Source organism: Scomber scombrus, chromosome 4 (genome assembly GCF_963691925.1).
Source record: "Scomber scombrus chromosome 4, fScoSco1.1, whole genome shotgun sequence".
In the NCBI taxonomy this organism is placed as follows: Eukaryota; Metazoa; Chordata; class Actinopteri; order Scombriformes; family Scombridae; genus Scomber; species Scomber scombrus.
The window spans coordinates 1,221,921-1,282,868 of NC_084973.1; the positions used below are offsets into that span (position 1 = coordinate 1,221,921).

Genomic DNA, 60,948 nt, shown 5'->3' on the forward strand with positions numbered 1-60,948 from the left:
AAGCGCAGTCTACTAATTCGAAGTAGAATATACTTACATTTGAAAGTAATGTCATGAACATAGATGAATGAGTAACTATGACCATGCCTCTGAAATTCCCGCTGCATTCATGTAGTGTAGGAAGGTTCGGTGTTCCCGAGGTCATTTTTCAACTTTGTGGAAGCTACCAAGGCCGTAGCCAGGAATTTTCAAATACCGAGGTCAAAAATATGCCCCCAATTTCCATATTAATACTGTAATACATAACGTATTTATACCACTTTCTTGCTGTGCATTTCTCAGTCATGGTCACTCTTGTAGTCCAGTTCTTTCTTATCACTTCCTATTTTGCAACTTAAATCAACTCCTATTTCAGTCTTCTACAACTTCCATGGTTGTATATTTTAAACTTATAACTGCAATATATTATTTTCTTTGTTTGTTCTTAAAATGGGGAACAGAGCACGGCCTGCTGGGAAAAGGGAGAAAAGGGCTCATCCAATGAATCAACAGTTTGCAAAATTGTGTCATGTCCAATTCACAAAAGTAGACAACATATTTCTGGTGATTTTCAAGTCGCAGTTCACATCTACTGCAGCGAATATTTTTTCTGGAAGCGAGCACTATATAACTGCTACTTAAGAATCTCCAGTAATATGCTGTGTTTATTTGTGAATTTGTGACGAATCTGCTGACGGAAGCGCAACACAGCTGGAGCTATTCGGTAAGGAAACCATAAAATTGGAAACCAGTTGGGACATAACACCGGGGCCGGTGAAAAAATTCCGGTGGATTTCAAGGCCTCACTATAGCCAACTACTTTCGTTTTGACATGGCAGCGGTATCTGCAAGTACATGTGACGTATTGACGTGGTTCAAGTCAGAAATCATTGGTTGTGATTATGAAGGTCATGATCAGGATGGTGCACAAGAGCAAATATCACATGCTGATCACATGGCAGAGTTGGAAGGAGTTAGTGAAGAAGCTGGTGAGAATGATATTCGTGATTTAGGAAAGCAGCTAGAGCACAACTTAGCATCTCTTCTGTTAAAGATGCAAACAGTTATGCACATACCAGAGAGTTCTGTGCAAGAGGTATTACAGCAGCTTTGTCAAATCAATAAGCTGTCAGAGCCACTTCTGCATCACAAAGTGAGGGCTACACTAAATAAATACTTTGATAATGTGGATGATACAGTTGTGAGCGAAATTACCAGTGCTGTGTCAGAGTGTAACATGATGTCATTTTGTGCCAAAGATGGACCCTTAGGAACTGCTAAAAAGAGAGCAGCCTATGTACGCAAAGAGTTCCCACTGGTAAACCCTATTGAATATGTTGTGGAAAAAGGCAAAAAACCACTTGCATATGTCCCCAGTGTTCCAATGCTTCAGAAGCTGCTTAACAAAACTGACGTGTTAGACAAAGCTATGTCAGAAAAAGTCCATGTACTGCAGGAATACACATCTTATGCAGATAGCAGTACTTTAATGAAAATACTGTTCTTGCAAGTGATGAGTTCACAATTGCTCTTGGCCTTTACATTGACGACTATGAAGTTGCCAATCCTCTAGGAACGTCAAAGCTGAAACATAAAATGTGTGCTGTATACTGGGTCATTGCAAACATACCTGCAAAATACAGGTCTACCCTCAACTCAATCCAGCTTGCTCTACTATGCAATACCTCTGCAGTTAAACAGTGGTTATGCAAAAGTTCTGCAACCTCTCATGTATGATCTAGAGCAGTGGTCTCCAACCCTGCTCCTGGAGAGCTACTGCCCTGCATGTTTTAGGTATCTCCTCACTCTAACACACCTGATTCTAATAATCAACTCGTTATCAAGCCCTTTGACGAGCCTCAGCTGCTTGATAACGAGTTAGAGTGAGGAGATACCTAAAACATGCAGGGCAGTAGCTCTCCAGGAGCAGGGTTGGAGACCACTGATCTAGAGATATTGGAGCAAAATGGTGTTTACATAGAGTCACTAGGTGCAAGTGTGAAGGGCACAGTCTTATATGTTGCCGCTGATAATCTTGGTGCTCACTCTCTTGCAGGATTCCTGGAGAGCTTCAGGGTCGACAAGTTCTGCAGATTCTGTCTAGCGAGCAGCAGAGACGCACAACAGCAAGAGGTATGTTCTGGATTCTTTCAGCTCAGAGACAAAGACTCTCATGATAGACAAGTGTAGGAGGTGAGAGAGGACACAGCACTGAATCAGACTTATGGTGTGAAAAGAGCATGTCCATTAACTGAAAATCTCGAGCACTTTCATGTGGTCACCGGGTATCCTCCTGACATCTTGCACGATCTCTTTGAAGGCATTGTGCCAACTGAGTTGTCCCTGTGTCTTAAAAATCTGACAAGCCAGAGGTATTTCACGTTAGATACACTAAATCAGGCCATCAGACACTTTAATTATACATTCACGGACAAAACAGATCACCCTCAGATGATCGGAAAGGGATTTTCCACCAAAGGAAGCATTGGTGGAAATGGCCATGAGAATTGGTGTCTCATTAGGCTCCTCCCATTTCTTATTGGTCACTGTGTTCCTGAGGGTGATGACACTTGGGAAATTCTGATGCTTCTTAAAGACATAATCGAGCTGGCTGTGGCACCAAGGCATACTGAAGAGACACTGCATTTCATGGAATGTAAAATAACAGAACACAGACGGCTGCTGCAGTCAACTTTTCCAGGTTTTCAGTTAAAGCCAAAGCATCACTACCTGGAACACTATCCTTACCTTGTGAGGAAGTTTGGTCCCTTGTGCGATGTTTGGACAATGTGCTTCGGGGGGAAACATAAGTTCTTTAAAAAAGCAATTCGGAACGCTCAAAATTTCAAAAATGTTGCAATGATGTGATAGGTTGATTTTATAAAAAGTGTTGTGTTTGTTTATACCAAATTCATAAGCCAGTGAAAGAGTAATTAAAAACAGTAATAAAATCAGTCACCAGAAAGAGTTAAAAGATAATTCATTTATAAATAGATAAGCTATAAATGTAAATATACTTTTCATATTTCATAAAGGGTTAAAATACTTAAGTTATGTGAAAGAGGTTAAAATGGTTAAAAATGAAGTTAAACGGTTGAATATACCAGATGAGTTGATCTGTGATCGACTTGTTGAACTATTAATCAAGGTTGATTAGTTTTGCCTGCCGAGGTCAGTAGGGGGAGCTCTCTGCCACTCTGCTTCACTCCTGATGAAGCTGCCAGAGAGGAAGCCTTGTGTCCGTGTAGTTATTCATATTTCCCCTTTTTCAGGGTGTAACATTTTGGAGGCACCGCTGGGATGAGTGAGACAAGGGCTAGCTGTCCCAGATAGACGCCCCCGGATATCATTCAACCCCCATATATCTTCAGCCAGGGTGGACAATAGCGTGTGGTGGTTCATCTGCGCAGAGAGACTTGCATGCCATCTGAGGTCAACCACAGGTGCCAAGAGAGCTGCTGTGTCGATTCTGCAAAGAGAGGGTTCTGCATCACATTAATATGTTCCACAGCCCAGAGACTGAGATGGATTCATCAGAGTTGGAGGACTTGAAACTTGAAGTTGGTGGTGCACTGTACACGTTGTCAAGAGATGCGTTAGTTGAAGTTTGTGATTTTCTAACTATTGCTGGTCCAGAATTTGAGAAGGTATTAGGCAAAAGTCGGTCCTCTCTTATCTCATATATCACCAGGTATTTAGAGAGAGAAGAATTAGATGAACTGGAGGACCAAGGCATGTCTGAGATACTTATCCTAAAAGATAAAATTATCGAGTTGCAACATTCTACTCAAGACAGAGTACCAGGACAGGAAGCTTTAGGTGCAAGACGGGCAGAAGTGGTACAAGAGCAGTCTGGTCAGCCATTAGGAGAAGAGCTGTTAAAAAAAGAGATGGAGAGATTACAACAAGCGTTAGCATTTTCACAACAAGAGAAACCAAAACAAAGCAGAGAAGTCAAAAAAACAGTAGATGAGGAAGTTAAGATTGTTGATCTAGACCAGGCCCCTGCTCAACAGACCCCGTCTCTCAGTACAGTGGAACAGAGAATTCAAAATATCAGGTCAGATCGGTGAGCCGGGGCAAAAAGACAAACTTACTTTCTCAAGCCTAGCACACCAGATTGAGCAAGGCATTAGCAAGGGGTTCCCTGAAAATTGAGATAGTTGATGCAGTGATCAGGGCAATAGCACCAGGCCTACAACTACGCAGTTACCTCGAGGGCAAAACCAACCTTACTCTACCCACCTTGAGGAGGATCCTCAGGTCACATTACCAAGAAAAGGGTGCAACTGAACTGTACAAACAACTAACCTCCGAGGCCCAAAGCAGCAAGGAAACCCCACAAACATTCCTGATCCGTGCCCTGGATTTAAGACAAAAAATTCTGTTTGCCTCACAGGAAGCAGAATCTGGTCTAAAATACGATCCCATCCTCGTACAGAGCATCTTTCTCCATACTGTTCTGACAGGCCTGCAAAATGATAACATTCGAAGTGACCTCGAAAAACTCAACATTGCCTGTGCAAACGAAACAGAGAGACAAAACAAAAAGAAGCTACTTACCCAACAGCGGTCAGCGACTGTGCACTCAGTCCAGCATAATGAAACACCTGCAGATAAGAAAATGAAAAATCACAATCTGGAAAATCCCAACAACAAACAGCCTGATTTACTAAATGAACTGAAAGAATTACGTTCTGACATGGCAATATTGAAAAATCTAGGCGCTGAGGTTGCCCAAATTAGAGAGTCAATTCGACAGCCCAAGCCAGCACAGACTAAGTATCTTGCCTCAACCGCAGTGGAGGAATGCATCCCCCTCTCCCAGTCTCAGTACCCACAACCAAGCTTCTGGCCTCCCCCAGGGCCAGGACGAAGAGAAGATACTGCTCAATATCAACAAAGATTTGCTCCACAACGCCAGTACCCCATTCCAAACCACGCACGCATGAGAAAATGCATTGGCTGTCAGCAGAATGGCAGTGAATATTGCACTCATTGCTACAGGTGTGGGAGTAATGAACACTATCTTGCAGGCTGCAAAGTGAGAGACAGTAGACAAGACAGAGTCAGTCCTTTAAACGAAAGAGGGTTACCCCCACGGGACAGGGAGTAACCAACCAAGGTGTAATGTCCCAACAACATTGCTCCCACTGTGGTGTCGTGGGAAAAGATCAAAGATTGCGGCAGTGTGTATCATGTAAAATGGACGCTTACTGTTCTAAAACCTGTCAAACGGAACATTGGCCAAAACACAAAAAGCTATGCAACCAGCACTCCCACTCACAAGTACATCAGTACTCTCACTCAAGTTCAAAGCCCAAGCGCTCCAAGAAAGAGGACAGACAGTCTCGTCTTGTTGCTCTGATAGGGAAACGGTGCATGGTTGAGTGTTATATACAAGGTTTCAGAACACGAGAATTATGGGATACAGGCTCTCAAGTCTGTATTGTTGATGAGAAGTGGAAAAAGAGACATTTGCCACATGAGAAGTTAAGAGACATCTCTGAGTTATTTGATGCACCTGATGATCTGAAAATCACAGCTGCCAATGGACAAAACATGCCTTATAAAGGTTTCATTGAGGTTACTTTTGGATTAGCTGCAGAGGGAGCTGACCATAAAGAACTTGTGGTACCCATGCTCGTGATGAAGGGTAAAAGTCTTTCACAGCCTATCCTAGGCTTTAATGTCATTGAGCAAATAGTGAAAACCCACACCAAAGAGCAACTGGATGCTGCAAGAAAAGAACAGTGGCATGGGGCACTAAGAACAGCTTTTCCCAGCCTTGAGAAGCAAAATGTCACAGCCTTCATTGATCTGGTGGCAACTGAACAGACATGTGACTATGTTGTGAAAACTACAAGAGAGAAAGTCACCATACCAAAACACACTTCAGTTCAGATTGATTGCAAGGTACAGACACAGTCACTAAAGAAAGACACAACGCTTCTGTTTGAGCCTGACATAAACCCACAGTGGACCGAGGGCCTTGAGTTCTGTGAGACTTTGGTAACACTTAAAAGTGGTGTTTCACCTTACATTGTCCTTGACGTGCAAAACCCAACTGATCACGATATTGAACTGTCAGGAAGAACTGTCGTGGGTACCCTTCAGCAAATTCAGGCTGTGTATCCAGCTACTGTCCTGGAGAAACCTGACTGTTGTCCTACAGTCTCAGTGGGTCAAGTTGGTGCAGAGAGTGAGCAAACTACTGAAACTCCATGGGATCCACCAATTGATTTGAACCATCTGAGTGAACCTGAAAGATCAGTGGTGCAGGACATGCTTCGTGATGAATGCTCTTCTTTCTCTAAGTCCGAAAATGACATCGGATGCATCGAGAAATTGAAGTTGAGCATATCTCTGAAGGATGTGGAGCCTGTAGCGCGCACTTACCTGTCTGTGCCGAAGCCTCTATATAAAGAGATGAAAGATTATCTGCACAATCTCATTGCACAGGGATGGGTGAAGAAATCAAACTCACCTTATGCATCACCAGTAGTCTGTGTAAGGAAGAAGGATGGGAGCCTTCGACTTTGCATAGATTACAGGGAACTAAACAGAAAAACCTATCCTGACAGACAACCAATCCCTCGAGTGCAGGACATCCTTGACAGTCTTGGTGGCAATACATGGTTTTCATTATTAGACCAAGGAAAAGCCTACCATCAAGGTTTCATGGATGAGAACAGCCGGCCTCTGACTGCATTTATGACTCCATGGGGCCTCTACGAATGGATTAGGATTCCATTCGGGCTGATGAACGCACCTGCTGCCTTCCAGAGGTGTATGGAGGAGTGCTTGGAAGACGTGCGAGACAACATCTGCGTCCCCTACCTGGATGACACACTTGTATACAGTCAGTCATTCGAGAATCATGTGAATCATGTCAGAAAAGTGCTCCAGCTGTTGAGAAAGTTTGGAATCAAGTTAAAGCCCAGTAAGTGTGAATTATTCAAACACGAGGTTCGCTACCTGGGAAGAGTAGTTTCAGCTGAAGGGAGCAAAATCGATCCAGCCGATACCATTGCTGTGAGAGCTTTAAAAGAAAAGAGGCCAAGCAACGTAGGAGAGCTACGAACCATCATGGGCTTGTTAAGCTACTACAGGCAATACATACAAGACTTCTCACGTATTGCTGGGCCACTTTATGACTTGCTGAAAGGCACAACAGAAAATGACAATGTGACACAAAACACAAGAAACATGAGGCGAGCTACAGACAAACCAAAAGGAGTGCCATCACACAAACCAATAACGTGGACAGAGAAACATCAGCACATCTTGGAGCGGCTAACAGACTGTCTGGTTGAGCCACCAGTCCTCGGCTTCCCAGACTTCTCTCAGCCATTCACACTCCACACAGATGCCTCAAACCAAGGCCTCGGGGCAGTCCTATATCAACTACAAAATGGCAAACTCCGTGTGATAGCCTATGGCTCCCGAACATTGACTGCCGCCGAGCGGAATTACCATCTCCACTCAGGAAAACTAGAGTTTCTTGCCTTAAAGTGGGCAGTAACTGAAACATTTAGGGATTACCTGTATTATGCACCTACCTTCACTGTTTACAGTGATAATAATCCCCTTACGTATGTCCTGTCAAGTGCCAAACTCAACGCAACAGGATGTCGATGGGTTGCAGAGCTTGCAGACTTCCATTTTACCATTCGATACCGCCCAGGTAAAGAGAATGTGGATGCCGACAGTCTGTCACGGATGCCTGTAAATATTGAGGAGATGATGGGACATTATACTGAGGAACTGACATCAGATTGTGTGGCAGCGACAGCTCAAGCTGTTGAGACTCAAAACTCCACTTCACCATGGGTCTGTCCAGTACTTACTCCTCTCCAATGTACAGCTGTGAGTGAGGAAATGTACAAGCCACACTCAGTTACTGAGATCAGACAAGCACAGCAAGATGACAAGAACATCGGTCCAATAATACAGTGCAAACTGAAAGACGTCAAGCCATCAGGGCATGAACTTAGTGCCTTCAGCATGCAAAGCAAAAGCCTGCTGCGTGAATGGGAAAGACTTCACATTGATGAAGATGGCATTCTTCACAGAAACACAGCAAATAAAACACAGCTGGTATTACCTGAGATGTATAAGTCCATTGTCTTGAAAGAACTGCATGATGAAATGGGCCATCAAGGCATTGATCGGACAACATCACTCATCAGAGAGAGATTCTTTTGGCCGTACATGCAAAAAGAAATCGAACATTATGTATCAAGGACATGTACTTGCCTGAAACAAAAAACACCATGTAAAGAACAAAGGGCACCTCTGACCAGTATTGTAACCACACAGCCATTTGAACTGGTATCAATTGATTTTCTCCACCTGGATAAATGTACAGGTGGATACGAGTATATATTGGTTATCGTTGATCACTTTACTCGTTTTGTGCAGGCTTATACCACCACCTCTAAGTCTGCCAAAACAGTCGCTGATCGGATATTCAACGATTATGCCTTAAAGTTTGGACTGCCAGCACGTATACACCACGATCAAGGTGGTGAATTTCAGAACCAGCTCTTCAGCCAGCTGAAAAAGAACTGTGGAGTATTAGGATCGCGGACGACACCCTATCACCCGCAAGGAAACGGGCAAGTTGAACGATTCAACAGAACACTGTTACAAATGTTGAAAACACTCACTGACAAACAGAAAACAAACTGGAAAGAATCTCTGAGCAAGTTAATTTATGCATATAACTGCACAAGAAGTGAGGTAACAGGGTTCTATCCTTTTTACCTTCTATTTGGTAGGTCGCCAAGGTTACCTATTGATCTCCTGTTTGGTCTCGCCTCTGAGGCAGGAACAGCTGACCAACAAACATACATGGAGAAATGGAGACGAGAGATGCAGGAAGCATATGAAATAGTTCAAGAAAATGTAAAGAAGTCGACAGAGAGAGGAAAAAAACATTATGATGGAAAAGTAAAAAGCTCTGTGTTGTATCCCGGTGATCGTGTCCTTGTTAGAAATTTGACACCCAGAGGAGGCACTGGAAAGCTTCGCAATCACTGGGAGGAGTCTATCAATGTGGTGATCCGACAGGTTGGAGAAGACATCCCAGTTTATGAAGTTAAACCCGAGCAAGGAAGAGGAAGGTCAAGAATTCTGCATCGCAACCTGTTGCTACCATGCGATTGGTAGAGATGGCCCGTTCGCGAATGAATCAGTTCAAATGAACGACTCTTTAAAACGAACGAACTGACCTGATTCCCCGTTTCACTTCTCTCTCGTTCTTTCGTTCGCTATGTTCACTGTTAAGTTATCAGAGTGGTGAAGAGGGACTGAGGGAGCCAGCCAATCGTATGTTGTCTGTTGAGTCACTCGCTCTCAAGTCGCGTTCACAGACACTCAGGAAGGATACTGATCTGTTGAAGCATATTTCGGGGTGTTAGCGAATGTTAAGCTAAATGCTAGCTTTCCTGAGTGTCTTTGAAAGCATCTTGAGAGCGAATCACTGATTGAACGAGACCGACTGAGATGATTGAACGGAGCGACTGACTGAACGAGACCGACAGGAGAGATATGAACAGATTTAAGTATCTGGGCATAATCTCTCTTTTTTAATAACACACATAACAGTAACGTGGCCCAGTTCGTTACAATATATCTGCCAAGCTTTTAAACATGTTTGTCAGCATATTGGGTCTTTATTTCTTTATTTAGTAGCCCTTGCTAAAAGTGAACAAAAAATGAAGACAATAAATTAGCTGATTTAGCCGGAGTCTACTCTCTATTTACCTTCAATACATGTACATTTAATATCAAGGTATATACACATGAGCCACTGTTGTATTGTACATAATCATGAAGTTGCAGCTATGTATTTACTTTGAACTACTGCGTTGTGTTGACCGTTAGCACGATCGTTTGAGAACGAGGAGCTGAGAACCGTGCAGCATTATGATTCACCGTTAAACAACGTTGTACCGGAAACACGACTGAACGAACTAATGAACAAACTATATGAACCGATTCTTCCAGCTGAACTGACCGACGGGAACTGAATCTCGACAACGAATCATGAAATCCATCACTAGCGATTGGTTACCTTTGGAAATCCAGCCGGAAAGAACACCTAAACAAAAGGAAAGGATGACAGAGACAACCACAGATGACACAAATCAGGAGGAAGGTGATGAGGATGAATGTGGATACTATTATAGACCAGTTGTACAGCCTCAAGTGCCCATGGTCGTTAAGACCACTGACTGTGTCGACACACAAGAGGATAGTGACGAAGAAACACCAGTGCTGAGCACTGATGAGCCAGTGGTTGAAGGAGGGCCCATGATGAATACAAATGAAACTGAAACGCCTGAGGCACAGCAAGAAAATGTACTGCAGGATCATGATAATCAGAGTCAGGATGCACAACCAGATGAAGAAACACAGGATGAGATCCTCATACCTCTGCACCCAGGCCCCCCGGGAAATGACAGACAAGAAGCATATGACTTACCAAGAAGAGAAAGGCGAGCCCCTAAAATCTTCACTTAAGATCAACTTGGAACCCCAGCATGCTACAGTGCAGCACATGTAAATCACATGCTTTACCAGTCCCAGCCCATGTTGTACACAGATGTACAGCCAGTGACAATGTGGATGAGCCCGTTCCCAGTCTACCAACCATTCATTATGCAGGGACACTGAGCATAAAACTAGTTGGGCCTTTGGGCACAGACATACTGGTTGACTTAATGTAAAAATTCATGTAGGCAGTAGTCACTAATGATTGATAATTGCCCCTGATACACAGTTAAGATAACTAAAACATAACCAATCAAGAGCCCTTGGTTCATAAGGGTTGTGATGTCGGGACGACATCAAATTTTGCAGGGGAGTGTGTGATAGGTTGATTTTATAAAAAGTGTTGTGTTTGTTTATACCAAATTCATAAGCCAGTGAAAGAGTAATTAAAAACAGTAATAAAATCAGTCACCAGAAAGAGTTAAAAGAGAATTCATTTATAAATAGATAAGCTATAAATGTAAATATACTTTTCATATTTCATAAAGGGTTAAAATACTTAAGTTATGTGAAAGAGGTTAAAATGGTTAAAAATGAAGTTAAACGGTTGAATATACCAGATGAGTTGATCTGTGATCGACTTGTTGAACTATTAATCAAGGTTGATTAGTTTTGCCTGCCGAGGTCAGTAGGGGGAGCTCTCGGCCACTCTGCTTCACTCCTGATGAAGCTGCCAGAGAGGAAGCCTTGTGTCCGTGTAGTTATTCATATTTCCCCTTTTTCAGGGTGTAACAATGACACTTGCTACAAAACACCAGAAAGCAGTCAGTTACCATCTTGACTGCAACGCATTTTTCAAACCATCGGTGGAAATGACAAGGGTTACCCCAGTTTTGCTTGCCTCTTTCCCTTTGAATGTTCAGAGAGTATTTGCTCGAGACATTGCAAAGGTAGAGTCTGTTCTGGATGTGTCATCTGTCTGCATAGATGGAATCATGTATCATCCAGGCATGATTTTCTCTTTTGGCTCATGCTCAGGTCTCTCCGAATTTGCCCAGATTGAAAAGATTGTTACAGCTAACACAGAAATCCTGTTCATCTGCCATAAAATGACCACATGGTACTGTGAGCATTTGAAATCTTACCAACTTCTCTGTGGTGATATCCTCTCCACATATGTGTCAAGATATCGGAGCTGAATGATGTTCTCCCGTTATCAGCATACAGGAGAACTCGGCACATCGGCGATCTAATAAGCGGCAACACAGAGCTTTGCTCTCGCACGCGCAGCATTTATAGTCACACAAACACACACGCGCTGTCACTCTAGTGCGCGCTGTTGCTCGTTCACTCCAGATTCCGGGAGAATACGTTTAATTTGCGGGTGGGCGGCGGCACATCGCCGATGTGGTGTCGGACCAACCCTAATGCATACCCAACAAAGGAAGATTTAGCGGCTGTTGCACAAGCTTTAGTAGAAACGCACCCATGTCTTAAAGAAGCGGGGTCACCCTCTGGCTGTCTTGGATGGAAGAACAGTTTGAAGTTCAAGGTTGGAAATTACAGAGCCAAAATGTGCAAGCTGGGCCGAATTGATGTCACTGTAAATAGTGGTAAACGTGGAAGATATTCTACAAATGGTGACCCTCCAAACAAGGACATCAAGAAACCAAGGAAAGGAGAAATACATTTCCTGCCTCAGTATCCAGAGGGGTTGGATGACCACGACCTGGAAGCAGCTCACCAGGTTCTAGTCAATGAGATGATGAAGGTGAAGCCAAATGGGTCCCTTATTAAGGAAGAGATGGATAGGACCTTTGCTCTTCAGAGAAAAGAAGTTGTGACAGACAAGCCTTCAATTACCCAGATTGTACAGCGATGGCCAGCACTTTTCCCCGAAAGCCAGGTTTGTATGCCTGTTTTGAGTATTTACAAAAAGTGGTTAACACTGTGTGACCCAAATCGTGTTGTGTTGAGGGTCATAAATGTGTTTGACCATGGGCCTATACATGTTGGGCTATGTTTTTATATTTTTAGGTGTGTTACGAGTTCACCCGAGTGGTGGGGAAAATCTCAAAGAAAACTTCTTTGAGGCACTTGACCGTTTCTCGCCAAACTTGATGGACCTGTTCAGGAAGAAGAGGGGCCTCAGTGGACAGCTTTTAACTGACCTTTTATGTCAGACAAAGGTAGGCTGACTTGTCTACCTAAGCTGACTGCCTATCTTGCCTCTCTATTCTTCCCCCTTTCTTCTCATCTCATTACTTTTCATTGCTCTCCCGTTTCCATATCCTTTTCTTTTCTCCTACTCTATATACTTTGCTCTTTTCTTGTTTTTATCTCTCCTCTTCTGTCCTTCTATCCGCTCCTCTCTACTTTCTGTCCAGGAAGTTTGTAATGAAGTAATTAAATTGTGGCGACTTTCTGGAATCTATTTAACCATATACAGTATGAATGTACTTAGTTATGTCCACTATCTTCCAGACCACTGAGCCAACAGACATCAGGTGCCTTTGTCTTCGAGGACTGCCAGTCGTCTTGGGGGAAGACCCCTGTGCGTTCTTCAAAACCTGCTCGGTAAGTAACTGAATGTGTTTTGAATATCTGCATTATTGATTCACAACACGACCATCTGATATGAATTTACAATCATAATAAAAAAATTACTACTACTTACTCTAAATTACAAACAAATTGTACAAAAATGTGAACTTTCACCTTTGTCTTTATTTCTGTGAAATTGCCATCAGCTAGTGTGAGATGGGGCCACAGGGAGGGACCCCTCTTTTTATTTTGCTGAGGACTATGAAAAACCCTAACCCTTACATAAATTCTTACTTTTTGAGATTAAAGGACAATACTGGTCTTAAATTTGCTCTATGCATAGCTCCACTACTTCCTGAACTTAATGCTGCTCCTTTGTTTCCTGTCTTACATTATTGGACAAACTGATTAATCCAGGTGTGTCTGAGTAGTCACAATGGTCAGACACACCCGGATTAATCAATTTGTCCAATAATGTAAGACAGGAAATAAAGGAGCAGCATTAAGTTCATCTGTACTGGAAATAGTTTTTACACAACTTTTCAGCTTGACTGGGACTGAAAAAGCTCTCCATCTCTGCTGAGCTACAAAACCATTTCAGCACACAGGTTTTCCAACAGCTCTTGTAATGCACAGTTCAAATTATGGCGATTTAAAATTGGTGTTGTCCTTTCTTAATTTTTGTGGTCAACACAGCATTATTGACATTACAATATCTTCACTTTGTCTGTTTCTTTTTCTGTTAGGATGCAACTGACAAGGACTTGTACAGTGAAACTTCAGTAGGAATCCTCTGCATTGACGAACATCCTCAACTCAACCCATCCAGAGTGAGCATCGTCTTGGAAGGGAGTGTGGTAATGGAGGAGCTGGCCAACCTGCCACAGGCTTTCTGTGTCCTTTTTGGACTGATTTATGCCTTGCAGTTGGATTACCCCAAGTGCATGAAAAACAACTTCCACTTTATTCAACAGGTCATGCTAAAGCTGGGCAGAGGTGAGCTGAAACCCAAAATTCAATCTTTGAAGAATCTGTTTAAAACAGGGGTCTGAATACTTATACCACTGCTCTGGATCTGAGTCCTTGGTTATTTGTAATGTTGCACTTTAAAAATACCATGTTTACTGTTGGCACTGTTTGATATGCAAGTTTTTTATGCATTGCCACTGATTTTGCTGTTTGATTCCATCCTGATTGGTGTATGATTCATGTTATTAGCACTGATCTAGTAGTTTATTTCTAGCTACAGCATGTTTTATGGCATGACTGCTGAGTTCAACACCATGCCCCCCAAGCTCAGTGAAGTCAGACAAGTTGTGCAGAAGGCAAGGTCCTCATCAGCACCAGGCCCCAATGGAATTCCCTACAAGCTATATAAAAACTGCCCCAAGGTACTAGAATTGCTATGGTACCTAATGAGAACTGCCTGGAAGAAGCAACTCATTCCATCTGAGTGGCAAAGAGCTGTAGCGGTCTTCATCCCCAAGGAAGTAAACTCCAAAGACATCGACCAATTTAGAAACATCGCCTTACTGAATGTAGAGGGAAAGATCTTCTTCTCAGTGCTAGCCAGAAGAATGACCAGCTACCTGTTACAGAATGGCTACATTGACACAAACTGTCAGAAGGCGGGGGTCCCAGGTTTCTCAGGGTGCATAGAGCACGCTACGATGATTTGGAACCAGATACAGAAGGCCAAGCATGAGAAGAAAGATCTGCACGTCATCTGGCTTGACCTTGCCAATGCGTATGGCTCAGTCCCACACCAACTGATCAGCTACGCCATGGAGTTCTTCCACATGCCCTCCTGTATCAAGATGCTGGTAGAACGTTACTTCAGCGACCTGCAGATGAGCTTTGCCCTTCAAGACTTCACCACCGACTTCAGCGGCTAGAGGTAGGAATCGCTATGGGGTGTGCCATTTCTCCGATCCTGTTTGTGGCTGCCTTTGAAATAATTCTCATCGGAGCAAGACAAATTGTTGGAGGGATCAAACTACCATCCGGACAGAGGCTACCCCCAGTGAGAAGCTACATGGACGATGTCACCAGTCTCCTCCAAACAGCAGTATGTACATCAAGATTGCTGAAAAGGATGGATGAGCTGATGTCGTGGGCAAGAATGAAGATCAAGCCCTCCAAATCACGTAGCCTGTCTCTCAGAAAGGAGTCAGAAGCGACAGCAACACCTTCATCGCAGGGGGAGAGAAAATCCCACTCCTGTCCGAGCAACCCATTAAGAGCCTGGGGAGGCAATATACTGCAGATCTCTCTGACAAGCAGATGGGGAGAACCGTAATGAAACAGCTCTCGGAAGGCCTTGCAAGGATTGACCAAAGCCAACTCCCTGGGAAGTACAAAGTCTGGTGCTACCAGTTCACGCTCTACAGAAGAGTGATGTGGCCACTGAAAATGAGCGAGATCCCCTCATCCACCGCAAGTAAGATGGATGGAAAAGCCAATTCATTCATCCGAAAGTGGCTGGGGCTGCCGCAAATGCCAAGGTTCCCACCGGCCGGAAGTGGAATGCCCAAACGGAGGTGGACCGAGCGATCGGTAGGCTACAACACCAGGAGATCGTCGGCAGTCCAAACAGGAAGAGCAGGGCTAGGGTGGGGAGAAGCACCACGGTTTCGGTCCAAGGCCAACCGTAAAGAAAGGAGGGAGATGGTGGTGGCAGAGGTGACAAGGATGGAGGAAGAGCGCTATAGGATCAAGGCTGTGTCACAGGGCCGACAAGGAAGCTGGACAACCTGGGAAGGAGCTGCTAACCAAAACATCAGTTGGTCAGACCTGTGGAAGATCCCACAAGCAAGGCTCAGCTTCCCCATCCGCTCAACCTACGACACGCTTCCCTGTCCTCGGAACCTTCACCAGTGGTTTGGGAGTGAGGAATCTTGCTCACTTTGCAATGCTCCCAAGGCAAGCCTCCAGCACATCCTCTCAAACTGTAAGACTGCACTCTCCCAGGGGCGCTACAGATGGCGCCATGACCAGGTCTTGAGAAAGACCAACGCAAGATCGGTGCTCCTCATCGAACTCACGGTACCAATGGAAGATGGCATTGAGGCCGCCTTCGAGTGAAAGAAGTCCAAGTACTCAGAGCTGGCTGCTGAGTGCAGGGAGGCTGGTTGGAAGACTACCATCTACCCAGTAGAGGTTGGATGCCGAGGCTTTGTGGGGCTGTCAACCACACACCTATTGAGGGAAGTAGGAGTGACCGGAGGAAAGCTGAAGAAGGCAACAAAAGAGCTATCAGAGGAAGCAGAGAAAGGCAGTTTTTGGCTCTGGCTGAGGAGGAAGGACAAGTGCTGGGGAAAGAACACCTAACCCAAAAAACAGCCGCAGGGGGTTAACACTTATCAGCTGCAGGGGGTGACAGGTACCCCTTTTCCACTGAGCTGGAGCTAGAGCTTGCTGGGAGCTAGAGCTTGACTAAGCACCAGCTCTTTGCTTTTCTACCGCCAAAACTCCAGCCCCGAGCCTCAGAATGGGAGCTTGAGCTAGCACCAAGTCTTTGCTGGTCTAAAGCAAGACCCGATTACGTCAGCAGGCTGGGGGCGTGGCTATGTGAGCAGGACTACATGCGCAAACACGGTCTTCACCTGCATTTTTAAAAATGGACAAGACAAAGCAGCAGTGGTCAGAGGAGGAGACCCAGTGTTTCCTGGTTTTGTGGTCTTCCGCCGAAGTCCAAACCAAGCTGGACGGGGCCTGCCGGACAAAGCCGGTTTTTCAAAATATCCAGCAGGGGATGGTCGAAGCGGGTTATCAGCGGAGTGTGGATCAGCTGATCAACAAACTAAAAAAATTGAAAAAAGATTACCGCGACCAAAAAAAGAAACTAGAACGGAGCGGCAGTGGGAGGTCGAAAATAATGCCGTTCTTTGACCTCATGCACGGGGTTCTCGGCGACCGGCCAGCAAATCAGGCCACCGGAGCACTGAACTCCGCAACTGTTATGTTGGAGTCGATGTTGGTGGACGAGTCGGTCCTTGCCACCAGCAATGCAGATCCTGGTAAGTTGTGTCCCTAATCACAATCCTGATGTATTGTGAAGAGAATGTAATGATAAACGCTGTTGCCTCAATTCTGTAGTGTAATTTATGTTAGCACAAAAAGCCGGCTAGCGACGTAAACATTCATTAGCCGGCTAGCGGGGTATTGTTCATTAGCCGGCTAGCGGTGTTATTGTTCATTAGCCGGCTAGCGGTGTTATTGTTCATTAGCCGGCTAGCTGTGTTATTGTTCATTAGCTGGCTAGCGGGGTATTGTTCATTAGCTGGCTAGCGGTGTTATTGTTCATTAGCCGGCTAGCGGTGTTATTGTTCATTAGCTGGCTAGCGGGGTATTGTTCATTAGCTGGCTAGCGGTGTTATTGTTCATTAGCTGGCTAGCGGCGTTATTGTTCATTAGCTGGCTAGCGGGGGTATTGTTCATTAGCTGGCTAGCGGTGTTATTGTTCATTAGCCGGTTAGCGGGGCTAACGTGCATTAGCCATTGTTTATTAGCCGGCTGGGATTTACAGATGGTTACACACTTGTTGATTTCAAGCACTAATTTTATCTTTTTTTTTTGCCAGGCCTGTCTGCGTTGGATGAGGGAGCGGGCTCCACCGGACCACTGATGTGCAGCTCGCCTGTACCGTCCTCCTCCTCCTCCTCCTCCTCCTCCCAATCCAGATGTGGTAAGATTTTACAATATAACAAAAGAAACACCACACCTACAGTACAGATGCTCCACAGTTTTTTGTCACAGCGTCACTTACTCAATACACTATCATGTAACAGTGCGGCTTTATTCAGAGCCCTTTCCTCTGGTCTTCCTCTGCACCTCTGTTTGCACTGTAACCCTACTGATAAAGCACCTTTTATAAATACTGTGTGCTAGCTGGTTAGTCCAGATATGGTAAGATTTGGACTGGGAGGAGGAGGATGGGAGGATTTGTTCAGACCCAGCATCTTATAGCACTTTTACCCAAAAGTATAGAAGGCAAACTGTATACTCTATTATATGTAAAAACAGGCATGTTTCGTATTAACTGATTACTCTGTTTTTACACAGGGAAACGGAAGCGAGAGTCTTCAGATTTGCTGGAGTACCTGGAGAGGTCCGAGGAACGCACCCAGGAGCAGAGCCGGAAGGACCAAGAAGTGACTGCGGCAATCCTCCAGACCATGCAGTGCATGGATGAAAATGCAAGCGCCGTGGTTGGGCTCATGGGCCGAATGGTGTCGGTGCTGGAGGGCCTATGCACAAAGCCTTGAGCCATGGATCAATATATAATTTTTTAATTTTAACTGTATATAACTTTTTTTATTGTGCATAACTTTTTTTAGTGTATATATCTTTTTTTATTGTGCATAAAACTTTTTTTATTGTGTATAACTTTTTTATTATTTATAACTATTTTACAATAAAAATTGTTTGCCAAAACCCTCTTGTCTTTTACTGAGTACAATGACATACCACAAGTTCTGAAGAAATCTTGCAACACTTATCTTCATTTCTTATTAGTTCCAACCCCACTCCCGCCAGAAATACACGCGAGAAGTCAATTAACACCATAAACTTTATTATGAAACCAAAACCACATGCATTGAACAATATTATATATACACACACACTGTACTGCCTAGGATGCAGAACATATACAGTGTCTCAATTTTGACTAAAGTACTCCATCAAAGCAGCCCTGACATCACTGCCTTCTGGATTACCATTGTCAGGTAAGGCTTGGACAGCAGGCTGAACATTGAAGTGTCTGCCTGGGAGCTCCTCCATGAAATTGTCACCATGCTCCTCACAAATATTGTGGAAAACACAGCAGGTCAGGGCCATGGTCTTGCACAGTTCCAGCTTGCAGTCATTTCTTTTGAGGAGACATCTCCATCGTCCTTTCAGTCTCCCAAAAGCCATCTCCACTACTGAGCGTGCACTGCTCACTCTGTAATTGAAGTTCTGTTGGTCAGGGGTCAGTCTCCCAGTGTCCGAAAACGGCTTCATGAGCCACCTCTGCATGGGGTAGGCGGGGTCACCGAGGAGATAATGTCCAACATCACAGCCGGAGATGTTCACTTTGTTCAGGCCCAGCAACTGTCCACCACTCAAAACATCCCACAAATGTGACTGACGGAAAACCCTTGCGTCGTGCACACTTCCTGGAAAGCCGACACAAACATCCCAGAAAAGGCCTCTTCCATCTACAACAGCCTGAAGAACAACTGAATGCCAGCCTTTGCGGTTGAAGTAGTCCTTGGGGTATTCCTCTGGTGCAATTATGGGAATGTGGCTGCCATCTATAGCACCTACACACTGTGGGACTCTCCATCGATTGGAAAAAAATGTGGCCAATTCAATCAACTTTGGACCATCAGGAATCTTGATATGTTCTGGCAGCAGCACTGTGTTGACTGCTTTACAAAACTCCTGGACACAGTTGAACACGGTGCTCAGGCCGACACCGAACAGATGGCTGATGGTTCTGTATTCGCTGCCCGTCGCCAGTTTCCAGATGGCAATTGCGACCCGCTTTTCCACTGGTACACTCAAGCGGTAGTTTGTGTCCTGTCTTGCCAGGATGGTCTTTGTCCGATCGCAGATGTACATGAAGGAGTCTCGGGACACCCGGAAGTTTTGCATAAACTGCTGAGCATTGAAATCCGGAACAATCGTGTCCCACCAGTGGCGTGAGCGTGGATGTTCCCAGATCACATGCGATCTCCGCCTGGCCACGAGCCGTAGAACGAGCTACAGAATAAAGGGTGATATTTTAGTCAATGTGTTTCACGTTTAACTGGATTAAATATACAGTTAAGTAAGCAAAGTTAAAGGCTAGCTTCATGCGTGCAATGTCATCGATCAAACATACCTGTCTCCTGGCGTGTAATCGGCTTTGTGGGCGATTGGTACGCTGACGACGCAGAAGAATGGTGCTAAGCAGTAACTTTTTCCGTTCCTGTATTTCTATGTGCGCTTGCAAACACATGAACAGCACTTGCATCGCGGCCGCAATTTGCTCCATCTTCGTCATCTTCTCCTTCTTCTTTCCCGCTTCTTTGTTTTCTTCTTCTACTTATTTGTTTTCTTCTTTTTCTTCTTCTTCTTTTTCTTGGTTTCCGGCGGGCTAGATGCCTTGTGACATGTTGCTGCCTCTCACTGGTGAATCATGGAAGTGCTTCAAAGGCGCACGCTGGCTACGTTATACAGTGACGTAATTGCGTGGCTCCTTGCCAGCTCCTTGCCGGTAGAAACAAAACAGGTTCGTAAGAGTTGCTCGGGTTAGCACCAACTGAGCACTCGCTGTAGCACCAGCTCCTAGCAAGCTCTAGCTCCAGCTCAGTGGAAAGGGGGTAAGGGAGACGTCCCTGTCACTGCTCCGCCACCAGGAGACGTTCCAGTGATTAAAGGAGCGAAACGTTGGTGAATGGTGGTTCCTGGCTGATGACCCTGCAGCTGACCCATGGGCACCGGAGGAGGTGCGACAGGCAGCAATGCCCAGCAGGTTAACTCCATCTATCTGTACATTTATTGATTAAAACAGGGTTCTGAATTCGTATACCACTGCTCTGGATCTGAGTGCTTGGTTATTTGTAATGTTGCACTTTAAAAATACCATGTTTACTGTTGGCACTGATTTTGCGATTTGATTCCATCCTGATTGGTGCATGATTTGTGTTATTAGCACTGATCTAGTTTAATTCCTATTGCTACCTATGTTGTATAGCATTGGCATTGATTTTGTAGTTTAACCCTCCTGTTGTCCTCAAGTCAGGGAAGGAAAGAAGGGAGGAAGGGAGGAAGAAGGAAGGAAAGGAGGAAGGGAGAAAATAAGTAAGGGAGGAAGAAGGAAGGAAAGGAGGGAGGAGGAAGGAAGAAGGAAGGAAAGGAGGGAGGAAGGAAGGAAGGAAAGGAGGGAGGTAGGGAGGAAGAAGGAAGGAAAGGATGGAGGGAGGGAGGAAGGAAAAAGGAAGGAAAGGAGGGAGGGAGAAAATAAGGAAAGGAAGGGAGGGAAAAGGAAGGAAAGGAGGGAGGGAGGAAGGGAGGAATAGGGAAGAAGAAAGGATGGGAGGGAAGGAGAAAGGAAAAGAGGAAGGAAGGAAGGAACAGTCAAAACAGACAGGACAATTTGACCCGGGAGGATGACACAAAGGTTAATGCCATCCTGATTCACAAGAGTCCTATTGGATTTTTTGATTGCAAACCTATTTTGTTTGATAACATGATAAAGACAAGTTCATTAAAACATGTAGACAAGAATGTACTCTTGTGGTTTTGCTTTTTATTTTCTTAATTAATTTAATCTGTATAGTTTTTTTTTGGTTTGTTTTTTTTAAAACAGATTTTATATAACTTTTCAGATAGTGGAGTAATTGGGCAAAGGAATTTTTAAGATAAATCAACTTGGAGGTTAGTGTATTCAGCTTAAAGTTATAAGTGGAATAAATATGTAAAGCAATTGATATTACTAATGTTTTTAAGTTTAATCATCTTGGAGGTTAGTGCACTTAACTTGGTATTAAGTGTATTGAACTCAAAATAACAATGCCATCCACTCATTTTTTTAAGTTAAATGCACTCAAGTTTTCATCAAACATTACTTAATTTTTTTAGGGCAACCAGTTTCCTAAAACTGTTTGAGTAAACTCAACTTATCCGGGTTTAAAGTGCAAGGTCAACTGATTCACAAGTGCAGAAGTGACATAAGTGTACCATATTTTCAGCACACTTAAGATACTCTTTGACATACTCTGACATATGATACCAAACATACCAACACAGGACTCTGTGCAATCCCTTTTTCCATATTGGATGTGAAACAGGATCTAAAAACATTTCCCTACTATCACAGGGAGGAACAAATAGTACTGTTAATACAAGCCAATCTGACCATATAGGTCTTATCTTGTAAGTCATCATTTGGTACCATTTATTACCTTCCACATCCATTGACAGTAGATCAAATATATCTTAATCTTTGTGTAGGGGTTTCTTTGGTCTTGATAGGGGTCTTTTAGTTCTCTTATTTCTATATATATATATATTCTTTAAGGGTGTATTAGGATCTTCTTCCAATGTCTCTGTAGATTACAGTATCAGGAAGCTGCAAATGATCACCGTCATTCTCACAGCAACTTATCCTTCCATCTTGCTTTTCTGGTATTGGTGCAATCTTACAGTGAGATATGTGGATCCAAGTTATGCAAGTTGTTATACTGCTGTCAGCTTAATAAGCAGAACCTGGTATGCACCTCTACAATGTGGGGAATTTCAATGTCGCTTCTTTAGATCTTGCATCAGAATCCAATCCCCGAGTTGTAATGGTGGGTCTTTTCTCCCTCCCTCAGCTGTTGTGACAATGCAGCCTTCACCTGGGCAGAGATAGAACTCAAATAATGGGTTAACTTCCTACAATAGGCTACTATGGCTTCCTCTGCAAGGATATGATCTGTATCTCTCTTATGTCCGTTATACAAATTCTTACCCATTGGCATAACTCTGCCTGTCAACATTTCATGTGGAGATAAACCTACAGTGGAATGATGTCTTCCTCCCATAAACATCAATACTACATGAAGACAAGAAACCCAATCTAGTTGTGTCTCATCCACCATCTCTGTGAGTTTGCTTTTCAGCACTTCATTAGCTCTTTCAACTGCATCCCACTTTGAGGGTGGTGAGCACAATGTTGCTTGAAATCAATTCCCATTTGTTTTGCCCAACATGAAATTGTATTGTTAACAAAATGTTACTCATTGTCTGATGACAATTTCTCGGAAATTCCCCAAAGTGGAAAAATGTTCCTAAAAGAAATGTTTAGCTCTTTATTTTCTGCATGTTTACAAGAAGCTTCTATCTATTTGGAAAATATGTCTACAACAACTAGGAAAGTCTAGTTCTGTTATTTCCCATAGTGTATAAACATGCTCAGTTCTCCTAGTTCCATTGCCACTCCATCATTGGACCAAGAAAGAGTTCTCCTTCACATACAGATGAAAAGCTTGGAGTTGAGATTGGTGTAGATTGATAAGTCGCTTCTGATCTGGTTTTTCCTGCACTCCACAAAAATTCAGGGGTCAGTTGTGTTTGTTTAGCTGTTTTAATTACTTGCTCCAGCAGTCCTGCAAATAATTAATGTGAATAGCTAACATCAGCAGCTGGCAATGCAATAGCTCCTTCAGTGTCTGACTTTGTTGATGTCTCTCCTGCAATTCTACAAGCTGCCTGTAGAGGAAGGCCATGTAATGGAGGCTGTTGCTGTTAGACTGGTTGTCCACAAGATGGAGACAGTGCCTCTTGCTGTGGGAGGGGTCCTTAACTGCGACACTATGGCCACCAAGGGTCAATCCCTGCCACATGATCACAAAATGGGGTTGTGTTATAGTCTGTGCCAGTAAATAGTGCTCATTGCTCTTTTTATTAAGCTTTGAAGAAGCATGGACCTTAGCTGTCTAAACCTTTTCTTCAAACCTCTTTGCTATGTTTTTGTCAAGGATTTAATAGTGGATTTATTCAAGTTTCCCTGCTGAGGAACTCCTGACTTTTAATTGTACTTGGACAGGAAGAGACAGAACCATATTTATCATACATGGTCTTCGCAGGACCTATCATATATTTCTATAGTGAATTGTTAATGTTCATGGTGATCCTGTCACATGTTTAGTACAGTACTGCTAAGAATATATACATATACACATAAGTGTATTTTGATATAGTTTAGCACTTGTATTATTCTTATCACAATTAACCCCTCTCTCCTTTTAATTTATCTATTTTTCCTATATTTTTTCTCACTTCACTCCTTTAGTTTTCTTTGTTTATTGCTATGACAACAGAGCATCCTGAAAACTTAATAGAGAGAATATTCTGAACCCTCTTCAAATAAGTAAATGCAATGTGTAATCACACATACATATGGGGTGGCTGAAGCTCAGGAGGTAGAACGGTCATCCTTCAATTTGAAGATTGGCGGTTCGATTCCCGGCTCCTCCAGTCCACATGTGTCCTTGGGCAAGACACTTAACCCTAAATTGCTCCCGTTGCTGTGCCAACGGTGTATGAATGTGTGTAAATGGTTAGCTTCCTCCTGATGTGCAGGTTGGCACATGGCAGGGGCTGCCATCAGTGTATGAATGTGTGTTCATGTGTGTGAATGGGGTGAATGAGTTGTAGTGTAAAGCGCGTTGAGTGGTCGGAAAGACTAGAAAGGTGCTATATAATTACAGTCCATTTACATACATGTAATATATCCTTTAACAAAGAACACAGAAATAAATGATAATAAGCAAGTGTTCTCTCACAGCTAGCAGAGAGAGATGTATCGATGGTGCTTAAAACATTTGGAGTACTGTTGTATGTAATTAGACAACAATTAATACATAGCACAGCACCAATTTTACAAGACTTTTTTTCTTTCTATGAAGGCAGAATACAAGCAGCAGTTCTTATCTGCCTGGGTGTCTGACTTTTTGATGAGGCAGGCTTCCTCACACTGCCTACTACTTCTATTGCAATATCTATCAATGATATGTCTGCCCCAACCCCAGTTGAGGTGAATGGATTTTCAATGATTGTGTTCACTGCATTGAAAACTTACATTTTAAAAACTTCAGCTTGTCTTGTCTTTCCAGAAACAGTGTCAACATTTTCATCAGAAGAAATGAATCCCCATCATTTCTAGCTCATGCAGCCATCCACTGCAGTTAAACCTTTAAGATCTGTGTCAAGAGCTTAGAGATAGCTTTAGAAACTATTTGAAGTCTAAAGAATTGCTTAAAGTATAATCTTCTGAAGGCACTCAAAAAACTTCAAACTGGAGGGATGCTGCATGCTGTGAGCTTAAGGTTGGGACAATATAGTCAGTTCAAGGCCTTCAACTGAGAGTCCATTACATGCACTTAGTGACCACAGGTACTCCACCTGGCCAAATGAGTGATGTTGGTAGCAAAGATGCTGCACCTTTTATCTTTCCACATGAATCACTCTAGAAATGGTTCCTCAGTTCCATCACCTGTTTGTCTAAAATAGCAAGTGTGTAAATCCTAGTTGCTCTGAATTGGTGCAGATCGTCCAACTAATGTAATGTGACATGAGAGTCACTAAACCTGGGAGGCACTTTCATTTTACAGCAGGTTGTAATATCCCAGTTGTGAACATTGTTTTTGTCATCACATTATCTGTAAGACTAATGATTTTCTCTGAGTCATCTCTAAATGTACTGAAAGTGTGTTTTGACCCTCAATTAGACCAGTGTGACACCGCATCCAATATAAACTGTTCCTCTTCACCTTCAAATCCCTCCACAACAATCCCCACCCACCACCATCACCACCTCACTGACCTGCTCCACCCATGCACTCCCAAATCCCTCTGTGACTGCACTGACCTAATCACAAATCATGATTGTTTTGTTTTCTTTTATTGATTGTGATTTTATTCATCCAATATAAACTGTTCCTCCTCACCTTCAAATCCCTCCACAACACACCCCCTACGCCCACCACCATCACCACCTCACTGACCTGCCCCACCCATACACTCCCAAATCCCTCTGTGACTGCACTGACCTAATCACAAATCATGATTGTTTTATTTTCTTTTATTGATTGTGATTTTATTTATTTTGTATGGTTTTATTGTTTTAATTGACCCTGCTGATTATTGTTAAAAGCGCTCTTCAAAAAATGTATTCATCATCATTATTATTATTAGTAGTAGTATAATCCTGATATGTGTCTCAGCAGTGTCTCCTAACTTGTTCATTATCATCACTGAATCTATACATGAATAACAAATGTTTGAGACTCCCCTTTTCTGTAATCTGCTTATCAGGATTGTCACATTTGTCGTTAGTTTCATACTGTAGTCAAATCTAAATGGGTAATTGAAACCATTTGTGTTGGACAACTTGCTGAAAGAAAACACAGGTCCAAACTAAACACAGCTCTAGTTCCAGTGAACAGTCTGGCAGCTGAATGAGAGGCTTGAGAAAACTTTCCATAATGGTTTCACTTTTCCCTCAGATAATTTCAACAGGGTCATACTGCAGGGTAATGCAACCTAAACTCAATGTGAATACCAAATAAAGCCCAATAAATATCACATTCCAAAAAATACATTGTGATAATCATAATACTCATAAATGGCGACATGAGTCCAGTTTTTACAGTGCAACTTTAAAAATGTAAGTATATTAAAATCGTTATAATGCTATGTACCACTGATATCTGTAAAAAATGTTGTGACATCTGAATTGACCACCCCGTCAAACACACCACGCTTGACTGCACCACCACAGACTGTATGGATTGTAGCTGCTGTGGTAGTGGCTGGTCGCATTAGATAGAAACAATAATTGCGATGATTGACTGAGAGTAAAACCATGCAAATAGTAATTTTTTTTCTTGATGTGGGTACAGAAAGGATCAAATGTTGGTATAGTTTGACTGTGGTTTTGATACTACTTGGTACTGGGTTCTTTCAGTTGATACAGTTTTTTGCAGTGTGGTCAGTTTTACATGATTTTTTTTATCTTGACCAAAGTGCTGGAATTGGATGAGCCTACAGACACATAGTCCAACCATTCAGTTTAGTTGCATTAATAGACACCAGGGCAAAGGTAACCTAAGAAATAAAGCTGGACTAGATAGTGTTGTTTTCACTAACAAAGACCACGCCAACTAAGATATGAGTTTAAGTATTTATTGTGTGAATTAGAAAAAGGGTTGAGGGATAGGGAAGAAGGGGTGGGGGGTGAGGAGTAAGGGTCGAAGGGTAGGGATGGGGGTTGAGGGTAGATGGGTAGGGATGAGGGTCAAAAGTGATGAAGGTCGAAGAGGTGGGATGAGGGGTGAGGGTCGATTGGATGTAGGGGTTAGGGTCGTGGGGATGTAAGGTTAGGGTCGAGGGGTCGTAGGGTAGGGAGGGAGAAGTGAGGGTCGTGGGGATGGGGGGAAGGGATGGTGTGAGTGACTTTGACCATTTTATTGTTTTAAAAGATTGTAATAAAAAAAACTATTCTTATACCTTGAACCACGTCTCAAAGCCAAGTGAATAGAGCGAACCTGTGTGTCTACTCTCTGGGTGAAATTCCCAGGGTGGCGTTGTCGTGCAACCTTTACATTTCTTGAAGATATTTGACACCTGATAGTAATTTACCCTACCCTCGCCACATTTGGATAGTGGTTGTTCTAATCCTTACAATGGAGTGGGCATATGAGATGAAACTGGAAATGGTAAGGACGGGAGGCGGCGCCGATGGACGGGGCTGCATTTGTGTATAAGTCTATGTCTCTGGGCCTGGAGACCTAGTCATTATAAAAGAAAGAAATCCCGTTCCAAGAGGACAGGAATTAGTTGTAATTCCATTTTTCAACCTTCATCCAAGGTGATATGGTCGTGGAGGGATGGGATGGCGGCTGATACGGAAAGGAGATGCGACAGGAAGGCCCGGCCTTGGGGAATGTTACAGATGGCGTAGTTAAGGTGACCCAGCAGGGAAAGCAGCTGCCGTTTAGTGCACTGGGGAGCCAGGAGGAAGTTGGAGATGAGGAGTGAAATCCTATTGAGTTTGTCTGTGGGTAAGGATGCTTGAAGTAAAACTTTGTCTAAGGTTATGCCGAGGAATTCAAGTGAAGTGCTGGGACCCTGTGTTTTCTCTGGAGAGAGTGGGACCCCGAGGTCGCAGAATGCTGAAGTCAGAGTAGTGAGGCCGTGGGCGGGGGGAGAGAATGGAGGTGTGACAGTGAGGAAGTCATCAAGTAAATGAATGACGTACGGGAGTTTGCAATTGTTAACCAGGATCCAGCACAGAGCCTCGGACAGGGACTCAAACTTTTTTGGGGCTGCTTTTACACCCGAAAGTCAGGCGAACGGCAAAATAATAAGCACCCTTCCAGGAAACACCAAAGAGATGCCAGTAGTCAGGGTGTATGGGGAGGACTTTGAAGGCACTAGTGATGTCTGCTTTGGTGAGCCAAGCACCTTGACCTGCGAGACGGATCAGTGAAATGGCATGGTCGATTGTGGCGTACTGCATGGAAAAGTCTGGGGTGGGGATGAGGCTGTTGATGCTCGGGACGGTGGAGCCGTGGGGGGAAGAGAGGTCGATGACAAGTCTCTTTTTACCAGATTATTTTCTTGTGGGTATGCCTATGGGATTGATTCTAAATAAGGGGAAAGGTGGGCTGGAGACTGGGCCGATCATAAACCTGTTTTTTACTTCGGTGGTCAGGAGCGAGTCGACCGAGTCCAGGTCTGACGTGGCTGACTGGAGATTACGGCAGGTATAGGAAGAGTCGGGCATGACCTGTAAACCGGGATAGAAACCATGTGTAAAACCGTGGACGAGGTAATCTACAAACTGGCGGTCCGGGTGGTTATGTAAACTACGAGCTAGGGCAGGGATGTTAATGGGAGTGTCCAAGTACTTACACAATGGTTGCTTCGTGGAGTCATGGGGACAGGTTACTCTGGCGTGGGCCCCACCGCAGAAGGAGCAGGTGTGGAGGAAACGACAGCTTGACGCGTTGCAGCCAAGGTCGATAAATTGTTACATACCATCCAACCGCCCTGGAACAGCATAGGTCTCCCTCGTCTGTCCAGGCCTTTGGAAAGGGGGCCGAGGGGCTATCAGCCGGTTTAGGAGGGATGGAAAGTGGAGGGGCTGCGGAAGACAAGCTGAAGACGGTGGGTTTTGGTTTCTGGACTGTCGGAGGTCTGGGCAAAGGGGTGGCGAGTGTGCATGCCGTGGCTGGGTGGGATGGGGCGCCGCATATTTCTCAGAGGGAAGAGCGGGCCGCGAAGACACAGCAGTACAACTCGTTATCCAATGTACCCCAGTATGTCCCCTGATTGAATTGGCTCAGTCTGCCTGCTGCTTGGGATGCAAAAAGGATGTGGTATGTATAAAACCCGTTACCTCCAAACCGCAAGCAAAGTATTCGTCCAACTCTGACCTGCGGTCTGGGAAAGCTGAACGGGTAGGGGTAGGGGTGGGGAAAAGAAGAAAGAGTAGGAAATACGGGTGGTTGGCCGGGAACACCCCCGGGGTCGGGATCCGCCAGTGTTGGAGCCGTCGGGTCTGCTGAGGTCGGAGCCGTTGGGGGTGGAGCCGCGGAGGCCGCTGGAGGAGGGACAGAAAAAGTAGGAACCTGAGGAGAAAGGAGATGGGGATGAAGGGAAGCATGTGCACAGGATGATAGTGAATATTGTGGGTGATTGAAAGAACAAAAAGGCTCAGGGTCGGTGAGAGCTGGCATGGGGTGCGAAGTGCCCCGGCTCCAAAGGGGAGCAGCTGCCGAGGGCTCCGCGTGTGTGTCCCCGAGATTCCGGAAGTGGCTGGGGATTGCGGTGGGTGAGTCCGGTGTGTTGCTGCGAGTCGGTGTAAAGTCTGTAAAGTGTAGACTTTCTGTCCGAGTTGCTGAAACGGATGTTCAGACGTTTGAGCTCTTGCTTCAAGCGGACGACGGTCCAGGCTGAAGCATTTGGAGCCGGGAGACGGTCGGGTAGCCGGCGGCGGAGTGGTGGCTGGCCGCGGTGACTTCGCCGGCGGCCCGGGCTCCGGGATCTCGAGCGGGGTGGAGAGGGGCGGCGGTGAGGAGTGGGGTCCCTTGAACGCCGCTGGCGGGATCGTCCCCTGGAGTCGCTGCTAGGTGTATCCCATATGACAGAAGCGGTGGCTGTGGAAGAGGGACGTGAGCCCCGGGGACCTGGGACAGCTGTGCGCTGCCGAGGTCGCCGAAGTGACTGGACTCTAGGAGATGGGATCCGGACTGGGAGAGTCGGCTGGTCGGCGAATAAGTCGTCGTCAGAGGCGTTCAGGCAAATCTCTGAATCCATGGTAGTTAAGGTAAGATGATGTATTCGAAATGAGACGAAGGGGATAGAGCGGATAGGGTGTGACTTAAGTACTGCTTTTGCAGGAATTGAGAAGGTATGAGGCGTGGTCTCCGTTCCTGAACTTTGTTATAAAACTTTTAAAACATTTATAAAACATTTAATCTCATGCAAGTCAAAATGAAAATGAAAATACTGAACAGAAAAAGAGAAAGATGTTAATGTTTTGAAGGATGTGAATAGTGTGTAATAAAACAGATTTAAAGATCAAAAGCAGTAACTTATAACACATTCAGCACAAAAAAGAATACATGAGGAAATTAAGTGTATTACTATTCTTATTTTTCTATTATTATTTTCTATTCGTGACATTTTAACACATTCCGGACTTTAAAAAATTGTATTTCCCTGATAAGTCCCTGCAGATATTCTGTTGACATAACAGCACATTTGAATTATTAACTAGCAACATATTAAATACTGCTTTTCATTACTGGTAACAATTAACTCCCCCACTGTGGTTCCCCCACATCAGGATAACACACTTTTTCCACACATTCATCTCTTGTGTAATATTGTTTGAAAGTTGCAGACTTTACTGAGTTTCAGGTGGAGGAATCCAAGAGTGAATGTCAAACTGTTCCATTTCCTAAACACTTTTGGATTTACTTTTTTCCTCACACGAGGGTCTGATTTATTTGACTCTTATCTCCAGTGAGCACACATTGCAAAGCAGGAGCTACATACAAATGTACACACACAGATGGCAGGAAGTACATTTTAGGAAGATTGCATTATGTGGGACAAATGAACTGGATAATATGAATCATATACATATAATACAAATCAACTTAATATAGATCCTCTGTTAGCAAAAGGAACCTTTTAATATGGGTCATCTACTCCCTCCTCTGGCAGCTCTGACCTTTAACATAGTCTGTGTTCTTGTAAATGTGAACACAGAAAAAGATGTAGAAACTGATGCCAACACTTTGTAAATCAATTCAAATACAAGTCAAATCAATGTTAAAACTCAACTGGACTGAAATGCACCAATAAAGCTCAATATGAACTGAAATTATAAGGGTCTAAGGGAGATTCTGCATGTTTGCCTAAACCTGAGGCATGGTCTTGTGTTGGGTGCTGTGTCAAAATCTTGTAATACTTTTATTATTCCCTCAGATATTTTAAACATCTCAGATAAATGTATGTTTAATCCAAATAACACAAACTAACACACACACACACACACACACACACACACACACACACACACACACACTTGCTTGTAGTTGTTGGTCCTTACAAAAATCTTTTCCGACCAAGTCATTAGCTGTTCACCATCTACCTTTTCATAGGAACCCTTTTGCGGTTGCTTCCTAGGATTTAAGGTAAAACAAGGTGGAAACAGCTGAGAAAACCGCAAATTGTTCTCCTGCTGAACAAGATTATATTTCATCCACTAACCATTGCTTCTCTTTTAAATGAAATGGAAACGCTTACAGGCAATAATAAGGCATACTGCAGTCTGTATAACCACAGTGGGGGTCGGACATATAAATGTTCAGAAATGGTTTGTATTTTATTTTAACACTTTATGGGCTTCAGAAAATTGTTATTAACATTATAAAAACTCAAACGGTCCATCAGACCATTGCATTGACACAGAGAGGATTTTTATTTTTTATTGATCTTTATTGCACTCTTGCCTTGATGACAACATCCAGTCTCATAATATGAGTAAACGGGTCATTTTATTATTCTAAATATGAAAAGAAAATCAAACCATTATTAAAATTTCTGCTCAAATTATTATATATATATACTATTTGACCAGGAAGAAGAAAAACTGCTTGTATTTCAATTTAATCTTTAGAATTTTAAAACGAAAATCAAATAACCACTTCGTAGATTTTCTTGCACTCACAGTAACATAAGGAGTGTAGTTGTCACCTCCAGTTTTCACCTGGTTCACTGTCTCTGTGTGAGCAGCACACACTGATGCTCAGCTCCACCAGAGGTGAAACATACTACTCTTTAATACAGAGATCATCATCATAGCCATAAAGAAGATCTCTCATTGAGCCTTTGCTTTCTTACACTGAACCAACCAAACCAGCATAATAACGTTGCTGCTGTGTGCTTAACAGCATTTCAGTTCTATATCATATAGGCTACGCCCTCTAAGAGCCATCGCTATTGGGTTTATCCCTCGCACACCTGCGCAGTCCTTAGAAAAAATAGTCAACGCCCCCCAACAGGGGGCCCCACCTACACAGTGTATAATAACCGTGCTGACCTACAATCAGCTCCCATTTTCTTTCAGCCACCAAGCTGCAAGTCTTGAAAACTCTAACTGAACGACGAAGATCTACAGTATTTTAAAAAGGATATCTCACCATGTCGACGGCGACGGTAGCCTCTTTGGGGGACGACAGGCCGTGTCCGTCCTGCTCGGATGGCTGCGTCCTCAGCTTCGACCTCAACACCCGCTGGGCAGACTGTTTTGAAATAAAACATCTCCCCCTAAGGAGCAATATCCTACCGCACAAACAACCTACACCTGTCTCTGCTGATGCAGTTGTAGTTACTCACATGTTCCCCACACGATGCGAGCCAGCTCTCCCTAACCTGCCGGTTAGCAGACAGCTCGGCCTCAACGTTTTAAAGCACTACACACCCTCTGTTTGTCAAACAGAGTTTTCCCCAACACGTGCTTCTAATGGCGACCTGTGTGACAATGAGCCCACGAAAGCTCCACGAGAGCTGCACGTGTGCCTCGTGTGGACAGCACACACACACTCCTGCCTGTGTGCAGCGGCTCCTTCCTCTCATCAGTGAGTGAGAGCGCTGACAGAGTCACTGCTGTTAATGCTAGCCTGGCTTCAGGTCAATCCCCCGCTGCAACGCAGCTCTCGGGATTCCTTGTCGGCCCTTTCATCAGCAGCCCCCCAGAGCGCTCCTCGGTGTGACAGTGCGTTTGCGTGATGGACAGCTGGATGAGCAGGCTGATAAGCAGGGGCTACACCCTGCAATTTGCCTCTCCGCCTCCCCGTTTCAACAGGATTGTTGAGACGGTCCTGTCATCGCAGGACCAGCATGTAGCTCTCCAGTCAGAGTTGCAGGAACTTCTGGCAAAAAATGCAATCTCCAAAGTTCCCCGCGGAGAGGAAAACCGGGGTTTTTACTCCCGTTACTTTCTGGTTCCCAAGAAAACGGGGGGGGGGAGACCCATCCTAGATCTGTCCCTGTTCAACAAATCAATAATGGTCAGACCTTTCCACATGCTGACAATCAAGAGAGTGCTGGAATGTGTGCGTCTCTGAGATTACTGTGTGTCAGTGGATCTGAAAGACGCATATTTTCACGTTCCCATCATTCCAAAGCACAGGCAGTTCCTGCGCTTTTCGTTTCAGGGCATTCAATACCAGTACAACCGCCTGCCGTTCGGTTATTCCCTGGCCCCTCGCACTTTCTCGAAATGTATGGAAACAGCTCTGCAGCCGTTACACCAAAAAGGAATGAGAGTGCTTTTTACTTGGACAATCTCCTGTTGCGTCACGGAGAAGAATGATCTCCGTTCCTCCCTCCGTGGGCCCCGATTTGGATTACTGGGGGAATCCCCGCATCCTGTCGGAGGGGATTCCCCTGGGCAGAGCTACGTCACACATCTCAGTGTTCACAGACGCATCTCTCTCAGGCTGGGGGGGGGGCCGTGCTGGCCGGTGGCCAGCTCACATGTCTCTCCACATAAATGCACTGGAACTTCTCCCAGTGTGGAAGGTGGTCCAGCACTTCGCCCCCGTGCTGTGCAATCAGCATGTGCTGATTCGCACAGACAACAAAGCTACAGCAGCTTACATAAATCGTCAAGGGGGTGTTTGATCCGCTCAGCTGCTAGACATGGCGAGACAGCTCTTATGCTGGACACACGCACACTATCTGTCCATCAGAGCAGCGAATATACCGGGTGTTGTGCAGATTCGGCAGAGCCGAAATGGATCTGTTTGCTGCACGCGGGAACGCACAGTGCGTCCTGTGGTTCAGTCTGAGCGCACAAGACAATCCTCCGATGGGAGTGGACGCGTTTGCACATCGTCCGTGGCCCAGGATGTTTCTGTACGCTTTCCCACTGGTTCCGCTCATCCCTCGGGTTCTGGACAGAGTGCGGGAGGAGCAGCGGTCCATGGTTCTGATAGCCCCAGAGCGCACGAGTGCGTCATGGTTTCCATGTCTGCGACGGCTAGTGTCGGGCCGGCCCTGGGAACAGCCGTGGCGCGGGGACGCGCTCTTACAGGCAGGACCGGCGATCAGGAGTTACCCAGTACTGGGTCAACGGTTATGGGCCTGGCCGCTGAACGGGAACGTTTAGAGAGGTCTAGAAGGCCTCTCTCTGGCTGTTGTGCGCACGATCCAGAGCGCACGGGCCGCGTCTACTAGAGCGTCATACACAGCGAAGTGGGCGGCCTTTCAACGCTGGTGCGTAGAAAGGGATTTGGACCCCACTGCGTGTCCTCTGCCTCATGTGCTTTCTTACCTGCAAACACTGGTTGACAGGAATCTGGCTTTCAGCATGGTTAAAACTTATGCTGTGGCTGTTTCGTCATGTCACGAAGGTTTTGGTGACAGATCAGTCTTCAGTCACCCGCTGTTGAACCCGGCTTTTATTCCTAAAAGCATCACCAGTTCGTTTAGATCGCGAGTGATAATGCTGGAGGGGTTCTTCCCCCCTCCTCACATATCGGAGGAAGAAGCCATGTCTCATCTTCTCTGTCTAGTGCGTACGCATTCCACCAGGGGAATCACGTCCTCCACAGCCTTACATGGAGGAATGACGGTGGGAGACATATGCGCCACGGCATCTTGGTCTTCCCCCTGCTCTTTTGTTCGCTTTTATCTGCGGGATGTGTCCCAGTTTTCCATGACTCACTCTGTTCTGAGTGTTCTGTCAGAGTGATGTGTTATTCTCGTCTCTACTTTGTTCCTCTGTTGCAATGCGAGACTTCATCATTCCTCATGTTTCGCTCCGTTTCTGTTCTTTATTTGGACTGTTACAGTACGTAACGCTTGTCTTCATTCATCACAGCAGGCTTGATTTTCTCCCCAACTTCCTTTCTCCTCAGTACATTCTGGGGAATGTGGACTGCGTCATTACGCATGGCGTATTGGTTGGGCATGGATGGAGCTGTGGTTATTTTAAATGGCGGGTATTTCTGTGCTTGTGGTACTGTTTGGCACCAGTGTGGCATGGACTATATCCTGCTACGCCCTTATCCCAATAGCGATAGCTCTTAGAGGGCGTAGCTTTAACTAATAACGTTAGTTACGTATTGTAACTCCAGATTCTATGAGTATAGGCGCAGCCCTCTAAGCTAGGGGCCCCACTGGTTCCTTGTGACTAAAAGAAAAGCCTCTTTTTGGGAGCTGATTGTAGGTCAGCATGGTTATTATACACCGTGTAGGTGGGGCCCCCCGTGGAGGGGCGTTGACTATTTTTTCTCAGGACTGCGCAGGTGCGCGAGGGATAAACCTAATAGCGATAGCTCTTAGAGGGCTGCGCCTATACTCATAGAATCTGGAGTTACAATACGTAACTAACGATTCAGTGGTTTGAGGCTGAGCTGCAGGGTTGAGTGGAGATGTGTGGGGAAGTTTATTTGTGCTGTGAAACAATCACAAAATAACGTTTTATTGATCTGATTCACCAGCTTTCTTACTGTCAGCGCTCCATCACTTCATTCACTCTCTAGCTCGCTCGACCACAGCTAAAGGCTGATTTAGGCTTCTGCGTCGGAACGACGCCGTCGTTTACCTTTCGAAGTTCTGCCTCGAGGGAATGCATCTTGTTTTGTCGTGGTGCAATTCACCGCCAGAACGGTAGGGGAATGTGCTCATTTCCTGAATGGTTATTGGTGTCTCTAGTTGATTCTTTGTTTAGCTTCCGGCTTTTCCAGTCACAGTAAACAACAATGGCAACCGAAAGAGAGAGGATCTTGCTGCAGTTGTTGAATGTTGAAGAAAATGTGCTTTTATTGCACTTGTTCAATAAGACGCTTTTCTACTTGGTCCATTTTCATTGTGTTTACCTCCCTGATCCAATGGCGGGGTATAGGCAGGCAACCGGAAGTTCACGATATCGGAAATACGTCGCTACCAAGCAAACCAATCACAGCCCTTGCGGTCTGCGTCGCCTCGACGCGTAGTTAGGATTTTTTGGAGGTGCACGCCGTTGTTCCGACGCAGAAGCCTAAGGGCGTATTCACACTAGGTAATCGTACCGTGCCCAAGCACGTTTGCCCCCTAAAATCCAGATTATTTGGCTAGTGTCAGTGCAAGTGTACCGTGCTTGAGTACGGTACACTTCCCTGGTACGGTAAGGTTGGAAGAGGTGTGCTTGAGCACGGTACACTTGGTCACACATGCGCACTAGGGATTCATATTTTTCCTGAAAATAAGACATTTTAAATGCCGGGAAAATAAGCCAATTTTCCAGGGAATCCCTGGAAATCGACGATTTTTAAAAGGCAACACTGGTCATTTCAAGCAACACTATATGCAACGTGGAGACATTATGCATATATGGGTTCCCAATCAGACCATTTTTTGTATATTATTGTATCATTATTAAGGCAAAAGAACTCAATTTATGTCCATCGACATTATAATGAAAAGACTATAGGCTTAATATTAGTTTGCATCCAGCGTGCTGCGTTGACTTCATTACATCTGCTGCACCGCTGCTACCACAATTATGAAATGCTAAGTTTATTATCTGTGACTGTGACCCTCACAAAAGTAATATTTTACTACGAAATTCGTTAAAGTCATTTGGTGACTTCTAAGTCATTAAACTAAGTCTTACTTTTACTGGCATAAAGAGTTTAATCAGTACGTCTGTTTTTACCAGTCTTTTTTACACAAGTATCTAGTACTGCATACTACACAGGCATGACTCAGAAGAACAAGCTTGCACTTTTGAATCATAGTGCGTTGTGTTAATTGATTGGCTGTGTTGTGTTGTGTTTTACCAGCACACAGCACGCCAACACACACCTGTGCATGTTTTATGAGAGTAAACTGTCTATGTTTTGCGCAACGTGTCGGAGGCAACCGTGCTTGAGTACACTTGGGTTTGAGGTAGTGCGGGTCAGCGGGGGACAGGGGAGGGGGGACATCCGTGCTTCAGCACGGTACGGAACAACTGGCCCTAGTTTGAGTGCGCCCTAAATCAGCCTTAATTCAGTATCCAGACCTTTTATACAGAACATCGAGGAGGAATAGCAGCATTCCTGCCGTGAACAGACTGTCTTGCGTCTCGGGGGCGGAGCTGAACCCTCTGTGTGCAGCAGACACAGACAAACAGCGGTGGAGATTTGCAACAACTTAACTCAGTCATTTAGATGCAGTGGTCTGTTTGCTTCCAACACCATTTTAACAATTTATAGATATTTGGAAATTGACTCGTGGGCCGCCCATGTCCGCTCTGTGTGTTTGTTGTGATAACCTGGCTAAATGAAGGATCTCATATGGACATTCTTAATCTTGATGGATATAAATTCTACAACAAAAATAGATCTGGTAGATCAGGAGGAGGAGTCTATTTGTATGCAGCCTATGAACTCTCAGTTAGTATTTGTAAGGAATTTAGTATTGCCGATGGTTTATATTGTATAAACAAAACAGATAAAAAATGTTTCATTCTCGGGGACTTTAACATAGACCTCGCAAAGGATGATATACTATGACAAATGACTTTATTAATATTCTACTTTTCTTTTAAATGTTTTCCTACAATCAATGTATTCACTAGAGTTACAGAGTCTAGTAGGACAAAAATCTACAATATTTTCACAAATTCTCACAAAGCTTGTATAGATTCTGGTACAATATTCTCAGATCTAACTGATCATTATCCTATCGTTTTATTCACTGACCTTGTTAAGATTGTTGATGATTCCCCCACCAAAACTAAATTTAGGGTTTTAAATGAAAAATCTTTACAAAAACTATGTGCAAACCTGCAAACTAAAACGTGGGATTCTGTCTATAACTGTAAGGACCAGAATACTGCATATAATGAACTAATTAATGAAATTACTGATTCTATGGTTTGTACTATACCTGAAAGACTCATAAAGCAAAATGCCATTAAACAGAAGTCCTGGCTCACAAAGGGTATTATAAAATCTATCAATAAAAAGAAATTATACAAACGATTTGTTAAAAACCCTGGTGAGGTAAAGATACATATTCAAAGTATAGAAATAGGCTCACACAAGTAATTCGCATGAGTAAGCGAAGGTACTACACTGAGCGCATTAAAAATGATCGGGGTGACCAAAAGAAATCTTGGCAGGTACTAAATGAAATCCTCTGTCGTAAGCATAAAAATACTACTCTTCCTGATACCAAAATCAAGGGAAATGCAACCAATAATGATGAACTCGCCAATATATTTAACGATCATTTTGTTTCTATTGGAAAAAAACTATATCAAAAGATTAATCAACCACACAATGCCACATTTAGACAATATCTCAAAGGCAATCATTTGAACTCTTTTTTTCCCTTAAGCCAACTATTAGAGACACAGTGTTGAAAATTGTTTTGAAAATGAAGAGCTCACACACAGCTGATGTAGATAACATTTGCAGTAAAATTCTTGCAGCTATTATAAATGAAATTTTGGAGCCACTGGTCTACTCTATCAATCTCTCCTTACTTTGTGGAGTTGTGCCTGATATGTCAAAAATCGTACCAGTGTTTAAGTCTGGGGATAAAAATGACTTACATAATTATAGACCCATATCTATTTTACCTGTCCTCTCCAAGGTACTGGAGAGAGTTGTTTTTAGTAGACTGAGTGACTTTTTAGAAAAATTTAAAATTCTATCTCCACAACAGTATGGCTTTAGGAAAGAGAGTTCCACCTCTATGGCGATTTTGAATCTCTTGGAAAAAATGTATGATTGTATAGATATAGGCGAGTTAGGCATTGGAGTTTTCCTTGATTTGTCTAAGGCTTTTGACACAATTGATTTTGAAATTATTTTAAATAAACTTCAATATTATGGTGTCAGAGGTACTGCTCTCAGTTGGTTTCGTAGCTACATGTTTGGGAGGAAACAATATGTCTCTATATTAAATCACAAATCTGAATGTAAAACAGTAGAATATGGTGTCCCCCAGGGATCTATCCTAGGATCGCTCCTCTTTATTTTATATATAAATGATTTTATACATGGTTCTAGCATCCTACATAAAGTTTTGTTCGCAGGTGATACTAATTTATTCTTATCACACAAGAACATTTAATGCAATAAATTATCACTAAATATAAACAAGACAAATTTTATAATTTTTCGTTCAAACAGAAATCGAAAGCAATCTCGAACTTATTGATATTAAAATAAATGACAGTCCTATTGAAAGAATGAAGTCCACCAGTTTCCTTGGAGTTCATATGGACGAGTTCGTAGATTTCAGGGGCCATATTGATGTATAAACTAAGAAATTATCTAAATATGTTGGATTATTTTTTAAGTTGAGGCATTTTTTACCTGGTGAAGCAACATTAATATCGGTCATTATTTGAGCCTCATCTTAATTATTGTAATATTATTTGGTGCAATACATTTCCCAGTCACCTAGGGGAAATTGATAACTCTGCAGAAGAAAATTATTCGAGCTATGTCTTGGGCTAAATTTGACGCTCCTTCTGAGCCGTATCTTTAATAATGTATTTTGTGAAATGTATTTAACATATCAGTCTCAGTCCAATTATTTCTTCCACCATTGCACACACAGATGGACCATAAGTACGGACTGCTTTCTGGCTCAGGGCAAAGTATAGTGGAGCTGCCATATGCAGTCTGCAATGTGCACTATAATTGATGGGTAGTTAAAGACAACAGGATACATATAATAAAGGCCCACAGCTGAATTTTGCTGTGGGGCAAAACTTGACATGCAACAGAGCTCCAAAGAGGCTATATATCATCACTGATCATACTGCAGCATCATGGGAGGAAAAGGTCTGGAATATTATTACCACATAGTATGACCACATTACAAACACAACAGCAGCGAAAAACATGAACAGAAGTAACAGACAGAAAAAAAAATACCCCCCCCCCCCCCCCCCAACCAAAAAGAGATCATTTTTGTCAATTAGGATACAAGAGACAGAACATTTCCAAACATAATATAACTGAGGAAGGAAAGAGAAAAAAACCCAATAATGATAACAAAAACAATAATGATAATAATAATAATAATAATAATAATAATAGTGGGATATAAAACATCTGTATACACAAATACATATACTGACAACAGCAAACACCTACGTAAGCATGATAACACTTATTACATTTCACACCCAGTGTAAGAGGATAAGTAACACACTTCAAGTCAACCATAGTAGTTTTCTGAGTCGCATGTGATTTAAACGCGTCTGTCAACAGTCAGAATACCATAATAACTCCTGTTAGGAACAAAGAATACCATAATATCTCCTGTTAGGAAGAAAGAATACCATAATAACTCCTGTTAGGAACAAAGAATACCATAATAACTCATGTTAGGAACAAAGAATACCATAATATCTCCTGTTAGGAACAAATAATACCATAATATCTCCTGTTAGGAACAAATAATACCATAACAACTCCTGTTAGGAACAAAGAATACCATAATAACTCCTGTTAGGAACAAATAATACCATAATAACTCCTGTTAGGAACAATCTTCAGGTTAATAAAACCTGAACCATTTACATAATACACTGTCTAAATTCAATCGTAGCAATGTAAATGTTCTATTTATTACAGTCTTCGTATTGTAGGCTTATTTACATTTTGTATTTTATATTTATATTGTTATATTATGCATAAATATTTTAACAACTATATATCACAAACAACGGCACAGAAAAATGGCCTCTCCGGGCATCCGTAGCAGTGTCATTTCATCCGGAAAAACTTCTTGCTCGGTGTGACGTCATTAGGCGTCCTAAAAATGGCGGAGTCGGAGGAGGAGGTGGACGTCCTGGTCCAGAGAGTTGTCAAAGATATCACTAACGCCTTCAAGAGGAACCCCAACATGTGAGTAGCGTTTACTGGGAACATAAGGCGCGGGAAGCGTGTCTGTCACATCCTGTTTATCCCCGCTGACACTACAGCTGTGCGGGCTTGGTCTATTACCTGGAATGAGAGCAGTTAGAGCTACATGTTGGTACAGTGCTGTTAAACAGATTCCTCGTTAAATGACAGAATTGAAGCACACGGTGTGTTATGTAATGTATTTAGCGCGCTAGCCTTTTAACGTAGTATGGCGGCTGTTAAAACTGTGCCCAGTCTGCACGGACAAGCTCCTCAGTGATGATCAAATGAACTGTTTCAGTGAGTGATTAGAGCCCATACAACATTCATGTGTGTTATTATGGCCAAGACTGAATTTGTTTTGAATCTGCACATGAAGCTTCAGTGGTTGAGGCTGGCAGGTTACCCTGGTGCAGAACACACACCTGTGCTGTGACCATTTCTATATAGATGCATGGTGTGTCCTCTTCCAAGCAAACCATTTCATATGCTGAGTAAACCAACCAGCAGCTACATGCTAAAGTCATAACTAATCATATAGACCTGATTCCCTCATTATGCGGCTCTACAGGATGCATCATTGCTTCTCCCTCTTTACATCTACAGCTGTGAAATCCAGTTTGTCAACACAGCTTATCAAACTGACTATAGTGAGCTTTGTGAAAACTAAAGAAGTACAACTGCCAGTCACTGATATATGCTGTGTTAGATTCTCCCTCATTGATCCATGCAAGATGACAGGTCACCAAAACTGTTACCAATCAGACCAAATGACTCTGTACCATTCTTAGTTTATTTATAGTGAGCGAACCCTTAACTAAAGAAGACTATTGAATAGATCTATTCTGTAATTTAAGAGGCTATGGTGAATGTACACTGTGCTTTGTAAAATCATACTGTGACAGTTCACACACACCATTCATAAATCAGTGCTAGCATTTTGAATCTTACAACAGAATGAAGACTACCATATTTGTGAAATATTAGATACATTGAAAAACTACAGTCTCAGCATTTGAATCAATGTAGAGCTGCAACAATGGCATTGTAACAAATGTGCTGCGGCCTTACTCAAGGTACTCAACTCAAGGGAGGTGATATTTAGTCAAAAGTACAGTGAAACTTTTCTAACTACACACAAGTGTCTGCCAGTACCTCCCACTCCCACTAATAAGACTGAGGCTGTCCTTACTGTTTAATCCCAGGAACATTGCAAACTTGTATATAGTAGAAGGAATTTATGTATATTGTAGATTTTAGAGATTGTTTATTGTAGATTTTATTCTAACAATAAAGTTTACCTTGCCTTACAATGTAAAGCTTTAGAGACCCAAAACAGCCTGCATCAAAATTCTGACACATTCACAAGTAGATAACACTGGCTTGTACTGTGTATATATCTATAGAAAGTGACATATTGAATGAAATACAAAAAGTGAAAAAAAATTGTGATTAATTAAATTCAGTTTCCAAAAAGTGTATGTAACGATTCCACAAGTTAGCAAAGTTATTTTCTTTCTTTTTTTACAATATATGTTAGTTTCTCCAGGGCTAGACAGGCCATCACTTCCTTTGTCCACATACTGTGCCACAGTTGTGAATGATTGATATAACCTGACACAAGTCAAACTATGACCCTGAGTACAGAGCCAGCTGAGTAAAAGTAATGTGACAGGTAACAACAAGAGAAGCATCACCACGTGTCGTCAGAACAATTTTTTCATGTGTGTGTCCTACATGACTAATGAAAGCTTCCCTTGGCCCTCGTTCTCTCTGTCCGTTCCCTCAGTGATGAGATCGGTGTGATCCCGTGTCCAGAGGCGCGCTACAATCGCAGCCCCATCGTGCTGGTGGAGAACAAGCTGGGTGTTGAGAGCTGGTGTGTCAAGTTCCTTCTGCCATATGTCCACAACAAACTGCTGCTCTACCGTCAGCGCAAACACTGGCTGGACAGGGAAGGTAACTGAAGCTATTCTACATCTACCTTCATCCATCAGTCCTGAAGGTTACAGCAAGATGAGCACATAGGTTATTTTGGGAGATTGTAGACCAGAATAAATCTGTACAAAATGTCCTGGCAGCAGGCTTTTCTTTTTCTCATGATGAGCAGGATGTGGGGAGTTTGAAAGCAGGGATAGGATAGAGAAAATGTGAAGGACTCATAACATCAGTCAGGCTGTTTATTCCAACATCATGTCATTTAAAGCTTCTTTTGGTTCAGCTGCATCATTTTCCACAGAGCAACACAGGAAAACAACATGGCACCCTACAGAGGTTAACATACCTAATCTAGTGTAATAATGAACTAACAGTGATGGAAGTGGAGTAGTATGATGTGATCTCAGACAGACCACACTGACAGCTTCAGCTGCACAATGTGATCAACACTCTAGATGACAGAGGTGTTAAAGGCACCGATAAAAACAGAGCAGTAATAATGTTTAGAAGAAACACTTTAATATTGTGTGATTTTCAGCCAGTAATGTAGTGATGTTTGTGTGTCCCTCAGCTTTAGTGGATATCACCTGCACTCTGTTGCTGCTTAACCCGGACTTCACCACTGCATGGAATGTCAGGTACAGACACACCCAGTCCCAGCAGCCAGCTGCCACACAACTACACACATATTTGGCTCTTGTGAGTGTCAGCAGGTTCTTCTTCACAATTAGCAAAACGGCCTCTTAAATGGTAGTTACACGCCAAGACACTTCATGTCATGATTCCCCAAATCAAATATTTAGAACAATTGTTTTCCCTTAACCTTTATTTAATATGAAACAGTAATAATGTAAGATCATGCCAAACTAGTTGATATGTTGTTGTTTTTTTGATAATTTTTAAGCAAGTTGAATTATTTGGTACAAATGGTTACACCACTTAGACATTTTTGCCATAATCCTCTAATATATTCTCTCAAAATGGATTAAAACAGAAATGTGATGCTGGGTCCACAAAAAAAGAATGTGTGCAAGTTATTCATACGTTTATTTTCACATTTCAACCTCTTTAAATTTGACTAAACCACATGTACACAAAAAGGTAGCATCACGTCATTGACCCATTTAACATCTCTACTAGGGGCATAACTAGAGTTGCCTGCACCATCATAAATGACAGCAGAGACTCACACTGAAATGAAACCAGTGTACATAAATCAGGTAGTAAACATAGTTTCTATTACATTCTGCTGTCATATTGCACTATGTATTCTACTCTCCTAGTGTGTGTGTAAGTGTAGAAATTCAAGACGGGTAATGTATTAATGTAATCCTTGAAAAAGCTGAACAGACTCCAAATGACAGAAAATAGTAGTTAAGAGTGAGATTTGCATCACATTGAAATAAATGGTAGAACATAATATGAAATGATAGATGTTTTTCTATTGTCACACAGCATGTCATATACAGTGGGGAGAACAAGTATTGTAATAAAATGCAAATTAATTATTCAAAAATCATACAATGTCATTTTCTGGATTTTTGTTTTAGATTCCGTCTCTCACAGTTAAAGTGTACCTATGATAAAAAAAATGACAGACCTCTACATGCTTTGTAAGTGGGAAAACCTGCAAAATCGGCAGCGTATCAAATACTTGTTCTCCCCACTGTATATCACACAGATTGAGGAGTAACTGTACACAACATTCACAGTTCACTATGAACATCATGGTCATGGTTTGGTGTGTTTTCAGTAGAGCAGAAAATAAAGGACCAAAATATTATTTTAAATAATAATTAAATGATATGTTGGTCCTTTATTTTGAAAAATGTAAACATCCAATCATCAGTAGCTCATTGGCCCAAACAGATGCTGAAAAAGTTTAGTTATGCTGCAGTGGAAACCTGCAAACAACTGTCTTATGATGATTTATGGTTTTCAGCTTCCTGTGAAATCCATATGATCACAGCTCAGTACATTACAGTGCAGCTAAATCATGCTACACTGACCTGACGGAAACATCTGTGGTCATTCTTGGCTGGTTGTTATTGCAGAAAGGAGCTGCTACAATGTGGAGTTCTTAACCCAGAGAAAGACCTCTACCTGGGCAAGCTGGCCCTCACCAAGTTCCCCAAGAGCCCGGAGACGTGGATACACCGGTAAGACCTGACTGCAGAGCACCACGTCCTTCTCTAAACTCTGTCACTGTCATTTCCACAGACTGCACTGATTAGAAAACATGTCTACAGGACTTAGCTTTGGTATTATTCATTATAGCGCCTACTGTAATATTTAAACAATCACAGGACACATCAATCATTCAGTTTCTCATATTTCCAAACAGGTGATTCATGTATTCTATGTAGAACAGCTGGACTGACCAGTTAACAATGACAAGTTATGAGAGATGGGTGATAAATCAGTTTGATCAATTAATTTAAATATATGTTTGAGGGTGATTTTTAAAAAAGAAAACAATCTTCAGATTTTTTAAAACTTAATAACTATATGAAACTGCCAAAGCTTTTTGTAGTTCCTGTAGTTCAAAGTAACATTTTCCTCCCGAGAGTTCTCTTCAGACAGGTAAAACTTCAACATGAGAGCGTGCTAGGGCTGGGCAGTAAATCAAGGTTATATATTGATGTTGTGATATGAGACTAGATATCATCTTAGATTTTGGGTATCATAATATCATGATAGGGCATTATGTGTTGTCTCTTTCTGCTTTCAAAGACTGCATTACAGTAAAGACTGATCTAGCTTCTATTATCTGCCTTTATCCACTTAGTCATTATATCAACATTACTGAAGATTATTAAACAAAAATCTTATTGTGTAAATACTTTGTGATAGTTTCAGTAGTTATCCCCATAATATTATAGCAATGTCGATATCGAGGTATTAGGTCAAACATATTGTGATATTTGATTCTGTCCCTAGCCCAGGCCTAGTGTGTGATAATAAAAGTGTTTCCAAAAGAAAGACACATGGAAGTATGGAGGTGGTTCAACCTAGAGCAAACCTCTGTCCACTGTAATGTTAGTCTAAAGTCTGAGAAGGTTTTATAACTCAGCCCTGCTAGTATCACACATGCAAACTGATTTCCATGTTCCCTGTCTAGCTTTTTCTTGGACTTTCAACCACAATTCGTGGTCTTCATTAGTGACTCAAGATAATTAGTCTTTAAAATATAGGATGCTTGATTACATAGACACTGGAGTTCCATGGAGTCATGGTAATTTGCCATCTGGACACAAGCTGGGGTCTGGTCAGGTCCAGCTGGGTCATCTGGAGGAGGGTGTATGATGTTGAAAGACCTGGAAAAACTCCCAGTGATTCCAGGAACATCATTGTAGATGTATTCTTACAGTTCCTTGGACTTTCAACCACAATTCATGGTCTTCATTAGTGTCATGACCCGGCCCGAAGGAGATGACAAAACGGGAGAGACGCAGTGCATGGCCGATAGAAAAATATATTTATTTAAATAAAGTAACACAAACTAAAGTAACGCAGGTATGAGGTGTGGATGTCAATGGTATCAGTAATGTAAATGTGGGTGTATTGATCATATAAGGTGGAGTGTTGTGAAGTAGAAATGAATGAAACGCCAAAGAAACCAAAAAGGTGCGGACGCTGGCGAGGGAAGAGTGCCCGCTGACAGGCGGCCACTGGCCCCTTTATCCAGCTTGCACACCGGGCCCAGGTGCTCCTGATCAGGTTGAAGTGGTCAGCTGATCACCTCGGGAAAACACAAACCATTACGTCAGCAGAGTGAAAACCCATGTCAGTCTAAGCAGTATAGGCAGGGCCGTCACATTAGTGACTCAAGATAATTAGTCTTTAAAATATTGAATGCTTGATTACATAGATAGAGTGCTTCAGCTTCTATCAAATGTCTTTTAGACAGTAGAGCAAGAAGAGAGAAGAGAATAGAGTCATAGTAAGACTGGCGCCGTCTCGGTTTGTTTAGACCAGTAACTCTTTTCTTACCTGTGTTTATATATTCTGGAACATGACGAGCAGCATAACTGGACCTGAGAGGCTGTTGTTAGTCTTGGCCTGAGTGTGACAGTCAGCCTTAATAAAACTGATGGATGAGGTGGCCCTGCTGAGCACCGGTTGATGACGAGGCCCGTCAGGTGATCAGGGTTCCCACGGTCATGAAATTCCTGGAAAAGTTATGAAATTAGAAAAACAAAGTTTTGAATTAGGGATGGCCCGATCTGATATCAAAGATAACGGATATAAGACAGGCTGCATGAACTTGGACCCCCCACTTTAACCATGTCACAAATCAATACATTCATTTAATATGTATATACTAATCATCAATTTCTATATTTAGCTTTTTAATATCTTCTAATTCGTGATCTGGGGCCAAACGCTTCCTCTGGGATGTAATTATAAAATGCACCCATCATTTAGTGAGATCAAAGTGTCAAAACAGCTGTTAATAGGCTCCAGAATACAGGAAATGACATCTACTCTGCTAAAACAGACCTCCCTCCCATTTGACTGTCCAACCCACATTTCAAAGGCGTCCATGCTGTACATGATCATGTTTCTTTCCTTAAAGTACAAATTGAATTTAAAAGTCTTTGACGTATGGTCGTGACCATGAAAGCCAAACTTTCTTGTAAGCCCCCCACGAATCTCGCTCCAAGGTTTTCTGAAAAGTCTTAGCTCTGGCTATGATGTTCAACAAAAGCCTCAGCAAAGCTCTCCAGATGAAACAGTTGGACTTGACCGTCCAGATTTGGGATGGGTCGCTATGTGGGCCTACCTTTGTTAAACTACTTAAATGAAGTCATGGAAATGGAGTAAAATATTATGGAATAGTTATTGAAAAGTTTTGAAAATTAAATGGTAAAAATGTGTGGGAACCCTGGGTGATGGGTGTGAGTTGGTTTTGTAATGCTTAAAGGTAGTTTTAAATATTGACGAGTGGCCAACATGAAACTCTGAGCCTGCTCCACTACACTGCCTTGGACTTGGACTTGGACTTGGACTTGAGTTACAGGCAGTCTTTAAGGCAGTTACCTGAGCTTCTTCAATTAAAGGATACTTTTTAAGCTCTGCACTTTTAAGATGGACAACTGCATCTATTGTACGAGGGTCCCCTACATACTCGACTCTGGCAGGTCTTACTGTTCCAAACTCCACATTAATAACAAATGGGCACCAGGCCTTCTCAGTCAGGGTCCTGTCAGAGCATCTGATGCTCACACTATTGGCGCTTTTCCACTACACAGTTTCAGCACGACTCGCCTCGACTCGGTACGGTTCCAGAACAGACCTTTTCCATTACAAAAAAGTACCTACTCAACGTGGGCGGGGTCGTCATAGCACGGCTCCGCGAAACTGCCGTGACTTCGTTTTATACGCGACACAAAACACATAAACAATGGAGGACATTGAGGCAGTGGTGTACTTGCTGCTGTTTGTGGCTTTCTGTCTCACACAAAGCAAGAAAATGGAGCCGTATGGCTGTAACTATGGTTGTAACGCTGCTGCCGGTATTTAAAAATTCCGGGTTTGATTCTTGTGTGGGACGACTCATGACTCTTCCAGCGACAACTACCAATCAGCGGCCAGCAGTGTGTCGACGTCACATTTTAGTACCGGCTTGGAACGTCACCAGAGCAGGTACTAAAAAAGTACCAGGTACCAGGTACTATCCCTAGTGGAAACGCAAAAAGAACCGAGGCGAGTCGTGCTGGAACGGTGTAGTGGAAAAGCGCCATATCTGTACACACTTATAAATCTCTTCTAAAACCTACTGTACACATTATCTTTTAGCACTCATGGACTTCATTTCCCTGTAGATTCTCTTTTCCTTAACCATTTATTTTGTTTTAATGTTTTAACTTAAAAATCCTCATTACACATAAATTGCAGGTTCTCCCACACAGCTGCAGACTGCCAGATGCTTCATAGCCTCCAGTTTGGGTTCAGACACAGCAGAACGTTCTGCTCACTAACTAATCTGCTGCTATCTGTGTTTGTGTATGAGACAACAGAGAGCTCAGATCAGTGTGCAGTCATGTTCAGTCTTTCCGTCTTTTAGATATGACCTTTTTAATTCACTATGAGAGATCCAGAAACAGCTGGCCACCAACAGTCACCACAGTAAACTGCAGCAGGTGTACATGCAGTGAAACTAATGTCATCATCATTTACAGGACTGTTGTTATTCAAAACAGCTAATGTAGCAGCTACCATCTATGTTGTTTTTTGGCAATATTGCAATAACTCAATTTTCACAATTTAGGCATTTTACATATTGACAAAAAGAAAAATTGTAATAATCTAATAAATACCAGCTATCAGCCGGCCTAGCTTATATGTTAGTGAGTGTCATATCACCTAATGTTGTCTTTGTCACTCTCCGATAGTAACATTCATTATTCCTCCATATTATAACTGCAGATACACACCTCCAACATAACCAGCTAGATCTTATAGTAATGACTGAATCCCCATCAGCCCCAGTTACTAGTACACATTACTTTGTACCTTGTGTCATGAGGTGTTCAAGGACAGGACATTGAAGCTCTGTGTTTCTATAACAGCAGATGTAAGAATCACTTGATCATGATGGTTGAATGACAGATGCTGGTGTAGCAGTAACAGTACATCAGGTTACTGGAGTTCTATAATCTCCCTGCAGGCGCTGGGTGCTGCAGAAGATCCTGAGGCAGTCCTCTGCTGCGGGCTGCAGGAAGCAGCAGCAGCAGCAGCAGGATGAAGCAGAGCAGGCTGATGTAGGCAGGAGTCAGCAGCTCAGTGACCATCTGGCCAGGACACTCCACCAAGAGATGAGGGTGTGCTCTGACGCTGCCGGTCGCTATCCCAGCAACTACAACGCCTGGTCCCACCGCATCTGGGTGCTGCAGCACATGGCCATGGGTAACATCAAGGTACACAGAGGAAGAGAGGCTTTTCTTTTTCTTTTTCTTTACTTGTATCACAAGTTTTATAATTATAAAGTTTGACTTAAAATACTAAGAACAGATGTGTGAACTTCTCAGCTGCAGCAGCTCTATCACTCCTCATCCTCACTCAGTGTAGAGAGCCTCTTTTTCCTAGTTTGTTTTTAGTTGCTTTTTATTGAAATGTTTCAATATATAAAACACATACATACATTACACACATAATACATAATTGTAATAACCAAATACATAAAAGATATACAGAGAAAAATAATACAAATAATGACAAATGTATAATAACTTTTACAAAATAAATACATTATAAAAATGGGGGGGGGAACAGTAGTAATATTACATAAACCAAGTCTACAGCCAGAGTAATGCAGTACTAGCCAGGTATCACTATAGAGACAGTCCACAGGAAGTGAAAGACCTGGACTTCCGGTGGTGACGCTGAAGCGAATGGCAGCCTAAACACCCCGCTCCCAACCGGTTGGATATTTATCCCCTTTTGAAGAACATTAGATTTAAAAAAACTGCACAGAAAGTTAACATGGAAGGGGATAAGCAAAAAAAGACTGAAAGTAAACAAGGCTCAAGACGTGATAGAGGAGAGAATGTCGAAGAAAAATACTACAGCGACGAGGACAGCTACGAGAACAATGGCGGCGCTGGCGAGGAAGAAGCTAACCCCGTCATGCAGGCCATCTACAACGAGATTCGTGCGCTCAGGGCGGATGTTAAAAGTGAAATGAGTGAATTTCGACTTTCCTTTCGTAACGACATGAAGAAGGAGTTGAACGAGTTTAGAGGAGAAATCAACCGAAAACTCGAAGAAGCTACAGGTGGGCTACAAGCTGCCATAGCAAGAGTGGGCGAGGCCGAACAGCGCATATCTGACATTGAAGACTGGGACGCGGCAGCGAAGGAGGCTCTCACCCAGGCGCTGGAGAGCCAAGAGGCCCTGCAGGCTAAGCTAACCGAGCTAGAAGCTCGCTCGCGCCGCAACAATCTCCGTATTTACGGAGTACCGGAGGAATCAGAGGGGTCCAATGTGTCGGAGTTTATAACGAAGCTAATAAAATCAGAAGTCGGCCCGCCGGCCGCGGACATGGACCTCGGAATACAGCGCTGCCACCGGGCGCTCGCCCCAAAGCCTCCCCCAGACGCACCGCCGAGATCACTGGTGATTTGCTTCCTCGAGTTCAGAGTGAAAGAACAGGTACTGCGTACGGCGTGGAGAAAGAAAGATGTTCGTTACGAGGGAAAAAGGATCTATTTTGATCAAGATTACCCCCCCGAAATATTGAAGAAAAGAAAGGCATATGTGGGGATACTGAGAGAGCTTAAAGCTAAAGGGATCCGCTTCCAAACGCCACATCCAGCCAAGTTGAAGGTGTTTTTTGACAGCGGCACACAGATCTACGAGAGCGCAGCAGAGGCGGCTAAAGACCTGAAGAGGAGAGGATTTCCTATGGAGAACGTCAAGGAGCCTGACTCTACAGCGCTGAAGCAGCGGAGATTGGCGACGTGGGAGAGAGCAGGTGCAGATCGCCGCAGACAGGTAGTGGACCAAGGGCGGATCAAAGAGAGACTACGGAGCTTTCAGCGTATTCCACCTGGAGCAACTGCTGCTGGCCAGTGAAAACACCTGAGGGTAAACATATTCACACATTGTGGGGTGAGTGACTGGAGCCATGTGCCTGTACAGAAGTTGAGCCCAGTGACTGTTAATTGAAATATCATCCTGTGATGATCTGGGTCCGACCTCCTCGTTTGGACCCCCTCTTCCACCCCCCCATCCCCTTTATTTTTATTATTTTATTTTATTTTATTTTTGAATTACACTGGGCTTCAAAACAAAAGTGTTATTAGCCCCCATGTAAAGTGGATGACTTATCATTAGTCAGTTTACGAGGTGAGGTAAGACTATAATAATTACCCAGATTTGTTTAAGCTGAACCTTATATTTAAGAGTTAAATACTACAGTTTGCCATTTCTACTTAAATTTACCTATATTTGAATTATATAGCCTACGTAAGATGGCAACATTTGGGCTTCTGAGCCTTTAATTTTTGTTTACTTACATAAGGAGAGTTTAAGAAATTACCCAAACCCACTTATTTTGAATTTTAACACCCGAAAGTAAATGCCTTTACAACTTAATTTTCAATCTTCTAAGGAATTAGATTTTTCTTTGCTAAAAGTTTTCATTATATCCTTTTACCTGAGAAGATAATTCCTGTGTTTCTCAACTCTCTGCCAATTTACAAAGAGAATACATATTATTATTTACTGTACTTGACAAGATGAAACTTTATACCGGTTTTGGAGAAACTGACTCAGAAAGAATGTCACCGGTACACAGTATCTCCTCTGATACTGATGAGAGGCCCTCGACGAGCACGAGGATTTCCTCTCAACTTGAAGTTTTATTTGAACTTCGGACTTGGAAGTCTTTGATTTTTGTTTTTCTGTTTTTTGGTTCACTGTTCTTGTTCGGGATATCATGGGTAATGTTACACAGTTGTACACAGGTTGAAAAGAGTATATGCATCATCAGGAATATAAGATAGTCACACTAAATGTCAATGGGCTGCATAACCCGATTAAAAGGAGTAAAATTATAGCTAAAATGAAACGAGAAAAGCTGCAGGTAGTTTTTTGGCAAGAGACTCATCTGTCCTCTTTAGAACATGAAAAATTTAAAAAACTGGGATTTCAAAATACCTATTACTCATCTCATAAATCAGCCCGTAGGAGGGGAGTGGCTATACTGATCCCTAATGCAGTAAATTTTGAATTTATTTCAGAAGTGAAAGACAAGGAAGGGAGATTTGTTTTAGTAAAGGGTAAATTAGACAATGAAGAAGTAACTCTACTTAATGTGTATGCCCCCCCAGGGAGCAAAAAAATGTTTTTCAAAAAATTATTTGAATTGATAGTTTTGGAAACACAAGGAATTCTAATTTGTGGTGGTGATCTTAATGTCCACCTGCAACCAAAATTAGATACATCTAATCAGCGCCAAAAGAAAAGTCCTAATGCCGTTCTAGTCCAGAGGATGCTTACGGAGCTGGGTCTGATTGACGTGTGGAGAGAGTCTCATCCAGGAGAAAAACAATTCACATATTATTCCCCGTGTCACTCTGTATATTCACGACTTGATTATTTGTTTATGTATAAATCAGACTGGCACAGAGTCAGGGATTGTAAAATAGGGATTAAAGATGTATCTGATCACTCAGGGGTGTACCTAACCCTGCACCTAACTAAGCAACGGAAAAATACACTTTGGAGACTTAATACGAGCATTTTAAATGACAAAACGGTGCAGAAACAGATTCAACAGGAATTTGAAACATATTTACAAAATAATGATAATGGGGAGGTGTCTCCAAATACTTTATGGGACGCAGCAAAGGCAGTTGTTAGAGGCAAAATTATTGCCCTCACAGCTTTTCGTAAAAAGGAAAAACAGAGAAGACTTGTGGAACTACAAGCGGAAATGAAGTCATTAGAAACTAGACACATGGAACAAAGAGATCCACAAATATTAATTAAAATAAACAAAATTAAACAGGATATAAATGGCATATATGATGAAGAAATTGAAAAACAACTTAAATTTACCAAACAAAAGTATTACGAGACAGGGCATAGGGCAATGAAACTACTTTCCTGGAGGATTCGAAAACAACGTGGGAAAAATATGATTTATAAGATTAGAAACCCCAAGACACAAAAGGTTTGCAATGAATCAGAGGACATAGAACATGCTTTCGAACTATATTATAAAGAACTATATAACCAACCGGCCATGGTAGATATTACAACAATAGATACTTTTCTAAGTTCACTAGATTTACCATCTATAGGAGAACAACAAAATAAAGAAATTATGGCTGAGATAACAGCAGAAGAACTGAGCAAAGCCATTTCGAGATTGAAAGCTAATAAGGCTCCAGGTTCGGACGGCTATCCGTCTGAGTGGTATAAAACATTTAAACAACAGATAACACCTGTTCTGCTTAATTGTTTCAATCATACACTGAGAACAGGAGAAGCCCCCCAATCATGGAAGGAAGCAGTTATCTCTATCATCCTGAAAGAAGGAAAAGATAAAAATGAATGCAGCTCATACAGACCAATATCAGTCTTAAATGTAGACTATAAATTATTTGCTTCAATCCTATCTAGGAGACTGGAGTCCATTGTCCCTGAGCTGGTTGATTTGGACCAAACAGGCTTTGTATTAAACAGACAGACACAGGATAATTTAAGGAGAACACTACAGGTGGTGAGTCATATTACATCAGAAAATATCAGTGCAATGTTAGTCAGCCTAGATGCTGAAAAGGCATTTGACTCGGTGGGTTGGGAATATTTATACAGGGTACTTGCAAGATTTGGCTTCAAAGATGGTTTTATTAAATGTATTAGAGCGCTATACTTTACTCCAACGGCCAGGATCAGGGTAAATGGACACCTGTCACGAACTATTCATTTGGAAAGAGGGACACGCCAAGGCTGTCCCCTGAGTCCGACCCTATTCGCGTTATTTATTGAGCCCCTCGCTCAAGCAATTAGAGAGGACTCTGGGATAAAGGGGACTATGATTAGAGGAGAAGAACATAAGATTTGTATGTTCGCGGATGATGTTTTGCTTTTTATTACAAGCCCAGACTCAAGCATCCCTAAATTGATGTCCCTGCTAAAAAAATATAATTTATACTCTGGGTATAAGCTTAATATTCAAAAAACCCAAACCCTCACATTTAACTATATTCCCCACCCAGATATTACAGGGAAATACAATTTTAAATGGGTCTCGTCCAAAATAAAATATTTAGGAATAAACCTTACTAAAGATATGTCAAAACTTTTTGAAAATAACTACGGCCCCATTAATAAAGAGATCAAATCTGATATTTCTAGATGGACCCTCCTTCCACTGGATATGAGTAATAGAATAGAAATCATTAAAATGAACGTGTTGCCACGGCTTCTTTATCTCTTCCAGTCTCTGCCTCTAGAGGTACCCCAAAAACAATTTGATGAGTGGAATGCCTGGATCTCCAGGTTCATTTGGAACAGTAGAAGACCTAGGGTTCAGTTCAAGACTCTGCAGCTAAAAAAAGAGAAGGGAGGGAGAGCTTTACCATGTTTACAGGATTATTATTATGCTGCACAGTTGAAACCCTTAGTATACTGGTGCTCTCCAAATTATGAATCTAAATGGAAATGCTTGGAAACTACACAGTTAAAAATTCCAATACAATCTATAATAGGAAACAAAAACCAAGCAGAAAAATATTATAACAGTTTGAATCAGTGGACTGTATTCACTCTGAAACTATGGTTTAAGGTTTTGAGGAAGTTACAAATAGAGAAACAGGCTAGAGTCTTGAATTGGATAGCGTATGATCCAGTATTTGAACCTGCTAGATTGGACGGGGGCTTTAAACAGTGGGTTAGGAGAGGGATCACGTCCTTTTGTTCCCTCATCTCAAATAGTACATTTCAGAGTTATGAGTCAATTTCAGCCACATTTGGACTGGAGAAGCAGGACTTTCATAGATACCTGCAAGTCAGAGACTATTATAATAAAAAATTACAAATCAAGGAGGAGAAGGAATACAATTTAATCTCTATATTTCATGAGGCATATGAAAAGAAAGATAATAAAAAGTTGGTCTCAAGAATATACAGAAGTATACAAGCTTCTAAGAATCACTCTACGTTATCCATTAAACAAAAATGGGAGAAGGAGTCAGAAACACAAATATCAGAAGAGACCTGGATAGAAATATGTGAGACACAAGCGACCACTGCAAGTTCGAGATCTTTGAGAGAGTTCGGCTGGAAGAATGTAGTGAGATTTTTCATAACTCCTAAATTAACAGCACTACGAACAGGCACACAGAGCCGAGGCTTTTGTTGGAGACTATGTGGAACCCCTATGGCTAACCATTTTCATGTTTTTTGGGCCTGTCCGAAAATCCAGCTATTTTGGAAGGAGGTGTCAACCGAGATAAATAAAATAATAGGGGTGGATTTAGATTTTTCGTTTGTTATTTTATATCTCGGTAAAATTCCAAAAACAGTCTTGCATACGGACAGGTACCTGTTTAAGATTCTTCTGGCAAGTGGTAGGAAAGCCATAACCAGAAAGTGGTTGCAACTAGATCCTCCAACACTGATCCAGTGGCACGGGATCATTCACGAAATTTACTGTATGGAGAGACTCACTTTTGTTTTAAGACTTCAGTTGGAGAAGTGTATGGAACGCTGGGAAAAATGGATTGAATATGCACCTTGAATAGTGTGACATTTGACTATGATGTATGTGTGTGTATGTATGTGTAATAGAATATTTTGTTTTTAACTGTACCTCCCATGATGATCTCATGTTCTTTGTTCATGTACGTAGATAAATAAAAAGTTTAAAAAAAAAAAAAAAAAAAAAAAAAAAAAAAAAAAAAAAAAAAAAAAAAAAAAAAAAAAAAAAAAAAAAAAAAAAAAAAAAGGAAGTGAAAGACCTGCATCCTGCTGCAGCCATGTAATTATTATTTATTGATTATTATCTTTGGATTGCTTTTTAGATTGACCAATTTAATAGTTTAGTCTATATAATGTCAGAAAAGATTTTTAAAAAATGCCTGTAGTAATCTCCCTCAGTTGAAGATGATGTCTTGTTTTGTCTGACCAACAGTCAAAAACCCAAACATCATCAGTGTATTATAATGAATAACAAGGCAATCATTATTTTATCACATTTAAGAAGCTACAAACATTTGATATATCTGCCAATTTACATTTTCTATTGACCATTTGTCAATAGATTAATTGACAAATGGTTGTGGCTCTACAGATGTTTAATTTCTCCTCCATCTCTGTGTACAAATGAGCTTAAATGGTTGTTTTGGTTGGTAGCAATAATGAAGTTCCTCTCCATGTTTTTTATATTGTAAATAACAGATCTCTGAATATTTCCGCTTTGTTTTTATTGAATCTCATCAGCTCTGCTCACACGTTCTGACAGAACTGAGCAGTGTTTTCTAAACTGATGTTGCTATCTGTTGCTGTTTATCTGTTCAGACATCTGTTGCAGATCATCACATTTCTTGATATGCAGCTTTCTGTTCTTCATCATCGCCTGTTCTCTCTGTTTCCTCTCAGGTTTTCCATGATGAGCTGTCCTCTATGCGCCTATGGGTGTCCATGCACGTCTCTGACCACAGTGGCTTCCATTACCGCCAGTTCTTGCTCAAAGAGGTGATCACTGAGCTCTCTCACAGTTCCAGCAACAGCGGTTCACCCGAGCACCGGTCCAGCACCGTCCTCAGCAGCAGCCCAAACCATCACAGCCACAGCCAGGCTAATGGAGAACTGTCAGGGGCGGAGGCAGCGGACGAGGTGGAGAACCAGCTCGGCCTCAGCGCAGTCTTTCAGCTCTTCCACCAGGAGATGGAGCTCTGCACAGACCTGATCCAGTCCTTTCCTGGACATGAGACACTCTGGAGTCACAGGTGAGGCCTGAGAACTTTTTTTTATCAAGGAATTAGGAACTAAAAGCCTGTTCTTGAGACTTTTATGAAATCAGTTCATTCAAATAAAAAACAGTTTGAAATATTTGTACTGCTGTAATATGCTACTTCCAATAGATCAGTAATAATAGTCCAATAACACTGAAAATAGAGCCATTTGTCTGCATATTAATAAATCTATCTTATTATACTTTAGGTATAATTAACTGATAATACATCTATTAATAAGGGTAAGGTAAATTTTATTGAGCCCCCTATGGGGAATTTCAAAATTGACACAATAGTATTCTTGTAATAAGTGATATAAAATAAGATATATTCAATAAATAATCACTACATTCTCTATATAATAAACAATCTTTACATACTGTATAAAGTAGCGATACTAAAGAGATACTAAGTCATATTTTCAGTGCAGTCATTTTATTTGTATTTTAATGCTTGTAATGTAATTTTTACATTGTACTATTACTAAGTAAAGAATCTGAATACTTATAATACACAAAAGCAGCTACCCTGAAGCCTCCTGTGTGTTCTGTACTAAACAGGATGCTTCCTTGTATTTGTGTTAAATGTGCATACTGTGCTCTATGTGAGAGAACAACAACATGTGATATAGATTTATGCCACAGGGTGTATTATTAGTATTATATCAAGCAGTAGTGTGCCTTAATTATATTTCCTACAGTAGTTTTTACTTGTATTGAGAAATGAACTGTTGAGAGTAAAGACTATCAGTTCAGTTCAGGTCAGAGCTTTATTGTCCCTCAAGGGGAAATTTGATTTGCAGTGACAGTACAAAAAACAACTAACACAACAATAATAATAACAATAGTAATGATAATAATAAATAAACAGTGACATAGAACATCATTGCAGCATACAGCACAACCAACATTGATAAGAAACGATCACTAGTTAAAATTAGAAGTATCAAAAGGGTATAAAAGAGTGAACTCCGTCATCTGTTAAAAGGTCACAGTCACAAAATAATTTAAAGTTGTGCAGTCAAGTTAATAGCATTGAATGCACATGGAATAAAGAACAGTTGTACCTATTTGTACCTACATCACCATCAAGGCCAGATCATCACATACTGTAGGTTCATTTACATGACTGATATTTTATGTTCAATACAGAAACAGTCTGTCTGCCTCAAAGCTTTTGCTTTTTGCTCACAATAAATACACACAGTATTGTAGCTGTGTGCTCCAAGTGAAAGTCAGTGTTCCAGGTGAGACAGTAGTAGTAAGCTGCAGATTTAGTTTGAATAACCTCGTTACTTTGAGGCATACAACAGCTGTTAATGAATGTCTTTTTAAGGTGTGAACTATATGCATAAATGTGCTTTGTTGATCATGACAGGTACAAAGGTTTATAGTCAGAGATGAGATGTGATGAGACTTGTGTCCTATATCTCTTCCTCCTTAATCATGTTGATTAGATGAAACTATAATAATCTAATCAGGGAAATGGCTAATATTATTATCTCTATTCAGATAGTAGCCTCAGGTTGAATATACACTATATGGGCAAAAGTATGTGGACACCCTCTATTATACCCATGTGGGATTGTTGAACATGTTATTCAAAAACCACAGAACTAAGAAGTTTAATCCAATCTATTCAAAAACCCTTCAGGCTAAACATATATGGACTCTGTGTCCACATACTGTTCTATTATGGTACATTGTATTAGTCCAGTATAGTTGAATAAGCTGGATGTATTTCTCCACCCTTCCAGGCGGCATGTCTTCTATCTGTGGCACCACTGGAGGAGGAAACACCAGCACCACCACTGCAACAGCACCAATGGAGGCAGCAACTCAGTCCACCTTAACGACAGTGAGCCGGGCCTGCAGAAGCCGGCCGTCCAGGGCTCTGAAGATGAGGAGGTTGTAAACAGACAGAGGCCTGCTGGTGAAGATATGGAGGTAGACAGGGCGTCTCTGCCAGATTCACGTGACAGCAAGCGTCTAAAGAGAGGTGCCTGCCCCCCCACGCTACCCTTAGAGCACAGCTTTGTGAGCAGGATCCTGGACAGCTGCTGTAACCCTGAGCAGAGACGCTTCGCCCTGGCATACAGGAAGTGGTTAGACACCGTCATTGGTCAGCAGCCTTGAGAACGAGTACAGTTGGCCCCATCCTTTCTCAACATTGAAGTTGCCTTTAGACACAGATTTAGGATCAGCTTACCTACCTGTAGTGCTGACTTTAACCAGTAGTAAGATGCAGTGATGACTTTAGAAACCACTCCCGGGGCAAAAGCTAGTTAACTTCCTCGCTTCCTGACACTGAGTAGAGACGGTGGGGTCGTAGTAAGGCTGTTCTTCCTCAGAAACATCTGGATCCTCTTGAGCTTGGTCTAAGCCAGGAACCCCTTCAGAATGGAAATCTGCACACACAATGCATACTGGCTCGCTACATGTCCGTTAGTCGATTCTACTCTTATTTCAGGTGTCTCGATGTCTCAGGTCAAATTCCCACTGCTTTTATTTATTGCCAGTATTTCAGCAAAGGAACTAAATGAAGCTGCCACAGCAGGAGGAGAAATGTGAGAGCAGAGCACAATGATAAAAATCACTAAAAGCTCATTATAAACTAACTTGTTGGATCTGATTGTATAGAATGCTAAAATGGCCAATATTACATTATGAAGTAATTATATTAATAGTGGTTATTTTTATGAATAGTCACTATTTCTATTTTCAGTTTAATTTGAATTCACTTTTTATAGATATTTTAATTTTAAAATTGCCCTCTTTTTAAATAGTGTATTTTACTCACATGATTGGCTGGAGGTAGAGGAGGGTGGGGATTGGTGATATAAAACTCTCAGTGGGATAGATGCCATCATGCAATATAAACACATTTAAAAAGGGACATTTTACTACTATAGCTATAATATAATGAAAAGTGAATTCAGTAATATCTTTACTAAAATGAGTGATTGTATTTTTATATTTTCTCACTTTATTCAAGTCACTATTATATCTTTTTTTTTTTTTATGTTTGTTGTTTGTTTCTTAATATTGGCCATAATGGACTTCCATAAATCTGAAGCACATGTTAAATGAAACCTTTGGAATAGCATGGAGTGATAATAACTGATTATGTCTTTCTGACAAAATGATAAGAATTCTTTCAGCTCTGCTTTAGATGAATTAGTAGGAAATCCCTCTGGTCTCTTGTTGCAGCGGCAGGTTTGAAGCACAGCCACACAGGTTCTTTAGATTTCCATTCTGAAGGAGCTAACGTTTATTAACCATGTCATTTTCTCTTTGTCTTCTCTTCTCTTGATCTTTGGTTGCTGCTCCTGGTTGATTTACCCTCTACTTTCACTGGTGTATATAGTCAGTTAGACCTTACTATGTAGCAAAGTGCTAAGTTACAGTAGCTTGCAACAGAAAGCCAAAAAGCTAGTCACTTAGCTAAGAGTGTAAGTTCTGTTTGCTATGTGAGAAGTTAGTCCGAGCTAACTTGCAAGTCTTACTTTCCGCCAACCTGAAGCACTAAATACATAACCAGAACAGTTTAGTGGTACTGATGTTTGACTTTGAAGG

General features: G+C 42.3%; 2 protein-coding genes across 2 annotated transcripts; one reads left to right on the plus strand and one right to left on the minus strand.

Annotated features, from left to right (window-relative positions):
* Window positions 1-18,684: 18,684 nt before the first annotated feature.
* On the minus strand, window positions 18,685-20,047 carry LOC133978761 (uncharacterized). The gene is made up of 2 exons (XM_062417073.1): window positions 19,895-20,047; window positions 18,685-19,773 (listed from the first exon to the last, which is right to left on the minus strand). The coding sequence occupies exons 1-2, from the start codon at window positions 20,045-20,047 to the stop codon at window positions 18,685-18,687; spliced, it is 1,242 nt and encodes a 413-aa protein (XP_062273057.1).
* A 20,817-nt stretch (window positions 20,048-40,864) lies between these two features.
* ptar1 (protein prenyltransferase alpha subunit repeat containing 1) lies at window positions 40,865-60,211 on the plus strand. Its single transcript, XM_062418257.1, has 7 exons — window positions 40,865-40,964; window positions 42,751-42,920; window positions 43,471-43,537; window positions 44,954-45,058; window positions 49,573-49,822; window positions 57,018-57,367; window positions 59,130-60,211. The coding sequence occupies exons 1-7, from the start codon at window positions 40,879-40,881 to the stop codon at window positions 59,506-59,508; spliced, it is 1,407 nt and encodes a 468-aa protein (XP_062274241.1). The 5' UTR covers window positions 40,865-40,878; the 3' UTR covers window positions 59,509-60,211.
* The last annotated feature ends 737 nt before the right edge of the window (window positions 60,212-60,948 follow it).

What these genes read in the sequence shown, in the direction of transcription:
- LOC133978761 (XM_062417073.1), bottom strand. Translation starts at nt 20,047, where the DNA reads ATGGAGCAAATTGCGGCCGCGATGCAAGTGCTGTTCATGTGTTTGCAA. An exon ending in GATTACACGCCAGGAGACAG is followed by an intron (nt 19,774 to 19,894) that starts GTATGTTTGATC and finishes TTTATTCTGTAG; the next exon opens with CTCGTTCTACGGCTCGTGGC.
- ptar1 (XM_062418257.1), top strand. Translation starts at nt 40,879, where the DNA reads ATGGCGGAGTCGGAGGAGGAGGTGGACGTCCTGGTCCAGAGAGTTGTC. An exon ending in ACCACTGCATGGAATGTCAG is followed by an intron (nt 43,538 to 44,953) that starts GTACAGACACAC and finishes TTGTTATTGCAG; the next exon opens with AAAGGAGCTGCTACAATGTG. An exon ending in GAGACACTCTGGAGTCACAG is followed by an intron (nt 57,368 to 59,129) that starts GTGAGGCCTGAG and finishes CCACCCTTCCAG; the next exon opens with GCGGCATGTCTTCTATCTGT.